Raw genomic sequence first — 72,089 nt, 5'->3', positions numbered from 1 at the left:
ACTGCAGCCTTGAAAGTTCTAAAGTGCTCAAATGCTTCACTCTTTTCCTTTATAAAATATAACCACAGCTTTCTAGAACAATCATCAAAGAATGTGACAAAGTATGAACTGCCTCCAAGAGATATATTTTGTGTAGGACCCCAAATGTCTATATGCACAACATCAAGGATATTTCTACTTACATCTCTGTCAGGTGAAAAGGGTTGTCTTTCCTACTTGCCAAACTGACATGCTTCGCATACCTTATGAAATTCTGCAACTCTAAATGTAGGCAAACCTGTAACCAACTCTTTGGACTGCATTAATTTCAGCCTTTGTATATTTGCATGTCCAATGCGTTTGTGCCAAATTTCAATATCTGCAACAACACCTTTTCCCTTAGCATACATAGCAGCATTCATAGTAGGAATTCCCGCATCCAGAGTAAACATACGTCCAACTCTACTTCCCTTTGCTACCAACCTGCACTTGTCATTGAAGTCTTCTATAAAGCAGTCCTTTGCATTAAATTTGACTTGCAACCCTTGTTCTACCATTTGACCGATTGACACCAAGTTCTTTGTAATAGATGGCACATATAATACATCTGAAAGACTCTTTGTCTTACCATCATGCAAGGACAAGGGAACTTTTCCAACATGTGAATTTGGGTGGCATGAATCATCACTCGTCTGCACATAACCTGCATTTTGCAAATCCTGCATCTCTCCAAACCATTCTGCATGGCTGGTCATATGATTGGATGCACCTGAATCAACATACCAAACATCATCATGTGCTCCCTTTCCTGTAACAGCATTCAACATATGCTGCATAACAAACAGACGTTCATTTTTGTCTTCATTCTGTCGTGAAGACGATGCATAGTTTCCTTGCTGCAACTTACCACTGTGGATATCATCTTTCTTAGCATAACATTGGGCTGCAATATGACCTGTTTTGCCACAGTAGTGACACACAATACCAGAGTTGTTAGAACCTCTGTTCTGCCATCCACCTCTTCCTCTAAAGCTCCCTTTTTCTCTAAAGTTACCACGACCTCTTGAAACCTACATATCTCCAAATTGCTGATTCAATCTGTTTTGTTGGTTGTCACTACCATGTCCTGTACCACAACCTCTTGAGGAGAACCTGCCACGTCCCCTTCCTGAACTGGAGTAGAAAGCCTGGACCTGTTCACCACTTCTTTCAGATGTCTCACTCTGCATGTTGATCTCTTCAGTGATCATAAGGGAGACCAACTCATCGAAATCTGGAAATGGCTTTTTGACATATACGAAAGTTACAAAAGACTTCCAAGCCTTTTCATTGTTAAGTCCACCCAAGGTAGACGACACCAAATCATCATCATCGGGCATTGCATCAATCGCTGCCAATGCATCTGCAATGCTTCTTACCTTCAGTGCATACTCATTGATAGGCATTTTCCCTTTCTTCAATGTATTCAACTCTTGCTTGAGTTGAATCTTTCGTGCCTTTGTATTTACAGAAAACATAATTTTAAGTATGGTCCAAGCTGCATATGAATTCTCTGCATTTCTAATTTGTCCTAGCATATTATTGTCAATTACTGCAGACAACCAATATATGACCTTCTTGTCTTTTGCATTCCATTCCTTCCGTGCCTTTGTCTCTTCTACAGTTGGAGGATCACTCACCTCCGACTCCTTTTCTTCACTTGAAACGAACTCGTAGAGGCCTTTTCCAATAAGGAAGTTCGTGACACGGAACTTCCATGAAGGGTAGTTGTTCTTGTCGAGCTTCTCAATGATGGGGCTTCCACTGTTATCTGCCATTATCACAAAATTAATACCAATAGCACAACAAATTTTCTGCAACCCTCGACCTGTAGTGCACATCAATACACCAGATAGCCTTTTTCACTGTCTGCTCAACAATACATGAAATCTGCAACCAGTTTACAGATAAACCTTGTGTTTACTCACTGGTAAACACCTTTGAACTTACAGATTTGAAATATGTAACCTGTGCACCCACTTTCGGTCAATACAGTCGAAGTCATAGTGTATCCTGAAACTGCTGTCCGCAATCTTGCGGCTCTAAAATGGGGCCTGAAACGGCCTCAGATGCCCAAAATAACTGCGGGAAAGACCTAAAGGGCCTAATTTCAGAATACACAATGCTCTTTGCACACACCAAATCTCACTGCAATCTGAGATTTTTGCTCGACCCTGCTTCCGGTGCCTCCACAGGCACTATCCAAGAGAGAGAGTGGAAGAATGGGAGAGCTTCTTACCCGTGGCTTGCTTGCTCGAACCTTTCTTCTTCTCCTTCGCTTCAGCCTTCGAAATCAGCCTCTCTTAGTGGCGCAGCTCTGATACCATGTCAAGAATCGCGTGGTGGGGGGACTTGCTCAAGATGCTGCACCAATGACACACAGAATGCACAAGGAGAAGTTCACTCAAGAGACAAGAAGAGAGATGGAGGCCAAAACGTTTTCTTGCTGGTTTCTTCTTCTTCTTCCACACACTTTTCAATGTACACAAAGTATAGATAAGATACAACATAAAGGAAAGTGGCCTCCTAAGTCAAACAACGCATAACCGACTACACTAGTCGACTGGCGCTATAACTATGCCAGCTGTAAATAGGTGTAACAACCTGAATATAATAAGTAATGAGTCAGTGGCCATGTGAGAGTCATAATGACCACCGACGTGCTAAGTGTAGACGTGTGGACCCATCTAACCAGGTGGTCCATCATCAATGTCCGCATGTGTTGAGCTTGTCATTAATGTTCTGCCTTAATTCATTGACAAGACAAACATTCCGTGACATATTTGAGTACGTCTCCCTTGAGCCTTTCCCAAAAATAGCTCTTTCTAACCGTATTAAGGGTCTTGGCATAACCAGGATGTCTTGAGAAAGGGGAGTCATGGGCTTCCCAAAGTATCTTTTGCTTGAGAGTTTGGCTTGAAGGGATACATAATCTTGTCCTAAAGTAGACAAGCCCACTACTAATGGAGAATTCTTGATACTTCATCTTTAGCTTCGGGTATTGATCCTTGATGGGGATCTAGCTTAGCATTTTGTGATAGACTGGGTCATGATATGCCCCTTCTTTTGCTAGCTCAAGAATCGGGTTGTTTGGCATTGATACCTTTGTGGCTAGTGACCTTGCTATTGATGGATCTTGCAAAATGAGAGAATTTAGAAATGCCTTGCAACTGAGTGCATCATCAACTACATTCTCTTTTCCATGCCTACATTTGATTTCAAAATCATATTCTTCGAGCACTTCGATCCATCAACGTTGCCTCATATTGAGCTCATTCTAGGTGAAAATCCATTTAAGACTCTTGTGTTCCGTTATTAAGGAAAATTTGTTACCTAGCAAGTAATGTCTCCAAAGTTTGAGAGTATGGATGACAGCCAACAGCTCCAGGTCGTGGGTAGCATAATTCCTTTCATGGCTCTTCAATTTTCTTGAAGAATATGCTACGGGATGACCTTCTTGCATAAGTACACATCCTAAAGCAAGTGAGCTAGCATCAGTTACCACTTCAAACTCCTTACTAAGATCAAAAAGTTTTAGGATGGGTACTGATATTAAGCTTTGCTTTAGTTTGTCAAAGCTGGTCTGTTCAGTAGGTGACCATACAATTGCTACTTGCTTCTTTAGCAGATCAGTCAGAGGTGCTGCAATCAAAGCATAATCTTTGATGAAAATCCTGTACCACCCTGTCAACCCAAGAAAACTACGTATTTCTTTGACAAAAGTTGGTGTTGGCCATTCCAGAACGTCTCTGACCTTAGCTGGATCTACTGAAATTCCTTCTACTGATACGATGAATCCCAGGTATTCAATCTGTTGCTTGAAAAATGTGCACTTTTTCTTCTTGGCATAAAGCTTATGTGCTCTCATTGTTTCAAGAACAACGCGAAGCTGGGGTTCATGATCCTTTCCCTGTTTTGAGTAGACAAGGGTATCGTCAAAAAAGACGAGTACGAAGTCATCAAGATAGGGCCTAAAGATATCTTGCATTTGGTGCGCAGATCGGATGCTGTACGCTCGCGTAGTGAATGCCGGAAGGTCCCCAAGAACAAAAGAACTCTACTTTTTGCATAAAACTCAAGGTAAAAAGCATGCACGACATGAACAAGAGACCAATTGGGTGCAATCTCCCCCCATGCATTGTGTGAGTGCTCCACAAAGCATGTATTTTATGTATTAATCATCTTCAAGCTCAAATAATAGCCCAAATTACAAAATAGCAAGCTTTTAGCTTTTGAGTTTGCTTTAGCACAAATAGAAATAAAGCTAATGGGTAGTGCTCAAAGAGTCTGGCATACCCAATACAATGTCCAAGTACAAATAACATAATCGTGCGTCCATGCGCATACAAAATAATAAATAAATATCCAACGCCTCAATAAATAGGCGCGACAAAATATAGACGCCATACCTAAGGTATGCGCCCATCAAAATATAAATGATAAATCGAATACTCGCTATCTTTCAATGCTTTCCTCCGCCACTGCTGCTATCTCTACACATCAACTGAAGCATTCACAATCGTTAGTAAAATAATACAATTAAACCGACAAAAGTGAATACCTAGCAGTTTTCAGCTACATAAATAAATCAACTGGTTAGAAATAAATCCTAACCTTAATTTATTACGAGTGCACGTTTATTAATTTAATATGCATTTTGCGGAATCACCCGCTATGAAATCACCCATGTACACACTAAATTAATGAAACGCCCGAAAAGGATAGGCGTCCCCATCAACTTCTCGCACAAAGAATCCACTTTGTGTATGAGCCCCGGTCATCAAAGTTTACAGAATCCACCGTAAAACATTACGAAATCCACCGTGAAATATGCCTCCTGGCATCATACCTCCGGGGTGGGATAGCAATTGACCTCAATTGCTATTAGCTCAATGTTGAGCTAACAGAGTGGGGAAAGCATTTAAGTCTCTAGCGTGCATCCATTGGGCTTCTTCTACAGGATGGTTCTTAAATTTGACTAGATATCTAGAATATCTTCGACCAGTTCTAGTGGTCATGAAGTCACTATCTATGATAGCTTCAGGTTCAAGTATTTCAGTCTCTTCCTCATGTAATTGGCCTCTAAATGGTCGTAATAAACTAATGTGAAATGTGTTGTGAATTTTCCAGTGAGGTGGTAATTCTAACTTGAATGCATTGTCATTAATTTTGTGAATGATCTTAAATGGTCCATAGAATCTAGGTGCTAATTTCACAACTGGGTGTCTATCTACACTTTGTAATCTACGTTTTTCTATTTTCAACCAAACATAGTCATCAATTTTGAAATTCATTACTTGTCTTTTCTTATTGGCTTGTTTGGTATATGATTGTTGGGCTTTGGCAATCGTGTCTTTAACCTCATCAAAAATAGTATTATGCATACTAGCAATATTATCAGCACTCTGAATTCTATTTGACAAAGATGCAACAGGTGTAGACAATCTATAACCATAAATCACTTCAAACGGTGCTTTCTTTGTTGATGTGTGTGGTGTATTGTTATATGCAAACTGTAATAAATGCAAATGTGTATCCCATGTTTGTGGTTTAGAAATAGTGTAAGCACGTAAAAGATCTAAAATAGTGCTATTAGTGGCTTCTATTTGTCCATTAGTTTCAGGATGAAATGCAGATGAGAAATCAATTTTTGTACCTAGGTTAGCAAACAAAGTAATCCAAAAGTTGTTACAAAATCTAGAATCACGATCAAAAATAATAACTTTTGGTAATCCATGGTTAGTGAAAACAATTTTCAAAAACAATTGTGCTGCCTGTGATGCTGTTAAAGTTTTCTTACATGGAATGAAATATGCTTGTTTACTAAACCTATCTACTACTGTCCAAATCATATCATGGTTAGCTTTAGTATTAGGTAAACCAGTAATAAAATCTATAGAAATTTTTTCCCATGGTCTTGATGGAATAGATAAAGGCATAAGTAATCCATACTGTTTACCATGATGTCTCTTAACTCTTTGATAAATCAAACATTCAGAAACAAAGTTAGATACATTAGTGTCCATATGCGGCCAATAAAAATCTTCAGTTAATGTACGTAAAGTAGATATGATACCTCTATGACCTTGATATGGAGGACAATGAATCTCATTCAAAACAAAAGATCTGAATGGAACTGTAACACATAATCTCTTTTCATAAAACATAAATCCATCATTATAAGATAGTGAATCAATAGGAATCCAATTATTTTGAACTAATTTATTCCAATCAGCATGAAAAGTAATATCCTGATGATAAGTATCTTTCATAGCAATCAAAGAATCAAATGATATAACAGAAATGTTATGAATGGCAGGTCTTCTACTTAATGCATCGGCCACTACATTTTCTTTACCGGGTTGATATTGAATGATAGGATGAAAACTCTGAATAAAGGCTGCCCATTTAATATGTCGGTCAGATATTTGGAGTTGGCTAAGTAAATGTCTAATACTTTGTTGATCGGTCTTAATCATAAATTCAGAACCCATTAAGTAGTGTTTTCATTGTCTTAAAGCTTGTACTACAGCTAATAATTATTTATCATATGTGGAATATTTCAGTTCGGAGGGTTTCAGTTTACAACTAGAATAGGCTATATGATGATTGTCTTGCATAAGTACGGCTCCTATTCCAGATCCGCTAGCATCAGTCACTACTAAAAAGAATGGTCTATTAAAATCAGGCAGTTGTAAAACAGGAGCATGGGTTAATGCATGTTTCAATAAGTCAAAGGATTTCTGTCGATTATCGGACCAATGATAAGCAATACCTTTCTTTAAAAGTTTGGTCAATGGTAAAGCAAGTAATGAAAAATTGCGCACAAACTTCCTGTAGAAACTAGCAAGACCTAGGAATGATCGTAACTCATGCACATTTTTAGGTATAGGCCAATTCAATATTGCTTCTATTTTCTTAGGGTCAACATTAATACCATCTGATGATACAATATGACCTAAATATTCAATTTCTGTTTTAAAGAACTCACTCTTTTCCGGATTGGCATACAGTTGATTATCTTTTAATAACTGGAAAACCAATGACAAATGTTCATAATGTTCTTTCTCATTTTGACTAAACACCAAAATATCATCAAAGAATACAATAACACAGTACTGATATTTCAAAAAGATATGATTCATCATTCTATTAAATGTAGCAAGTGCATTAGTCAATCCGAAAGACATCACTAAAAATTCATAATGACCGAATTGTGTCCTAAATGTTGAGATATCGAGCTCCACTCGTGATACGCCAGGGTGACCGTTGTGTATTTATGTCACCGACTTGTCAGTTGCAGACGCGGTTGGTACACCGCCCATGAATAATAGCTACATGATAGCTATCCTTATCTACTCTAGTTCGTGGCTCAGTTAGTATGCCACCTTAGTTAGTTGAGTTTGGTTTGAGACCCATATAGAGGGTTCTTCTATTTCTTTTGTACTTGAGTTCTTTTGGCTTACACAACTAAGAAGAGGAAAAACTGTTTTCAGCCTCCACCCTTGTGTGTCTTCCCCCATTGTGCAAGCAAGAAAGCTTCAAGCGAGACTCCTTCCTTCTCTCCCACAATCTTGACATGGTATCAGAGCCTTGTTCGTGGTAAGGAGCTCAAGAAAGCAAGCCAAGCTCACGGTGGTCTGGTAAGAGGAGCAGTGTTGCTTTCATTTCCTGTTTTGGGAGCAGATCTCTGCAGGTAGCACAGCCGGAAATTGCAGGAGTGCATTGTCTCAGGTTGAGACGCCCTTCGCGGTGAAGCAAGAGGGCAGTATATGCTGCGGGCGAGGGCTTTAGCCCTCGGCGACCTTGTTTTTTTTATTTGAGGCCATTTCGGGGCCTGTTTTGCAGACGGAAGTTTTCTGCACGCACTCAGGAAAAGGCTCAGTTTTATGCTGTGCAGCCACTGTTCTACAGGTCGGTGAAAAGTTACTGTAGAAATTGCATCGTATGCTTGTGCGCAGAGACATTGGGAGTTTCAGAATCATCCGTGGTTCCTGTTTATGCAAAATCGTCACTAGGAAGTGACTGTGTGGTCAAATACCACTTTCGCCAGTTTTGCAGATTTGCCCTTGTGAGGGTGAAGCTGTGTTTTTTGCAGTGACAGAATTTCTTGCAGTATTCTGTAATGGCGTCTGATTCTCTTTCACAGATTGTCACTGAAAAGCTTGACAAGAACAACTTCCAGGCATGGAAGTTTAGAATGACGAATTTCCTTATGGGAAAAGGATATTGGGAATTTGTTGCAGGAAATGAAGAAGAACCAGTTCTTCCTGATGTTCCCAATCAACAACAAATGCAGGCATTTAAAACATGGCATGAGAGAGCCAGGAAAGTTATGTATTGGCTGTCTATCAGTATTTCAGACTCTATGATTGTGCATATTCAGGATGCAAGTACGCCAAAGGAGGCATGGGATACTTTGTCAAAAATGTATAGCACAAATACGCAAGCCAGGAAAATGCAGCTCAAGCAAGAGTTGCATAATGTGCAAAGAGAAAGTATGAGCATCAACGACTACCACATGAAGGTGAAGAAGATTGCAGATGCACTTGCTTCCATTGGGTCGCCAGTGGAAGATGATGATTTAGTTTCCGTGACCTTGAATGGTCTAGGAAAGGATTATGCACAGTTTCGGACATCCATTTCAGTTCGTGAAAGATTTCCTGATTTTGAGGAGTTGATTGCTCTTCTAATTTCTGAGGAGCAGAGAAATGGTGGTGCATCTTCTTCAGGAGGAACTTCAAAAGAAGCTGTCTTCTACTCAAATGCTGGAAGAGGTAGAGGCAGAGGTAGAGGAGGCCGATTTGGAGGCCGTGGTAGAAATCAGAATATGCAGCAAACTCAAGAAAACCAGTCCTATGGAGGAGGACGTGGTAACTCTAGAGGCAGGGGGAGCCAAAGAGGTCGTGGTGGATGGCAAAGAGGCCAAAATGCAAACAGTAATGTTGAATGCTACTATTGTGGTAAAATGGGACATATGGCTAAAGACTGCTACAAAAAGCAGAATGACATCATAAATGGAAAACTGCAACAAGGAAATTATGCATCTTCTAGTAGACAGGGTGATGACAGAAATGAGCATTTGTTCATGGTGCAGCACATGAACAATTCTGTGACAAGTGCAGAAGAAAGCAATGATGTATGGTATGTTGACTCAGGTGCATCAAACCACATGACAGGTCATGCAGAATGGATGGAGGATGCAAGAAAAATGGAAAAACCAGGATTTGTGGAGACTGGTGATGATACTGCACATCCTATTGTGCAGATTGGAAAAATTCCCTTGTCTATGCAGGATGGGAAAAAGAAATACCTGTCTGATGTATTTCATGTTCCGAATATCACCAAGAATCTGGTTTCTGTTGGTCAAATGGTTGAACAGGGCTTGCAGGTCAGATTTAATCCTCATGGATGCTTTGTTGAGGATATGAAAAATAAAGGTCGCTTGATAGCAAAAGGAAAGAAGAAGGGCAGAATGTTTACATTGGATGCAGACATGTCTGAATTGAGTGCAGCAATGTTTGCACATGGGACCGGTGTAGTTGCAGATATTGATATCTGGCATAAACGCATTGGTCATGTTAATGTACAGCGACTTAAATCAATGCAGGCCCAAAATATTGTTGCAGGATTGCCAAAATTCAAGGTTGCAGAAATGCATAAGGTATGTGAAGCCTGTCAGTTTGGAAAACAGGCAAGGAAACCATTTCCTAGACATGTTCAAGAGAGTGAGAAGCCATTGGAATTAATCCACTCTGATGTTTGGACTACTAAAGCTGCATCTCTTGGAGGCTGTCATTATTTTGTCACTTTTATTGATGACTATAGCAGAAAAGTTTGGGTGTATTTTATGAAAAAGAAAAGTGAAGTTTTTGGGCATTTCAAAACCCTTAAAGCTATGGTTGAAAAAGAAACAGGTCTGCAAATAAAATGCCTAAGGTCAGATGGAGGGGGAGAGTACCTCTCAAATGAGTTTGCAAAGTTCTTGCAGGAGCATGGCATAAAGCAGCAATATTCATGCAGTTATACCCCACAACAAAATGGAATTGCAGAAAGGAAAAACAGGCATATTGGAGAGGTATCTCGTGCCATGCTCAATGAAAAAGACTTGCCAGATTTTTATTGGGCTGAAGCAGTTGCTACAGCAGTCTACATAATGAACAGGACTCCCACTGCAGCAATACATGGAATGACTCCAGAGGAGAGGTATACTGGTAGGAAACCAGATATTTCTCATTTGAAAATTTTTGGTTGCATTGCCTATGTACATGTGCCAGATGAGCTGAGATCCAAGTTGGATCCAAAAGCTGAGAAGTGCATCTTTATTGGTTACTCTCTGCAGCAAAAAGGGTATAGATGCTATAACCCTTCTACTCGTAAGTTTACAGTGAGCAGAGATGTTGTTTTTGATGAGATGAGTAGCTGGTATAAACCAGTAAATGTGATTGATGATGTAGATGCACAAAATGGTAATGCTGCACAAAATTCACAGCAGCAGTCACAAAATATTAGTGGACCTGGAGCGTCCTCTAGCAGTGGTTCACATTCTTCGCCATGGACAGGCAGATTGAGATCAGGAGATTCTTCTCAAAGCAATGCAGATAGTGGTATGCAGGTATCACGAAAAGGAAAAGAGAAAGTTGATCAGCCCATGTTTGATGTGAATGCAGGTCACTCTTATGTGGATGGTGAATCCAGTGGCTCAGAGCAGAGCATTGATGATGAGTTGGGTATTCCTTCTATTGTTACACCTGGAGTAAGGAAGACCAGGGATGTTTTGAGAGCACCTGGGAGTGAACCTACTTTGCGCAGGTCTACGAGAGCTAGGTATCCTGTGGATAGGCTGAAATATGATGGATTTACAGCCATTCACTATGCATATATGGTCAAGGTGATACAGGAACCAGAACCCACTTCTTTTGAGCAAGCCATGGGAAAAGAAAAATGGGAGAAAGCCATGGATGAAGAAATGGGTGCCTTGGAAGCAAATGCTACATGGGAGTTAGTACCTTTGCCTAAAGGTAAGAATGCAATTGGCTGTAAGTGGGTTTATAAGGTGAAGCACAATGCTGATGGTTCTGTGAACAGATACAAGGCAAGATTAGTAGTCAAGGGGTATGCACAAACATATGGCATTGACTATGAAGAAACATTTAGTCCGGTTGCAAGGATGGCAACCGTAAGAGCAGTCATTGCTATGGCTGCATCAAAGGGATGGTCTTTACATCAGATGGATGTAAAGAATGCCTTCTTGCATGGTGATTTGCAAGAAGAGGTCTATATGGAGCAGCCACCAGGTTATGTGCATGCTGTTAATCCTGAGTTTGTTTGCAGGTTGAAGAAAGCCTTGTATGGCTTGAAGCAAGCACCTAGAGCATGGTCTGACAAGATAGGACAGTATCTTGTCACTATTGGCTTTCAGATTTCCAAGGCAGATTTCTCACTTTATGTGAGAAAAACAGAGAAAGGTATTATGCTGCTTGTCATTTATGTTGATGATTTGATTATGACAGGTGACAGTGATGAAGATATCCTTCATGTGAAAATGCTATTGAAGCAGAAGTTTGAGATGAAGGATTTGGGAGAGCTGCGTTATTTCTTGGGCATTGAGGTGATTAGATCACCAAGTGGGATACAGCTCTTGCAGAGGCAGTATGGATTGGACATGCTGTCCAAATATGGGATGACAGGCTGTAAGCCTATTTCAGTTCCTTTGGAGCAAAATGTGAAGCTGAGCACAGATGCAGGTGAGCTTCTAGAAGACCCTACTATGTACAGACGCATAGTAGGAAGTTTGATTTATATGACTATTACCAGGCCAGATTTGAGCTATGCTGTTGGATTGGTAAGTCAGTTTATGCAGGCTCCAAGGAAACCACATTTGGATGCGGCTAGACGCATACTCAGGTATGTGAAGTCCACATTGCAGTATGGACTATTTTATGAGACTGGGGTTCAGATACAGTTGCATGGATACACTGATGCTGATTGGGCTGGTAGTATTTCTGATAGACGATCTACCAGTGGATATGTGTTCTCTTTTGGGAGTGCTGCAGTCACTTGGAGCAGCAAGAAACAGCCTACAGTTGCCTTGTCGAGCACAGAGGCTGAGTACAGGGGTGCAGCAATGGCTGCATGTGAGGTAGCTTGGTTGCATAAGCTACTTTATGATATGCATCAGTCTACAGATGGGCCAGTTGTCATTTATTGTGACAACATGAGTAGTATACACTTGGCAAATAACCCAGTCTATCATGCTAGAACAAAGCACATTGAGGTGCATTATCACTATGTGCGAGAGAGGGTTTTACTAGGTCTTATTGATCTAGTTTATGTCAGCACAGAGGATCAGGTAGCTGACATATTTATGAAGGCATTGGGCGCAGAGAAGCTGCGCAAGTTCAGAGACCTGCTTGGTGTGCAGGAATTGGGATTGAGCTCGAGGGGGAGTGTTGAGATATCGAGCTCCACTCGTGATACGCCAGGGTGACCGTTGTGTATTTATGTCACCGACTTGTCAGTTGCAGACGCGGTTGGTACACCGCCCATGAATAATAGCTACATGATAGCTATCCTTATCTACTCTAGTTCGTGGCTCAGTTAGTATGCCACCTTAGTTAGTTGAGTTTGGTTTGAGACCCATATAGAGGGTTCTTCTATTTCTTTTGTACTTGAGTTCTTTTGGCTTACACAACTAAGAAGAGGAAAAACTGTTTTCAGCCTCCACCCTTGTGTGTCTTCCCCCATTGTGCAAGCAAGAAAGCTTCAAGCGAGACTCCTTCCTTCTCTCCCACAATCTTGACACTAAATGCAGTCTTGAATATGTCTGACTTATCTAGTCTCACCTGATGATAACCAGATTTAAGGTCTATTTTACTAAATATGGTAGAACCTTGCAGTTTATCCATAAGGTCATCGACTCTAGGAAATGGATACCTATTCTTTACAGTGATCTTATTTAAAGCTCGATAGTCAATGCACATACGATAGGTATTATTTTTCTTCTTTACTAACAGAACAGGTGCACCAAATGGAGAACTACTAGGTCTAATCAATCCTCTATTTAGTAATTCCTCAACTTGACTTTGAATTTCTTTTTGCTCTATCTGGTTATGCCTATATGGTGCTTTACAAGGTGGTTGTGTACCAAGAATCAAATCTATTTTATGGTCTTCTGGACGTGAAGGAGGTAAACCAGGTGGTAGATCTTCTGCAAAACAGTCTTTAAAATGTGCAAGAAATTCTTTATGCCTAGGATGCATATGATTTTCTTTAACTTGCAATTCATTCACCCAAATGAGATAAGATTTACTACTTTTGCATAATGCACTTTTAGCTTGAGTATGCAAAAGTAGTGGAAAAGCATTAGATGCATGCATACCATACAATGTAATATGTTTTCCTTGAAAATTAATATTAATTGAATGTGTGGAATAATCTATATCAGGGTTATGCTGATGACGCCAAGGCATACCTAAAATAATATCACTGGACTGTAATGGTACGACTAGAAAATTTCTTCTTTCAGTGTATTCACCAATTTGAATTTCTAAGTCATGCACTTCCTGTGTACCATTATACCTAGTGCCTAAGAATGCTACTTTAATGCGATAATGCGTAGGTACAGTCTGTAACTTCAATTCTTGTACTAGCTTTGCAGAAATAAAATCATGAGTACTACCATCATCATGCAAAATAATCTTTTCCTTTCCATGCACTAAACATTTCATTGTCAATAAAGAATGTGGAGTTGGCATACCTGGTAAAGTATCCGAAGGAGTGGTAATGTCGTCTTCATCTTCCGTGAAATCAAGCATTTCTTCATGTTCTTCATCTTCCATTGCTCCAAGGTAGTTGATATGGACAGGTGGCTTCTTTGAATGGCAATTTGCTGCTAGATGTCCAAGTTGGTGGCATTTATAACATACTATAGGCTTGGCTTTGGTTACATTGTTTGCAATGGCGGGAAGTCTAGGGATATTTGGATTTGTCTGGGTAATTGGCTTAGGGTTTTGGTTGGTATTGGATGGTAAAGCAGGTGGTTTTGCCCAATTTTTATGGAAAGATGATGAAGGAAAACGACCTTGATTAAATCTTCTAAAATTTGAGTTGAATTGCTTAGATCCATAGTTACCATTGGCTTGGAATTGCTATGGACGCTTGTCTCTTCCTCGAAGCTTGTCTTCAGTGTCATGAGCTAATGAAATTGTGTCTTCAAGAGTTGCAGGCTTGAACATATTAACTTCAACGTAGTAATGCCCAAGTAGTCCAGACATATACTTGCGCTTGTGTGTCGCTTCAGGTACGTCTTCAAGCATGCATAACTGGAGTAATACATTCCAAAAGTGTTCAGTGTACTGAGGAATAGGCTCACGATCTCGTTGCTGAAGAAGGTCCCATTGCTTTATGGCTTTTTCATGAAATTGTGGAGGAAGGAAATTCCACATAAACTTCTTCTTGAAATTCTCCCAAGTAGTGGGACAATCTATACTTTTGCGAACCACGGTCCACCAAAGAGATGCTCTATCCACTAAATGATTAGTGACACACTTGATTTTATCTTTTTTTGCATATGTTTCCTCATGAAAGTAGTCATCAAACTGACTAATGAATGCAAGAACAGTTTTTCCCTCTCGAGTACCATTGAAAGTACGGAATTTGAAATTTCTTTTACTTATCTTTGTTTCCTTGCGGATGGATTGAGCTTCGAGAGTCACATCAATGGTACGCCAAATAAGGTCTTCAGATTGAGGTTTCTCCTTGTCGGTAGTAGATCTTTGTAAATTAGCCAATTGAATTTGCAATGCTTGCCTAGCTCGTCGTTCTTCATCCAATTGCATCATAATTAAGTCCAGCTTTTGCTCCATCGTAGGTTCAGGTAGGTCGCCTTCAGCCATTAAATCATCCATATGTGGTTCCGTCATCCTACAAAACTCAAAAGACCTCACACTCTCAAAATCAAATTAGCGGGATGAGCGTAGCTCAAGTTCGGGTATACAATGCTTATATATTTTTGGGTGTGGCTTTCACAATCTTCGTCTTTGACTATTGCGAGATTTGTAATCTTTGAAAAATCTGTGTTTTATCCTTCTGCGTGTGCTGAAAATGGTTCAGTAAACCTGCGTATGCAAACAGTACCTTCCAATGAACAACTTTGCAGTTTGGAGTTTCTGCGCAGGAACAGCCCTTCTATGCGTTTTGAACAGAAGTCAGTTTTGACTTCAGATGACTTGTCTGACTTGTAGAGTTGCAGACTTATGTGACTTGCAGAGTACCAAGACTTGTAGAACTTGGTTGATTTATCTGACTTGCAGAACTTGAACTTGAAAGACTTGCAGAATTTATGAAGCTTGTGAGATTTGAAAGCTTAAGTGATTAAGCTTGTGGCTTATGAGAATCAAAACGGCGAATTTTAAGGGGAGCGTTTTTTTCGCCGCCGACTCTGATCAGAAAATACCGCTGCCACCGATTTTGAAATTCGTGACTTAAGCTTTCTTATTAAGCTTAATAATAAGCTTTTTATCCTTTGAATTAAAGCTTTTAAGCTTTTAAGCTATGGAGTCTTATCTCTGCTTGAAGACGACTTGATGTAGGAGATATCCACATGGTCCTCCGCTGCTGCAGGCTGGTCCTTCGCGATCTGATGATGGAAATAGAGGTTCTTGATTGCCAGGAATTTACCCGTATCGACCGTTCACGACGAGATTGATCGTAGAGCTCAATCGTCCCAGGAGCTCTGCCTTCGCACAAGATGGGTAGCGATTGGAAGCTCTTGATCTCAGCTTCGCTCTGATACCACTGGTGCCCAGATCGGATGTTGTACGCTCGCGTAGTGAATGCCGGAAGGTCCCCAAGAACAAAAGAACTCTACTTTTTGCACAAAACTCAAGGTAAAAAGCATGCACGACATGAACAAGAGACCAATTGGGTGCAATCTCCCCCCATGCATTGTGTGAGCGCTCCACAAAGCATGTATTTTATGTATTAATCATCTTCAAGCTCAAATAATAGCCCAAATTACAAAATAGTAAGCTTTTAGCTTTTGAGTTTGCTTTAGCACAAATAGAAATAAAGCTAATGGGCGGTGCCCAAAGAGTCTGGCATACCCAATACAATGTCCAAGTACAAATAACATAATCGTGCGCCCATGCGTATACAAAATAATAAATAAATATCCAATGCCTCAATAAATAGGCGCGACAAAATATAGACGCCATGCCTAAGGTATGCGCCCATCAAAATATAAATGATAAATCGAATACTCGCTATCCTTCAATGCTTTCCTCCGCCACTGCTGCTATCTCTATACATCAACTGAAGCATTCACAATTGTTAGTAAAATAATACAATTAAACCGATAAAAGTGAATACCTAGCAGTCTTCAGCTACATAAATAAATCAACTGGTTAGAAATCAATCCTAACCTTAATTTATTACGAGTGCGCACTCTAACTCATAAATGTTTATTAATTTAATATGCATTTTGTGGAATCACCTGCTATGGAATCACCCATGTACACACTAAATTAATGAAATGCCCGAAAAGGATAGGCGTCCCCATCAACTTCTCGCACAAAGAATCCACTTTGTGTATGAGCCCCGGTCATCAAAGTTTACAGAATCCACCGTAAAACCTTACGAAATCCACCGTGGCACGGAATCCACCGTGAAATATGCCTCCTGGCATCAGCATTAACTTGTTGAAGGTAGCAGGAGCATTTGTCAGCCCGAATGACATCACTAGGAATTCAAAGTGTCCATACCTTGTATTGAATGCAGTCTTCGGAATATATTCTTCTTTGATCCTTATCTGATAATATCCAAATCTAAGATCTATCTTTGAGAAGACATTTGGTCCTTGAAGATGGTTAAGTAATTCATCTATTCTTGGAATGGGGTATTTATTTTTTATGGTTGCTTGATTCAACCCTCTGTAGTCAATGCATAGGCAAAGCGTTCTATCTTTCTTCTTTTGGAACAACACCGGAGCTCCCCATGGAGAACTGCTAGGTCGGATGTAGCCTTGATCTAACAGTTTCTTGAGTTGCTCTTTCAGTTCGATAGCTTTTAGAATGGACATCTTATACGGCCTCTTTGCGATCAGTGCAGCTCTTGGCACAAGTTTGATTTTGTGGTCGACTTTCCTTTGAGGATGAAGCTCGTCAGATCTTCAGGAAATACGTTTGCATATTCCTTTAACCATGAAGGTTCTTCTCTAGATTCCTGATTCTGATCTAACTTATTCAGTTTAATCAGATAGACAGGTAGACCCTTTTGAACACCTTTTATTATCCGTGTTGCTTTTGTCAACTGTATTTTTGGCTTACCAGCCTCATCTTGAGTCGCGACTAGTTCCCCTTTAGAATTGTGGAAGGAGACTTGGCCCTTCCCACAGTGGATGTGGGCATCATTGGGTATTAGCCAATCCATTTCGAGTAAACATTCGTGGACACCTAAGTTCATTACCCTGAATCTCCCAGAAGTTGGCTTTCCACCCAGTAGGAATTTCACCTTAGCAGTTTGCCTAGTACAAGTAACCTCACGACCATTTGCTAATTCCACAAGTAAAGTAGGTGCATCTATTGTGGCTATCCCTAATCTTTTTGCACAGATTGGTGAAATGAAGGAGTGTGTACTGTCACAGTCAATCAGGGTTTTAAAGCTTTTACCTTGATATTCTGATGGAGTTTGAATCATCAAGAATTGGCGATTTGGATCCTTCTTGTAAAGAGTGGTGTGAACCATTTCCCTCTCAATGTCAACATCCATGGATGGATCTTCTTCATTGTCTAGCTCCTTGTTGGAAACACCGAAGGTTCTCCCTCTGGCCATAACGGTGGTTCCTTGGCCATGAGCGGCTCTATTTTGACCTTGGAATTGCCCCTAGCGATGCCCTCTGCCAAGATTGGGACACTCCCGTATCTGGGCTCATTGCAATGGAAGCAATGTGGGTTGCGATCATTGCTTTGTGTTGGAACAAAGTTTTTGACAGCATTGGCCCTAGCTTTCTTTCTTTGGCCCTGATTCTGACCCTGTGCTTTCTTAGTCTGAGCCTTAGACATACCCTTATTTTGATCTTTGTAAGGCCAAATCCTATTGTTCCTTGGTTTGGTCTGCACCTCCTGTATTATTGAAGCAGCTCGAATGAGTACGTCTTGTAGGTCCGTTGGGTGCATTGATTCCAATCGAGTGTTTATGGGTGGATTCAACCCAACATAGAATTTTGACACCTATTGTGTCATATCCATTGGGTGTGCATACTTTAGGAGTGAAACGAACTTTGAATAATATGCTTCAAGGGATAATCCTAGCTGCTTCAAGTCATAGAATTCATTCATCTTTTGTGTGCAGTAGGCAGGTGGCAGATACCTCCCTTGCACAGCTTTATGAAGCTTATCCCAAGTGATTGTCCCCTCCGAGATCGCTTGGTCTCTGCACCACTGTTTCCACCAAAGTCTCGCTTCGCCTGTAAGCTTAAGTTTGGTGAGCATGGCTTGGTTAGCAGGTGCAGTTCATGCTGCCTCAAAATAGTCCTCCATGGACTCAATCTAGATCTTGGCGTCGGCTTGAACAGTCCTTCCCTTGCCATTAAACTCAGGTGGCTTAATTTGTTTGAGAAGGAATTTCTTCTCTTGAGCCACAGTTGGACTTAGTGCAGGAGTCAGATTTGGAACCTGCGCTTGGGGTTGCATCTGAACAATAAGATTCTTTATGTTAACATCTTATCATACATTCCCATATTATGTTAATATGACTAGCACAGCTTTTTAGCTAAGTGATTTAATCACTTAACACCTTAGTTAACATTTATGATCAATATAGATAGTTGTAAAAAGTCTTATTTATTCATGGAGGCATAACCCCCTGAGTACATTTATTTTGGATAAGTAGGATAGGCTGATTGATACATCAGTTTGGGGAAAATAGGATTGTGTTACAATTGGCTACAGGGACGGAATAATAATATGGAGTGGGTTCATGGATTTTCAGGAAATGGTAAGTCATAGGAAGCTTGGGGTATCCCTTCCTTTGATACCCATTCTTCTCATAGCGCCCTAATACCTTGATTTTGTCAGCAGAGATTACCCAGGTCACTTCTTCATAGACATACTTGTTCTACTTGACTTGTCGACCACTAACGTGCAAAGTTGCGTTTATGCGAGCTTCGACAAAGATGAACAACTTCACGATATTTAAATCCTCCATCCACTTGATTCTCTTCAAGTTGCTCTAAAGGTACGCGAGTCAGTGGGTTGCTATGTAGTATATTCCTGAGTCTCCCATCCATCTCCGCTCTGCATACAGAGGCAAAGAATTATAGATGCGGTCCAAAATATTCATCATGCCAAGCCTCTCACGATAATTCAAAGCATGCATTGCAGTCATGAACATGACCTCGAACACCAAGAACTTGCTCCATGCTTCATGACTCTGCAACCCAGCATCCATAAGTGAGTAAAGAAATGTTTTCAATAGATCTGTTGCACTCACCCTCCCCTGTTTATCCCCATATTTCCTTTATTTTCCTCCAATAAGTTCCCTTGTAATCTTTAGATCTCGTTGGTTCGCTCTGATACCAACTGTAACGTGTCCACTGGTCCTCTTGTGGGACATGTCTTAACAGCCCATAGAGAATGAAGTCTAAAAAGCGCCACCTGGCACTCGCAAGGAATGTCACAGGGTTTGTGATCTAGGTCTTTTCGAGTCTGCCCTGAGCGGAAGTATTCGGCCGTTTCCACTTAGGACCGACCTAAAGTCAAGGTTTCTTTCCTATCAGCAAAGTCTCTAAGAAGTAGTTAGCATCGAGCTCCAGATGAACCACTTTGCATGGGAACAAAAGAGTCAAAGTGGATTTATGCTGCACTTGGTTCATGGAGAATGGAAAAGGAGAGGGATGTGAAGCTCAACCTCTCTGCCCATAAGGCAAAGTCCCATTCCGCTCCCCTAAAACAACATAAATCCGGATTCTAACTCTATTGGCGCTAGGTCTTTACAGTTTCGTTATCACGTCTTTTGAGAAAAGTTCCCGGCTAACCAGGACCACCCTTCCGTAGGACAAACCCAAGTCACGTCCACCGCACTTTCCTCGGGTTGCTTAGTTATCTAATTACCTACCACATTATGTTTGACATGCAAAAGCAACTTCCTTAATTAATCAATTTAAACACAGGTTCATTCACGTAACTTAGGCACTGACACAAAAACAATATCAAGCAAGCTCCTTTTTCAAATATCTAATCTTTATTTATCATAGTCCTGGAATACATCAAGTATCATGCCCGAAGGCTATCCCAGCAATCAACAGGATTGATGCTCCAAGTTTCGCCCGTAGACTAGTACACGGGCCTCGACATCCTTTCTTGAGTCACGTTGGCCTCTTGTGTGGGATCCGGAGGCAAGGAATTTATAGCCAGAGCTTCCCCTGGCACCCAAGCATCCTCCGACTCCAAGCAGCACCCACGGAGAGACCTCTTGCGGCGAGTTCGGTCCATATACTCGGTGTGGCTAACAACCCTCTTGGATAGGGCTAGGCAGACAGTCAGAGGTAACTGAACCTACCTCTCCCTCCATACTTTTAACTTGAAGCATTAAGTGTTTTTCCTTGAATTAGTTCCTTGAGCAAAGAAGTTCAAGTACCTAAGTGTACAATCACGATCATTTCAGTGGTCGTTCGTATGACCAACTGCTAAGGTGTGATTCCTTCTTCCCGAATGCTCCCAGCATTCGATCATGGATCGTTCGTGACTTGGCGAGATTCCAAGGGCTTGGCAAGCTAGGTTTCTTGTTTCCCCTTTTTCTTTGGGTTAGGGTTTATACCCTACCGACCCTAATTATCCTTACCTTAGGTCTCCTTGTAAAATAGATCACGGACAACCCCGTCGCCCTCGGTTGGTCAACTTGTTGGTTATCTCCTAGATCCCTTGAAGTACCTATGTACCTTTATCCTTGATCTTAATTGATCAAGATTGTCTATCCCCTTGACCATGGTTGGTCAAGATGGTTTTGTTTAGAATAGTTCCTACTCCGTCTTAAGTATAATCTTCTTAAGCCCTCTTAATAATGCTCACATGCACTAAGCTTTTACCTATCCCCCTTGAAGCCACCAAGGACTTTGACATGGGACTCATGGATCTCAGTCCCATTTGGTAGATTATAAACAACATTGAATTTTCCCAACAACTTTAATGTCGCAACGTAATGCCATGCCTTCATTTCAATGCTTACAATTTTGATATAGTCCATACGATATTTTATGCCACAAATGCGAAGGTACTTTCTATGCATGCAATCTTAACATTATCCTCTATGTAATTATTTACACGTACCCAAGTTGTACTCTAAGCAACTTAGTAAACAAAATTTTGTTCTTGTACTTTGAGCTCTCATCTCCCTTGTGCACATCCTTCTTGCTGCAAACTCTGAGTATTCACATGGTATCAAAGCCTCCTCTAATCCTTTTAGCTTGCTCTATCCTTAGCTTCACTATGTGCACATGATTTTCCATCATCTTCATCTTTTCCCTCTTACCTCCATAGTCAAACCTTGATCCCCTGACTTTGGACAAGCCGGTTGAGGGAAACCCTAAACAAGGGGACAAGGGGACACAAGTCCAGAGTCTTAGCATGGAAGGTGGAGCACTAAGGCCCGTTGAGAAGAAAGTCGACCCTAAGAAGGATGAGGAAGTACCAAGAAATAAGGCAAGAGCTAAGAAAGAAGCACCAAAACCGGTCCAAAGACCAAAAGAAAGAATGGTTGGCGAGAAAAGAGAGCTTTGGCTACTTATCAAAGTCTGTGGAAGTATGCATTCTTTTATTTCTCCTACTTGTGCAAGAAAGCTAGGAATAACCACAATAGTTGCACCCACTTTACTTGTGGAATTAGCAAATGGGCGTGAAATCACTTGTACTAGACAAACCACCAAAGTGAGATTCCTACTCGGTGGAAAGCCAAAAATTGTAAAATTTAGACTAATGAACTTAGGGGCTCATGAATGATCACTTGGCATGGATTGGTTAATACCCAACGATGCCCACACTCACTGTGGAAGGGGCCAAATTTCCTTCAGAAGTTCTGAAGGGGAACTAGTCACAACTCAAGGGGAGGTTGGTAAACCCAAAATCCAATTAGTAAAGGCATCATGGATAGTTAAGGAAATGTAGAAGGGTTTACCCATCTACCTAATCAAGATGAATAAGCTAGAGCAAAGCAAGGAGTCTGAAGAAGAACCTTCATGACTAAAGGAGTATGCATATGTGTTCCCCAACATAGCTACTGCCCCCAAGGGAGATTGATCATGAGATCAAACTCATACTAGGCACCGCTCTAGTTGCAAAAAGACCTTACAAAATGTCTATTCCGGATGTTATCAAATTAAAGGAGAAACTCAAACAACTTTTAGATCAGGGGTTCATTCGGCCTAGTAGTTCGCTATGGGAATCTCTTGTGTTGTTTCAAAAGAAGAAAGATGGAACACTCGAGCTATGCATCGACTACAGAGGGATGAATCAAGTAATCATCAAGAATAATTATCCTATCCCAAGAATAGATGAGTTACTCAATTGCCTACAAGGGGAAAAATGCTTCTCAAAAATTGACCTAAGGTTAGGGTATTACCAAATTTGCATCAAGGATGAGGATATTCCAAAGACAGTTTTCAACACCAGATATGGTCATTTTGAGTTCATAGTAATATCCTTTGGATTAACCAATGCTCCTACTACATTCAATAGGCTAATGCAGGATATCTTTAGACCATACCTTGATGAGTTTGTACTTTTTTCCTTTGATGACACCGTGGTCTACTCCAAGGAAGAAGAAGACCATGAGCCTCAACTTTGCATCATCCTTGAAATCATGAGGATGCACAAGCTTTATGCCAAAAAGAATAAGTGTGCGTTCCTCAAACGACAGATTGAGTATCTAGGCTTCATTGTATCAGAAAAGGGAATCTCTGTGGATCTTGCAAAGGTTAAAGATGTACAAGAATGTGTCAGGATTGTGGGAGAGAAGGAAGCAGTCTCGCTTGAAGCTTTCTTGCTTGCACAATGGGGGAAGACACACAAGGGTGGAGGCTGAAAACAGTTTTTCTCTTCTTAGTTGTGTAAGCCAAAAGAACTCTAGTACAAAGAAATAGAAGAACCCTCTATATGGGTCTCAAACCAAACTCAACTAACTAAGGTGGCATACTAACTGAGCCACGAACTAGAATAGATAAGGATAGCTATCATGTAGCTATTATTCATGGGCGGTGTACCAACCGCATCTGCAACTGACACGTCGGTGACATAAATACACAACGGTCACCCTGGCGTATCACGAGTGGAGCTCGATATCTCAACACTCCCCCTCGAGCTCAATCCCAATTCCTGCACACCAAGCAGGTCTCTGAACTTGCGCAGCTTCTCTGCGCCCAATGCCTTCGTAAATATGTCAGCTACCTGATCCTCTGTGCTGACATAAACTAGATCAATAAGACCTAGTAAAACCCTCTCTCGCACATAGTGATAATGCACCTCAATGTGCTTTGTTCTAGCATGATAGACTGGGTTATTTGCCAAGTGTATACTACTCATGTTGTCACAATAAATGACAACTGGTCCATCTGTAGACTGATGCATATCATAAAGTAGCTTATGCAACCAAGCTACCTCGCATGCAGCCATTGCTGCACCCCTGTACTCAGCCTCTGTGCTCGACAAGGCAACTGTAGGCTGTTTCTTGCTGCTCCAAGTGACTGCAGCACTCCCAAAAGAGAACACATATCCACTGGTAGATCGTCTATCAGAAATACTACCAGCCCAATCAGCATCAGTGTATCCATACAACTGTATCTGAACCCCAGTCTCATAAAATAGTCCATACTGCAATGTGGACTTCACATACCTGAGTATGCGCCTAGCCGCATCCAAATGTGGTTTCCTTGGAGCCTGCATAAACTGACTTACCAATCCAACAGCATAGCTCAAATCTGGCCTGGTAATAGTCATATAAATCAAACTTCCTACTATGCGTCTGTACATAGTACGGTCTTCTAGAAGCTCACCTGCATCTGTGCTCAGCTTCACATTCTGCTCCAAAGAAACTGAAATAGGCTTACAGCCTGTCATCCCATATTTGGACAGCATGTCCAATCCATACTGCCTTTGCAAGAGCTGTATCCCACTTGGTGATCTAATCACCTCAATGCCCAAGAAATAACGCAGCTCTCCCAAATCCTTCATCTCAAACTTCTGCTTCAATAGCATTTTCACATGAAGGATATCTTCATCACTGTCACCTGTCATAATCAAATCATCAACATAAATGACAAGTAGCATAATACCTTTCTCTGTTTTCCTCACATAAAGTGAGAAATCTGCCTTGGAAATCTGAAAGCCAATAGTGACAAGATACTGTCCTATCTTGTCAGACCATGCTCTAGGTGCTTGCTTCAAGCCATACAAAGCTTTCTTCAACCTGCAAACTAACTCAGGATGAACAGCATGCACATAACCCGGTGGCTGCTCCATATAGACCTCTTCTTGCAAATCACCATGCAAGAAGGCATTCTTTACATCCATCTGATGTAAAGACCATCCCTTTGATGCAGCCATAGCAATGACTGCTCTTACGGTTGCCATCCTTGCAACCGGACTGAATGTTTCTTCATAGTCAATGCCATATGTTTGTGCATACCCCTTGACTACTAATCTTGCCTTGTATCTGTTCACAGAACCATCTGCATTGTGCTTCACCTTATAAACCCACTTACAGCCAATTGCATTCTTACCTTTAGGCAAAGGTACCAATTCCCATGTAGCATTTGCTTCCAAGGCATCCATTTCTTCATCCATGGCTTTCTCCCATTTTTCTTTTCCCATGGCTTGCTCAAAAGAAGTGGGTTCTAGTTCCTGTATCACCTTGACCATATATGCATAGTGAATGGCTGTAAATCCATCATATTTCAGCCTATCCATAGGATACCTAACTCTGGTAGACCTACGCAAAGTGGGTTCACTCCCAGGTGCCCTCAAAACATCCCTGGTCTTCCTTACTCCAGGTGTAACAATAGAAGGAATACCCAACTCATCATCAATGCTCTGTTCTGAGCCACTAGATTCACCATCCACATAAGAGTGACCTGCATTCACATCAAACATGGGCTGATCAACCTTCTCTTTTCCTTTTCGTGATACCTGCATACCACTATCTGCATTGCTTTGAGAAGATTCTCCTGATCTCAATCTGCCTGTCCATGGCGAAGAATGTGAACCACTGCTAGAGGACGCTCCAGGTCCACTAATATTTTGTGACTGCTGTTGTGAATTCTGTGCAGCATTACCATTTTGTGCATCTACATCATCAATCACATTTACTGGTTTATACCAGCTACTCATCTCATCAAAAACAACATCTCTGCTCACTGTAAACTTACGAGTAGAAGGGTTATAGCATATATACCCTTTTTGCTGTAGAGAGTAACCAATAAAGATGCACTTCTCAGCTTTTGGATCCAACTTGGATCTCAGCTCATCTGGCACATGTACATAGGCAATGCAACTAAAAATTTTCAAATGAGAAATATCTGGTTTCCTACTAGTATACCTCTCCTCTGGAGTCATTCCATGTATTGCTGTAGTGGGAGTCCTGTTCATTATGTAGACTGCCGTAGCAACTGCTTCAGCCCAATAAAAATCTGGCAAGTCTCTTTCATTGAGCATGGCGCGAGATACCTCTCCAATATGTCTGTTTTTTCTTTCTGCAATTCCATTTTGCTGTGGGGTATGACTGCATGAATATTGCTGCTTTATGCCATGCTCCTGCAGGAACCTTGCAAACTCATTTGAGAGGTACTCTCCCCCTCCATCTGACCTTAGGCATTTTACTTGCAGGCCTGTTTCTTTTTCAACCATAGCTTTAAGAGTTTTGAAATGCCCAAAAACTTCACTTTTCTTTTTCATAAAATACACCCAAACTTTTCTACTATAGTCATCAATAAAACTGACAAAATAATGACAGCCTCCAAGAGATGCAGCTTTAGTAGTCCACACATCAGAGTGGATTAATTCCAATGGCTTCTTACTCTCTTGAACATGTCTAGGAAATGGTTTCCTTGCCTGTTTTCCAAATTGACAGGCTTCACATACCTTATGCATTTCTGCAACCTTGAACTTAGGCAATCCTGCAACAATGTTTTGGGCCTGCATTGATTTAAGTCGCTGTATATTAACATGACCAATGCGTTTATGCCAGATATCAATATCTGCAACTACACCGGTCCCATGTGCAAACATTGCTGCACTCAATTCAGGCATGTCTGCATCCAATGTAAACATTCTGCCCTTCTTCTTTCCTTTTGCTATCAAGCGACCTTTATTTTTCATATCCTCAACAAAGCATCCATGAGGATTAAATCTGACCTGCAAGCCCTGCTCAACCATTTGACCAACAGAAACCAGATTCTTGGTGATATTCGGGACATGAAATACATTAGACAGGTATTTCTTTTTCCCATCCTGCATAGACAAGGGAATTTTTCCAATCTGCACAATAGGATGTGCAGTATCATCACCAGTCTCCACAAATCCTGGTTTTTCCATTTTCCTTGCATCCTCCATCCATTCTGCATGACCTGTCATGTGGTTTGATGCACCTGAGTCAACATACCATACATCATTGCTTTCTTCTGCACTTGTCATAGAATTGTTCATGTGATGCACCATGAACAAATGCTCATTTCTGTCATCACCCTGTCTACTAGAAGATGCATAATTCCCTTGTTGCAGTTTTCCATTCATGATGTCATTCTGCTTTTTATAGCAGTCTTTAGCCATATGACCCATTTTACCACAGTAGTAGCATTCAACATTACTGTTTGCATTTTGGCCTCTTTGCCATCCATCACGACCTCTTTGGCTCCCCCTGCCTCTAGAGTTACCACGTCCTCCTCCATAGGACTGGTTTTCTTGAGTTTGCTGCATATTCTGATTTCTGCCAGGGCCTCCAAATCGGCCTCCTCTACCTCTGCCTCTACCTCTTTCAGCATTTGAGTAGAAGACAGCTTCTTTTGAAGTTCCTCCTGAAGAAGATGCACCACCATTTCTTTGCTCCTCAGAAATTAGAAGAGCAATCAACTCCTCAAAATCAGGAAATCTTTCACGAACTGAGATGGATGTCCGAAACTGTGCATAATCCTTTCCTAGACCATTCAAGGTCACAGAAACTAAATCATCATCTTCCACTGGCGACCCAATGGAAGCAAGTGCATCTGCAATCTTCTTCACCTTCATGTGGTAGTCGTTGATGCTCATATTTTCTCTTTGCACATTATGCAACTCTTGCTTGAGCTGCATTTTCCTGGCTTGAGTATTTGTGCTGTACATTTTTGACAAAGTATCCCATGCCTCCTTTGGCGTACTTGCATCCTGAATATGCACAATCATAGAGTCTGAAATGCTGATAGACAGCCAATACATAACTTTCCTAGCTCTCTCATGCCATGCTTTGAATGCCTGCATTTGCTGTTGATTGGGAACATCAGGAAGAACTGGTTCTTCTTCATTTCTTGCAACAAATTCCCAATATCCTTTTCCCATAAGGAAATTCGTCATTCTAAACTTCCATGCCTGGAAGTTGTTCTTGTCAAGCTTTTCAGTGACAATCTGTGAGAGAGAATCAGACGCCATTACAGAACACTGCGAAAAATTCTGTCACTGCAAAAACTTAGCTTCACCCTTATAAGGGCAAATCTGCAAAACTGGCGAAAGTGGTATTTGACCACACAGTCACTTCCTAGTGACGATTTTGCATCAACAGGCAACAGGGATGATTCTGTAACTCCCAATGTCTCTGCGCACAAGCATACGATGCGATTTCTACAGTAACTTTTCACTGACCTGTAGAACAGTGGTTGCACAGCATAAAACTGGGCCTTTTTCTGAGTGCGTGCAGAGAACTTCCGCCTCCAAAACAGGCCCCGAAATGGCCTCAAATCAAAAAAACAAGGTCGTCAAGAGCTAAAGCTCTTACCCGCAGCATATACTGCCCTCTTGCTTCACCGCGAAGGGCGTCTCAACCTGAGACAATGCACTCTTGCAATTTCCGGCTGTGCTACCTGCAGAGATCTGCTCCCAAAACAGAAAATGAAAGCAACACTGCTCCTCTTACCAGAACACCGCGAGCTTGGCTTGCTTTCTTGAGCTCCTTACCACGAACAAGGCTCTGATACCATGTCAGGATTGTGGGAGAGAAGGAAGGAGTCTTGCTTGAAGCTTTCTTGCTTGCACAATGGGGGAAGACACATAAGGGTGGAGGCTGAAAACAGTTTTTCTCTTCTTAGTTGTGTAAGCCAAAAGAACTCTAGTACAAAGAAATAGAAGAACCCTCTATATGGGTCTCAAACCAAACTCAACTAACTAAGGTGGCATACTAACTGAGCCACGAACTAGAATAGATAAGGATAGCTATCATGTAGCTATTATTCATGGGCGGTGTACCAACCGCATCTGCAACTGACACGTCGGTGACATAAATACACAACGGTCACCCTGGCGTATCACGAGTGGAGCTCGATATCTCAACAGAATGGTCCCCCACCAACCACAATTAAGAAAGTGTGTATCTTTCTTGGTCTAATAGGATGGTATAGATTCTTCATCAAAGATTACGCCTTAGTTGTGGCACCCCTCATAGATCTACTAAAGAAGCGGGTTGCCATAGTGTGGATAGCCATTGAACAAGTGAGCTTCAACCAACTAAAACATAGCTTAGTGGCAATGCCAATTTTGAAGCTCCCAGACTTTAGCAAGGAGTTCGAAGTTGTTATAGATGCTAGCTCACTTGCACTAGGTTGTGTACTAATACAAGAAGGTCATGGACCACAAAAGCCTCAGATGGATCTTCTCCCAGGCTAACCTCAACATGAGGCAACGCCACTGGATCAAGATGCTACAAGAGAATGACTTTGAAATCAGATATAGACTTGGCAAGGAAAATGTGGTCGCTGATGCCTTAAGTTATAAAGTGTTAACTCTCTCATTATGGATTCGACGGCCAAATCACTAGCCATCATGGTGTTACTGCCCGATAACCGGATCCTTGAATTGGCTCGGGAGGACTCTAAACATGACCCACAATATCAAAAAATGATAAAGGAGATCCTAGAAAATGACCAAAGTCCCAAACTCAAAGTTAAATACCAAGAGTACTCTGTCTATGAAGGCCTAGTCTACTTTAGGACAAGACTATGTATTCCTTCGAGCCAAATACTTAAACAATGGATACTCTAGGAAGCACATGATTCCCCTTTCTTTGGTCATCCTGAATACACCAAGACTCTTAACATGGTCAGGAAGAGCTATCATTGGGAAAGACTCAAGGAAGATGTACTCAAATATGTCACAGAATGTTTGTCTTGCCAACACATCAAGGCAGAGCATGTCAAGATGCCTGGAAAGCTACAACCCCTCGACATCCCTCAGATGAAGTGGGAATTTATTAGCATGGACTTTCTTGTTGGGTTACCTCCAGTTCTAGGTGGGTACAAATTAATTATGGTTGTAGTAGATATGCTCACCAAGGTTGCACATCTCATCCCAATAAAGACAAATTATGAGGCTTCAGATATTGCCACTGTTCATTAAGGAGATATTCAAACTCCATGGTCTACCCAAAAGGATCATCAGTGATCGAGACACCCTTTTCACACCTCATTTTTGGAGGGGGATATTTGAAGATATTGGGACTCATCTCTGTTTTAGTACAGCCTATCATCATCAAATTGATGGCCAAACAGAAAGGGTCAATCAAGTGATTGAAGATATGCTTAGAGCATATTGTTGTCATGAACCCAAGAAGATATGCTTAGAGCATATTATTGTCATGAACCCAAGAAGTGCATCCAATATCTACCCTTGGTGGAGTTCTCCTACAATGCTTCCTTCTAGAAAAGCATTCAATGACACCTTTCCAAGCATTTTATGGGCATGGCTCTTCAAGGAGGGGGATATGGTTTTCATTCGTGTACGACCCAAGAAGAGTTCCTTATACTTGGGAGAATTTAAAAATCTTAGCCCAAGGTATTATGGGCCTTATAGGATCCTCAAAAGCTTAGGACCTAATGCTTACAAACTTCAACTCCCTGAAAATGTAAAAGTTCACAATGTATTTCATGTTAGTCTAGTAAAAAAATATGTGCCTAATCCTAGCCATGTATTGAGTGATCAACAAATTGCAATGCCTAGCCAAGGAGTCCTTGAGCTGCAACTAAATAAAATCCTAGATACTAGGGAGAGACAATTGAGGAGTAGAACCCTTAGAGAATACCTTATCCAGTGGAAGGATTATCTTGAAGAAGATGCCACATGGATAGATGAGAATGCTCTTCATCAACGATACCCACGGTTTCTCTTGAGATGAGAACATCTCAATTTCTCCAAGGAGAGGAGGATGTAATATTTCCACGCAATTAAAAATCAGTTAGCTAGTTCAAAAGTTAGTTAGTTGATTAATAAGTTAGTAAGGTTACTAACTAAAGTAAAAACTAACTAATAATTTTTGTTTTAATTAAAAATATAAAAAAATTGAAACTCATAATCTGGCATTTTTTTGAATTGACAAGGATCATACCCACCTGTCACAGAAGTTACAACGTGAATGAGAGTTATGAGCCAAATTAATCACTAGTGTTAATGTGTATAGTATGGATGGTCCAAAAATATTATATTTTTGGGCAAAACTAGCATATTTTAGATATTACTTATTGTAAATATCCTAAAAAGCTATGGAGATTTCTAGAACAAGATGTCATGTAAAAAAAAAAGGTGGTTTTTTCAGCTTGTTTTGGACATTTAATACAAAAAAAGAAGGATTGCCAAAATCACGTGCGTCACGATCACAGTTTACACATAGTAAACAACACTTCAAATAGGGAGAAGAAGAAAGACTGATCTAGAAGATTTCTAAGTAAGTGTCTTGGAGTTTCATCCCCCTTTTAGAGCCAACAGAACTATCAGAATTGTCATTTGAGCATTAGATTGCTAATTTTTCCAAGATGCCCTCCATAAAGAGCTCTTCTTCTCTGCCACAACCCTTCCTCTCTTGTTTAGGTATAAATATGAGGCATGGGAAGCAGTTAGAGAAGCACAAGGAGACCCCGAGAGGTTATGAAAGAGAGGTAGAGAGAGGGAGGTAGAAGGATACCCCTCCAATAGATTAAGAGAAGGAGCTTGAGAGAGAGAGAGAGAGAGAGAGAGAGAGAGAGAGAGAGAGAGAGAGAGAGAGAGAGAGAGAGAGAGAGAGAGAGAGAGGAGTTACCTCAAGAGGCTATGAGGGAGAGAGTCAGCTCAATTCCCCCTATCTCTATCTTTGATTAAGCCACCTTCCCTTACGCTCTCCCATCTCAAATACATTCCTCCTTCTTTATCTCTCGAATCCACTTGTGGACAATGGCCCCCAAGTGAAAGATCTCTCCAAATGCTAAAATTCCCACCACATCCAATGGGACAGTGAACCAAGGGATCGCAACTATGGAAAATGAATCTCTTATGAATTAGGTGCACCTCGTTCCCAGGGGGTTCACTATAGATGTTGTATGGTATCACGTGACTGTAAGGGAGGGGGGTTTTTGGAAGGGGACACTTAAGCGTATACATTAGAGGTAGACCCCTCTTAATTTCCTATATTGAACTTAAATTTAAGGAGGGGATAGAGGGAAAAAAGAAGGGGGGGATGGGACATCAATTATGTTAGGTTGGATAGAATAGCAAAGCCCACAAAGACCCAATATTCAGCATCATAGGTTGCTTGACAATTCATTGAGCATGTCTTTAAGCATCATGGTTTCCTTAGGAAGTTGTATATGGTCACTTTTGGAAATAATTATTTACAGTAGTGGGTATTTTACTCAAACTTCATATTGCATACCAAATAGAGACTAATGGACAGTTAGAAATTGTGAAAAAATGGGGGGAGGAATATTTGAGGCACTTTTGATGTGATACTTAGAAAGAATGGTTGGCACTTGCTATCTCTCTATTGGCATTAACCCATTTGAGACAATGCATGGATGCAAGGTTGGAAAGCCCTCTTCACTTGGAGACATGGTTTTGAAATATCAACAAGCATGGAATGACTTGGAGAGGATGGATGCCCTTTTGTAGTTGGTTAAAAAGAATATGAAGGATGCCCAAGCCAAGCATAAGAAATATGTGGATGAACGCAGGGGAGATGTTTGTCAAAGAGGAGATTATGTGCATTTGCCACATAAAGGTAATACCACCACAAAGCTTGCTCATAGGTATTGGGGTCCTTACAAGATCATTTGCAAGGTTAGAGAGGTAGAGTATCAATTGGAGCTACACAATACCTTCAAGGTCCATGATGTTTTTCATGTGTCTTTGCTGAAACCACATATGGGATAGCATGTACTTGTTCTTCTTGAGTCATCGTGCATGGATGAGGAGGCTGATTGTTAAGCAATTACAATCCCCACTTTAGGGGCATTTATCAACAATCCCTATTTTAGGGGCATTAAGGCCTAAGGGAAGGCCCTAGCATGTCATTGTAATGTGTACAAATCCTAGTTGGAGTTCATGATATGTAATTATAAGGGCTATAAAGCATGTTAACTTAGTATATTATCAGATGCTCATGTGATTGGGATTGACTAAGGCTAGTGACTAAAGATTTAGTATTAGTTTTGGGCTAGTTTTCTGTATTCACGTCTCCTTAAAACCTGAGCTTCTCCAGTGTTGTAACCTTCTCTTTTCGATAGGCCCTCACAATTTTATCAACTTGCCTTAGATAAAGGACAAAGAAGCGAGGGAGTGAAAATCCACACTTGTCCCTACTTTTTCTTAGGGTAAAGGGCTTGATAGGTTGCCACCATAAATGGGCTCTCTAAATCTCACTAAAGTTAGCATCGATTCAGGTTTTGATTATTTGTAAGGATGTGCTTATGAGATAGCACTCACGACAAAAAGATTGCATCATGCAATTGCAAATTTGGCATATAAGAAATGGAAAGTTGCACATTACATAGGAAATCCACTCATAGTTCTAAAAGGTCCAGGACTAGAACAGAAGCACAATTTGAACCCATGTCTGAGTAACCCACACGTGACACGTCTTCGAAACCATTAGTTTTGCTTTTGGGGGCCATCAACTTATTGGCCATGTACCCTCGTTAAAGTATTCAAGAAATCCATTTCATCATCTAACTTCTATTGTAAAATCTCCATTAAGATATGTTATTTTTACTTTATCTTATTAGGTTAGAGACATTTGTCATGGTTGTGAGGTCCAATTTCATTGCCAACAAGTGCTGCTTTTACTTGAGCAAGGTGCTCAAAGTTCAATACTTTCAATTGAAAAACAAGCCACTTGATGTATCTTCCCTCACAATCAGAATTTTACAGGGGCGAAAGTGTTCAAAATCACCTTGTTCAATGTGAGATCATAGAGAAGATAAAACATTTTACTTTCTTGCTTTAATGGAGAAAGTCTTGCAAAAGGTGGTGATAAGAGCTCCTAGGAAATGCAAGCATAGGCACTAGGGTAAAGGGGCCAATTGGAGAATGATTGCTAGTGATGATACAATTTGAATATACTAGTGGGGGACTGATAATAAAACAACTTGGAATGCTTTCAAAAGCACTCATGTGGTGAAGTGGTTACGTGGAAGAACCTAGGATATAGCAGGCCAACATTCAAAGTTGTTCAACGACTAGCCATTTTGTGTATTGTTCAAAGGCTCTAATGTGTGCCATCTCATAAGGCTCTTTTTTACTAAAGGATTTTTTTTCCCTTTGCATTGACGATGAAATCTTCAATCGCACATATTTATATCTATTTTGTAGATCATGCTAGTGTGACTCCATATTCTAGCGATGGTAGACCTACAGATTTTAAACCAATATAAAAGATCGATCGAGAAAACTTAAGGTGTTCTACAATTGGCCCTTTTACCCTAGACGTTCATATTTTAGAGAGTATGCCTATGTCTTTTGGGCCTCTGAATAAAATGTAATTGATCATGGGATGTAGTCTATTGGCAAGTTCGGGTGCACATCATTGGCTTGGGCAAAGGGTATGTGCTCATATGAAACCGTTCTTAGGCAAATGAATATTCAGACCCCACTACTTGTAATAAGTGAGAGGTTGTGTACGATGTGAGACGATAATTACAGGTTGAGGGCCTTAATCAACATTTTTTAAATGCAAACAAATTATGGTATTTCTACATAGAAATTGACACTTTGCATGGAGATTCTCCCACCATTTGTAGATCATCGCCCAAGCCATAACTACATGAAGCTCATGAAAAGAAGAAGAAGAAGAAGTATGAAGGAAAGGAAGGCAAGCACAAGGCATCTTCGGGGGCAGTTGTCAAACATGGCTGAAGGCTTTGTCAAACATGGCTAAAGGCTTCGACTAGCAAACCTGTGATCCTTCCTCCTATCACGAACAGGAGAACGTGAGTACCGTCCTAGTTGCACCTACACAAGCTACAATTAGTTAGCCAGCATCAGTACTGTGTTTTGATACATCTTAGGGCTTACGCCATATGTCCTCATGAGTTAGGGTGTGCACTTGTCATCTATTCTACAGTATGGATTGGTCTCTCCTCTTATGTGTATGGTTTCTGCCATGGCTAATTTTGGTAGTGTGCTATTTTTTTGTCCATCTCATGTAGGGACATCAAAAGAAGTTGGGATAGCTTTGGTGGCACTAATGGACGTCTCGGTTGGGAGCATCTAGTCATTTCTCGCATGCCTAACGTAGAAGTCCATGCCTATCATCGCCAAAAGCAAAAAATTAATGTCGATGCTTATCGTCCCTAAGCCTACTAGGCGGTTTGAGGAGGCTTCCTTTCCTGGTAGGTCTATCTTGGTAGCCCATGGCTTTGAAAGGCTGGGGGACCTTATAGGGCTTATAGAAAATAGATCAGCAAAAATGCTTGCTTACTTACTACCTATTATTGTGCATGTTAATGAGTAGCCATCCCTCCGCGAGTATACTTTTGATCAAATTCTTTAGAGAATACATTGGATGTCGAGAATCTGCAGCAAGTAAATTTTATTTGTGTAAAACTTGTTATTGTTCATTAGTTGGATATGAAGGTGCGCCTGATGAGCCGTTTGTCATTACTTGGATATGAAGATGCAATTGATCTGCTTGAAGATCTCACTAATAAGGTTATTGTGCCCACAATTCTATCCATGGATACCCTCCATCCTTGAGTCTTGTAAAAAGACAAACCTCATCATTTTTACATTGATTTACAAATTGGTGATTTAGATTAGGGAGAAGAATAAGTGAGATCTCCAAATTCCATTATTTTGACCATGTGACTAGAAATTTTTATAATGCACGTTTCATCTTAAAGTAGTAAGATATCAACATCTTTGTTTTACATTTTGAGATTTCTCCTGTTTTTTTGGCTTTGCTAAGTAGTAGTCCTATTCACCATATAATTTGATGATCCAACCCACCAATTTATTCACTCAAATCATGTCGCTCTCGAGCCACCCCTTCCCCATCATAGAACATATAGCTTTACGAGTGAAGTGATAAGCACTTCCTAAATTCCATAGTTAGATTGCTAGTGTTCCTAGACTAGTTAGGGATGGGATCTTAATTGAACAATCACTCCCATCGGGTGTGATTGCTTATTTAAAGTGCACAAGATGAAAGTTACTAGAGTAGAGTATTTGGTAACATATGAACTGGTCTCCAATTTTGGGCAAGACCCTCTAAAATTAAGCAAAAAAATTAAATGAGTCTTGTCATAGACTCTTGGAAACCTTCTAGATGAATGGTATGATGATGGGCCAAAAAAGTGAAGGTGAAAACATTATGTTATTTTTCACTGCCTACAAAAAGTGCTCAGCATAGACTTTAGGTGTTTGGGCTTGGGATTCTGTTGAGGTTCTTTGCATGTAGTTAGTTTGTCACATGTGACACCTGATTGGGTATGAATAACTTGTGGAAGGTCTTAGGTGCCACAAGTAAGCCTTAGGAGAAGCCTACAAAATATCCCTCTTGTTGAATGCAAAATCCCTCCTAATGAAGATATTTTTGATCCTTGAATGGTAAGACTTGAATTTAGAGGAATATCCTACAAAAATGAGAACCTAAGATCATGGCACGAGCTCACCTTTTGTGATTTGGTGTACATGCATCTATAAAAGAGGTATTGATAGCTTTTGACCATAGGTGCTCTAGCAATACAACCGCAAAGAGCATGGATCATGCTATGTTCATCACACTTTGGTTCTTCTGCTCAACCACTCCATTTTGAGAAGGGGACTTGGTCAAGGTGAGGTGTCATATAATGCCATGCTCATTTAAGAACTCTATAAATTGATGGGAGATAAACTTACAATCATTGTTACTCCTTGTCCCTATGCGAACACCCATTTGATTAGTAACTAACCTAGCCCATCCAGGTGAAAGTTTTATATATTGATAATAACTATTTTAATTGTTATTAAAGTATTTTCTTTGAAGGAATACATCCACATATATTGAGAGTAATCATTTACTATAAGAAAAATATATTATGAGAACTACTTAAGGATGGTTGGAAATTTTTCATTAAGATCAAAACAAATCAATCCTAGTATCCCCTTAGCTATACGAGTAGATTACAAAATATTCCAAAATACATTACATAGGGATATATAAAAAATGCCATGAACGCACGTGATATATAGGATTTATATACTAGTGACAACCCCAAGGTCGCAATGCCATAACGGCCCCATAAGGGAAGGCCAGAATGCATAAGGGCATGTCATAATGCATAAGGGAATGTCAGAATGCATAAGGGAAGGGCAGGTTGCAATGCCATAAGGGCAAGCTAGAATGCATAAGTGCAAACCATATTATCATAAGTGCATACCATTATGTTTAAATATTTTTGATTATATTCTAATTATGTTCCAATCATGAAAAAAATTGTAGCAAGCAGTTAAGTGTTCTAATCATTGTCTAAGTGGGTTGTTTCTACAAGTTTCTTCTCTAGTGGTTGGGCAGAGAGCTTTGGGATTGGTGGCTCTTGAGTTTCATGTCAGACATGAGCACATGGGAGATGGGAACTCCAACAAAAACCACTAAGACATGTTGAGATGGCAAGCTCAACACATGCGGACATTGATGATGGACCGCTTGGCTAGATGGGTCCGCACATCTACACTTAGTATATTGGTGGTCATTATGACACTCACATGGCCACTGAATTATCACTTATTATATTTAGTTTGTTATGCCTACCTACAGCTGGCAAAGATATAGCCCCAATCGATTAGTGTAGTCAGTTATGCACTGTTTGACTTAGAAGGCCACTTTCCTTTATGTTGTATCTTATCTATACTTTGTGTGCATTGTATAGTGTATGAAAGAAGAAGAAAAATTAGCAAGAAAACGTTTTGGCCTCCATCTCTCTTCTTGTGTTCTTGAGCGAGCTTCCTCTTGTGTATACAGTGTGTGTTTGGTGCAGTAGCTCAAGTAAATCCCCCCATCACGTGATTCTTGACATAGTATCAGAGCCGCGCCATTGAGAGAGGCTGATTTTGAAGGCTGAAGTGAAGGAGAAGAAGCAAGGTTCGAGTAAGCAAACAGCGGGTAAGAAGCTCTCCCATTCTTCCACTCTCTCTCTTGGATAGTGCTTGTGGAGGCACCTGAAGTAGGGTAGAGCTAAAATCTTAGATTGTTGTGAGATTTGGTGTGTGAGCAGAGCATTGTATATTCTGCAGATTAGCCCTTCAAGGCTTTCCCACAGTTATTTTGGGCATCTCAGGCCGTTTCAGGCCCCGTTTTAGAGCCGCAAGGTTGCAGACAACAGTTTCAGGATAGACTGTGATTTCGGTTGTATTGACCGAAAGTGGATGCACAGGTTAGATGTTGCGAATTTGTAATTTTTGAGGTATTTGCAGGAAGAAAACATAAGGATTATTTGCAAATAGGTTGCAGATTACATGTACTATTGAGCAGTTAGTGAAAAAGATTATTTAGTGTAGTGATGTGCACATGTTGTGAAAGATTGCAGAAGACTAGCTTGTTGTGTTGTATCCTTGTTTGTAATAATGGCAGAGAACAGTGGAAATCCCATTATTGAGAAGCTCGACAAGAACATTTACCCTTCAGTTTTGTGTGACGAACTTCCTCATTGGAAAGGGCCTTTATGAGTTTGTTTCAGGTGAAGAAAAGGAGCCAGAGCTAGGTCTCCCTCCGACTGCAGATGAATTAAAAGCATGGAAAGAATGGAATGCAAAAGACAAAAAGGTGATGTACTGGTTATCTGCAGTCATTGATAATACGATGTTGGGACATATCAGGAATGCAAAAACTTCACATGTAGCTTGGACAATTTTTGAGAACATGTTTTCAGTAAATACAAAGGCACGAAAGATTCAACTCAAGTAAGAGTTGAATACCTTGAAGAAAGGAAAAATGTCTGTCAATGAGTATGTGTTGAAGGTGAGGAGCATTGCAGATGCTTTAGCAACAATTGATGCAATGCCTGATGATGATGATTTGGTTTCATCCACTTTGAGTGGCCTTAACAATGAGAAGGCATGGAAATCATTTGTTACTTTAGTATATGTTTGGAAGCCATTTCCAAATTTTGATGAGTTGATCTCTCTCATGATTAGTGAAGAGATCAATATGCAGGGTGACTCATCTGAAAAAAATGGTGAATAGGTTCAAGCATTTTACTTAAGTTCAGGAAGGGGACATGGTAGATCCTCTTTGAGAGGCCGTGGTATGGGACGTGCTGGCAATAACCAGCAAAACAAGTTCAATAAGCAATTTGGTGAAGTGCAGGTTTCAGGAGGCCGAGGAAATGTTAGAGGCAAGGGGAGCTCTAGAGGAAGAGGTGGATGACAGAATATAGGTTCTGGAAATTTTGCTATTGTTTGCCATTATTGTGGCAAAATAGGCCATATTGCAGCCCATTGCTATGGTAAGAAGGATGATATTCGCAGTGGTAAATTGCAACAAGAAAACTATGCATCATCTTCATGATAGAATGAAGACAAAAATGAGCATATGTTTGTTATGCAGTATATGATGAATGTAGTTACAGGGAAGGAGACACATATGGCATGTTGATTCAGGTGCATCTAATCATATGACTAGTCATGTTGAATGGTTTGGAGAGATGCATGACTTACAAAATCTAGGTTATGTGCAAATGAGTGATGATTCATGCCACCCAATTTCACACATTGGAAAGGTTCCCTTGTCCTTGTATGATGGCCAGACAAAGAGTCTAACAGATATATTACATGTGCCATCAATTACAAAGAACCTAGTGTTTGTTGGTAGAGCAAGGGTTGCAGGTCTAATTCAATGCAAAAGGTTGTTTTGTAGAAAGCTTTAATGATAAGTGCAGGTTGGTCCCAAAAGGAAGTAGAGTTGGCCGAATGTTCACTTTAATGTTGGAATTCCTGCAATGGATGCTGCTATGTATGCTAAAGGAAAAGGAGTAGTTACAAATATTGAAATATGGCATAAATGTATTGGACATGAAAATGTGCAAAGGTTGAAATTAATGCAGTCAAAGGATTGGTTACAGGGTTGCCTTCTTTTAGAGTTGCACAATTGCATAAAGTCTATGAAGCATGCCAGTTTGTTAAGTAGACAAGACAACCCTTCTCGCATGACAGAGAAGTAAGTAGAAAAATAATTGATGTAGTGCATACAGATGTTTGGGAGCCTACACAGAATGTATCTCTTAGTGGCAGCAAATACTTTGTCACATTTATTAATGACTATTTAAGGAAGTTATGTGTATAATTCATGAAGAAAAAGAGTGATGCGTTTGAGCACTTCAAATCTTTTAAGGTAGCTTTTGAAACAGAAATGGGCTTAAAAGTGAAGTGCTTGAGATCAGATGGAGGGGGAGAGTACCTCTCTAATGAGTTTACTGGCTTCTTGAGGACTCATGGAATGAAGAGGCAATTTACTTGTAGGTATATCCCATAGCAAAATGGGGTTGCAGAAAGAAAAAATGGGCATATTGCAGAAGTTGCATATGCATTAATGGCTGAAAAGAATATGCCCAAATATTTTTGGTATGAGACTGTCCATACTGCTGCCTATATTGTGAGCAGAACTCCCACAGCTGCAATTCATGGGATGACTCCTGAAGAGTGCTTTACTGGCAAGAAGCTTGATGTATCGCACTTGAAGGTATTTGGATGTGTTGCATATGTTCATGTGCCAGATGAGCTATAGAAGAAGCTTGATCCAAAGGCTAAAAAATGTAATTTTATTGGGTACTCTTTAGAGCTGAAAGGGTATCATTGTTATAACCCTATCACAAGTGAGTTTAGAGTGAGTAGGGATGTTATCTTTGATGAGATGGGCAGCTGGTATGCACCTACTGGTGATGTATTAGATGATGATAATGATCAGAACACTTATGTGTAGAAAGAAAAAAAAGAACCATGGAGTCTTAGTGGACCAGAAACATCATCTGGTACTATACCTACAGTGAGCCCTTGGTCTGGGAGACTAAGGAGTAGCCCCACATCTTCAGGTGGATCTATAAGTGTTGCATGGAAGGACAAAAGAAAGAAGAAAGTGCTGGATGGTAATGATGCATCTACAGTCATTTGGGATTTGACGGAGATTCCAGTGGTTCAAAGAGTTTGGATGATGAGATTGGTATTCCTTTAGTTAGGACACTAGGTGTACAGAGAGTTCATAGTAATGTAAAGGCTCCATTGAGTGATCTGGTGGTATGCAGATCTAGCAGGATCAAATACCCTGTTAAAATATTTGGTTTTGAAGGTTATGCAGCTCACCAATATTCTTATATGGTGAAACTAGTTGAGGATATTGAGCCCACTTGTTTTGAGGATGCTGTTGGTCATACTCATTGGGATGCATCAATGAGGAGATGGCTGTATTAGAAGCCAATAAGACTTGGGATTTGGTACGCTTACTTAAGGGTAAAAAAGCTATTGGCTGTAAGTGGGTTTACAAAGGCAAGCATAATGCAGATGGTTCAGTTAGTAGGTATAAACCTGGGCTGGTTGCAAAAGGCTATGCTCAAACATATGGCATAGATTATGAAGAGACATTCAGTCCAGTTGCTAGGATGGCAACTGTTAGATGTGTGATTGCCTTGGCAGAGCAGCCAAAGGTTGGAGTTTGTAGCAAATGGATGTTAAGAATTCCTTCTTGCATGGTGAATTGCAAGAAGAAGTGTATATGGAGTAGCCAGGAGGTTATGAGGATTTAGAGCATCCCACATATGTGTGTAGGTTGAAGAAGGCACTCTATGGGCTGAAGCAAGCACCTAGAGCATGGTCTGACAAGATTGGAGATTATATTTTCACTATTGGATTTTGTATTTTTGATGCTGATCACTCACTTTATGTGAGAAAGGGAGATGCAGGTTTGGTCATCATAGTCATCTATGTCGATGACTTGATTATTATAGGTGACAGTGACAATGGGATTGTGAAGTTAAGGACTTCTTGAAGAAGAAGTTTGAGATGAAAGATTTGGGTAAGCTGGGATACTTTCTTGGTATTGAGGTGATTAGATGTGATGATGGTATATGGCTATCCCAAAGGCAGTATGGCTTGGATATGTTATCCAAGTATAGTATGATAGCATGTAAGCCTCTTTTAGTACCATTGGAGCAAAATGTGAAGTTGAGTGCTGATGTTGGGGATGAGATAGAAGACCCTACTATGTTAAGGAGGATAGTAGGGAGTTTGATTTACATGACTATCACAAGGCTAGACTTGAGCTATGTTATTGGCATTGTCAGTCAGTTTATGCAGATTCCTAGAGAGGCTCATTTGGATGCAGTTAGACGTATATTGAGGTATGCGAAGTTCACTTTATATTATGGACTTTTTTATGAGGCAGGTAAGGATGTACAGGTCTTTGGATACATAGATGAAGATTGGGCTGGTAGCATGTCAGACAGAAGATCTACAAGTGGATTCATGTTTTCCCTTGGTAGTGCAGTAGGAGCAACAAAAAGAAACCTACAGTTGCTTTATCGAGTATACAGGTTGAGTATAGAGGTACTACTATGGAAGCATGTGAGGTGGTATGGCTGCAAAAGTTATTAGGTGATTTGGACATTAGGGAGATGGTCTAATTGTCATTCATTGTGACAACATGAGCAGCATACAGCTAGCTAGGAATCCAGTGTTCCATGCTAGGACAAAACACATTGAGGTGCACTACCACTTTGTGAGAGAGAAGGTACTTGTAGAAGAGATTGACTTGGTATATGTTAGCACACAGGATCAGATAGCTGACATTTTCACAAAGGCATTGGGTGCAGAGAAGCTTCGAAATTTCCGAGGCTTACTTGGAGTTGTAGAGATAGAACTAAACTTGAGGGGGAGTGTTGAGATGGCAAGCTCAACATGTGCGGACATTGATGATGGACCGCCTGGCTAGATGGGTCTGCACATCTACACTTAGCATGTTGGTGGTCATTATGACACTCACATGGCCACTAACTTATCACTTATTATATTTAGTTTGTTACACCTACCTATAGCTGGCAAAGATATAGCACCAGTCGATTAGTGTAGTCGATTATGCACTGTTTGATTTAGAAGGCCTTTTTCCTTTATGTTGTATCTTATCTTTACTTTGTGTACATTGTATAGTGTGTGGAAGAAGAAGAAAAATCAGCAAGAAAACGTTTTGGCCTCCATCTCTCTTCTCCTCTTATGTATATAGTGTGTGTTTGGTGCAATAGCTCAAGCAAATCCCCCCATCACGTGATTCTTGACAAGACATCTACCCCATAGGTATTCACTTGTCTCCACTTTAGAAATTTGTGATTTTGAGTCATTAACCATTTTTTTTGTTGGGTAGGCATTTTCAACTTATGTGCTTATGTTTCGAGCTTATTATGGGCAGGAACAACCCCCTAGCACTGTGCCAATGTTGTAACTTGAGTGGACAGATGCTTTCTTGGTTTGCCTACATTGATTTTGTAGCATTCAAAGTGGGAATCTCTTGCTCTGTAGTTTGTTGATCTTGGATAATTATGGCAAGAAAGGAAATATTGATTCGTCTAAATGAGGGCACAGATCAAAGCCATGTTTTGGGATTTGTATTTCTCCATGAAGGAGGAACCTATAAAGATTTACGAGAAGAGATTTTCCTTGATAGTCTCATCTCAAATGACTTTGTCTTTTTGGAAGGTTCTAGAATGCTTTTTGTTGGAGCAAAGCAAGAGGAGAGATGGATAGTTGATGTAGAAGAGGTCACCACTCAATTGAGAGAGGAGAGTGAGTCACCATGCAAGCGTCAAAGAGTGAATTCAGAGAAGGCTAGCAATGAGCCAGAGCCATCCATGGAAGCTAGAGCTAGTGATCTTCATGTATCTAGCAATGGGATGGAGGGATGATGTGAGCATTGTCCAAGATGTTCCAAAAAATAGACTCAAAAGTCTTCTTGCCATATCATCTGAGATAAAAAGGTGGGAGAGGGATATCAAGAACGCTAAGGAAAAGCTAAAATCCATAGGTCGACATGATAGGTTTGAGCTTATGTCTAAGGATAAGGAAGGGAAAGCTTTGTTTCAAATTTGGTATGAGGAGTGTGAATGCTCTTATGGTCAAGGAGGGCATGATACTCTATAAAATTTCACACACTCGCATTTCAAGTCATTATCTCATTTACGAGCTATTGGCTTGGATAAGAAAGGAGGGCATGATACTCTATACAATTTCACACACTTGCATTTCAAGTCATTATCTCATTTACGAGCTATTGTCTTGGATAAGAAAGGGAAGCAAAGGCATGACATGCTTGGAATCACACCATCACTGCAGGAGATAAAGACACAAAATAAACAAAAAATAGATGAAGCAATGTTTGAGATTTCTTCTTTTGGAAGTGAGAATGATCTAGAATTTCAACTTGTTCTTGAAACTATCGGAGACTAAACTACCTTGTATAAGGTTTTCATAAGGTATCCATTGGATGATAAGTGACTACCATCATTCCCAAAGACAAGTTCTTTGAGATTGTGCATGATAGAGCACATGAAGCCAAAGCTTCATGTGAAAGTCGCTACTAAAGGAGATGGTGATGATCTTAAGAAAGTAGGCCGCCCAAGTAAAGTAATGGACTTGGACAAGAATCAAAGAAATTTGATTGGTTTTTTTAGACCAATCCAATCCATAGGTACTTAATTCAAGAAAAGGGTGTTTTTTTTTTACAATGAAATTTTTACTCTGACTAATAGTTTTCACTATGTTTGATATGTAGATGCTTCCAATGCATCAGGTTCTAAGTTGCCACAAAGGCCTTCAGGTATATAGCTAGCTTTAACAAGTCTTGGTATTTTTTGGCATTATGTATTTGTTTTTGTCTTTCTTTTAATAATCATTATTCTATGAAGAGAACAATAGAATTTATGTATTGTGCAGAGGAGAGTTTTCTTGCTACTCTTTGTTGGGGATTTTGGAAAGGATCATATAAGTTTAGAAACCACATGATCAATGTAAAGTGTTTCTTGGATGATAGTAGAGGAGGTGTGCATTGGACTTGTGAGCTAAGCACGAAGGCATTGATTTTATTGGGAACAAAGCTTGTTGAGATCAATGGCACATATTGTCACAATGATTGCAAGTAGGTAAGTTTGGAGGGATTTCCCTTCTCCAATCTCCAGTGCTCATCATGTGCATCAATCACAAGGAGAGGTATTTTTGCATGCGCGTGTATTGAGACATGCACTCTAGAGGGGAAAGAGGATTAAGAGACACTGGAGGTGGTAGAAGATTGGATTACTTGACTCATTCTAAGATATTGAGAATTGCTAGGACTAAAAACAATGGTTTGACGACTCAAAAAAGAAATATGGTTCACAAGGACAAAGGTTGCTACTTTGAGTGTAAAGGTGAGGAGTCTTCAAGAAAGTGTTTCTGAAGCCTTGGTACGAGGAGATGTAAAGAAGTTTTGCACTGATATTGTGAATGCACATAAGCATGGATTACTTGAGGGGAAGAAAGCTTTGTGGGACTTTTTCATCGACGTCTCTCAAAACATAGGAAGAGTGGGTCAAGGAAAGTGATATTCTGATACAACAAAAAATCTCTTTGAAGCTGACAAGATTTGGGGAGGTACAAGAATGCATAACTTTCTCTCCATGAATCTTCAACGTCCACATCTTTCAACTACATCTAGGGCTATGAGAAAATCTCTTTGTTATAGGACCGGATTGAGAGAGGATGTATTCAAGCATGTGGCAGAAACATATAAGCATCATATGTTGAAAAATGGGCTTTGCATGGGAAGTGTACCTGTAATTGTTGTTGAAGATGAGACTATGATCAAGAGGATGGTGAGCTGGATAGCAAGAGATGACCAACTTGTTGGTTTTTGCGGAAAGAAGATAGATCACACATGCATTTCAAATTTCATAGTACTTGTTGGAGATGGTGAAAATGGTTATCATAGAATTGTTGATGCATTTGAGCATAATGTGATTGCCCACTATGCAAGAGTATTGATTGCAAATCCTCTTGCTGAATGCTTGCCAAAGTTAGTTCTTCTTATACTACTAACTTGTAATAGGTTTGACTCTATGGCCATCAAGGATCAATGGAAAGAAGTCAATTTGCATTGGAACATGTATGTGAAGGATGTGATTGGACTAATACTTGGTCATGCTTTTGATGGAGATTCAAGGCGAAGAAAGCTTATGGTTGAATATTATAGCTCTCTTACAGGTGTTCGATACTCAATTCCTTGGAAAATTTGGCCATTCACAGCTTCTATGGAAGATGATGGAAGCATTATTGGGTTACATGACCAAGATTATATACATAATGGAAAGAAGATGATTAATCCTCTAGATAATGCATCTAAAAGATTAGTGATTGGTAATGATCTTGTCACCTTGAATCATGTAGCCTTGGTATATCAAAGTTTCAAGGTTGATGATCATGGTTTGCAAGAAGGAGATATAGAGAGAAAATATAGACAAAATTGGAGATCAACACAGAGGATAGCCAGATGTAAAGTTCAAATTTGTTTAGAGCTCTTGCAGACGGGATCCAATCATCGTCAAGAGCGAACACTTGGTACAAAGGTGTATCTCGCAATTGTGGCAGCATACATTGATATTTTTCTATCTCCTACACTCAACATGTATGAGCGTGTGAAAGCTACCCGAATGGTATCCTTCTTTTTTAGGTACAGAATTCATGTTATCTATTGAACATATATAAATAATTAACTGATATTGTATGTTCATGTTGTTGCTATGGTAGCACCATTATGTCTTATTAATCAGCTGATTTATGATGTTTTATTAGGATTTGGCACATGTGGATCACCAAGCATGATGTATATACACTCAAGCAGAACTTCATTAGTAGAGAAACTTTCATGGACATCCAATTGTCATGTCACTTTGTGGTTCTTCTCATAAAGATCTTAAGAGACAGATATAGTCACTTGGTAGTTTCTTTATCTTCTATGGGATCTGATGCTTGTCAGAATTTCTTTAGTAAAGTATGTGGAATGGTTAGCAATGAGAGGTGTTATGATGGTTGTGACTTGTTGAGTAGTGCAGGAGCATTGAATAGAATTTGAGAGTTTCAAGAATGTTCAAATCTATGTTTTCCGACAGCTCACTCAAAGCAAGAAAAAATATGGGTTGATATGAATCATATGCCTGGCATTCCTTTGGCAAATTTAAATGACTACACAGTTGTGAGTACTGATGAGGAGATTGTATATGCATTAAAGGGGGGTTTAGCAGAAGCAAAGGTCATGTGTTGTGAGCTTGGTATGGAAGGCGAAGCTTCATGGGGTGCCTCATGGGAAGAAAAAGATATCTTAGAGCATCTTGAAAACAATGCACATGACAATCTTGAAGAAGAAGAAGAAGTTTCATTGGATGTTTTTTTTTGGCGATGTAATCATGGATACAATATTGGATGTTGATGAAGAGGATACAATTGCACAAAGTGAGCTTCGCCATGTCATGGATTCTACAGTTGACAATGAGAAGAATGTGGTGAGACAAATATCACCTTTTGTGGAAGTTGATGGGAAGACTTTGTGCAAGAGCACACTTGTGAGCCAGTTGAATGGAAATCCAACGTTATCAAAGGATAGATTAACAAGGGTAAAAAGTGGAGTACATTTCTCATTTGAGATGAAGTCAAAACCTCAAACCAGTACTTCCCTTGGAATAGGATATGATTGTGTTGTTCTATTTGAAGATATTATAGTTAGAGATAATACAAAGCTCAAAAGAAAAGGCAAGGTTGCAAATACTAGTCAAGGGGTCAAGAAAGGCATATGGTACCTCGGAAGGGTAATGAGTATGAGAATGAAGCTAGGAAATGGTATGAAAGAGACAAGGGGCCCTTTTGATCTTCTAGATCATCCTCCAAATGTGGAGATTCATCTAGCATGGTATCAAAAAACCAAATGAAGTAGATGCTACACATATGATCTTGTTGATAATCAATTAGTGTCCTTGGAATCTATGATTGCTATGGCAAATTTGAGCTATGATCCAATATCAAAGAAATATCAACTTGATCCAAATGACTATAAGATCTTCAACGACTATGTAAAAGATAGATAAGGTAATTTGAAGCGCATAGAGTAAAATACAAATCTATAATAGTTTTAATGTGTTGTCCTTATGCATTAGTATTAAATTAATAATCTTGTTTTTCTTTGCAGGTTGAAAGCTGCTATGTATCATACATGCTATGAAGAAATATCAAATAACTTTTGTGGTCATCTAGTTATTGTGTAATTTGAGTTTTAGAGTCATAAACATTTATGACCATTTTGGGTGTAATTTGAGTTTTAAGGTCATAAACTCTCTCCATCACTCATGTGCACGAAGCAACTTGCAACCACACTTGGCAATTGCTATTGGTTTTGGGTCCCCATCTCAGCCGCAATAGAAAAGGCATATGGTTGCATTGGGAATCCTTTGATGGTGAAGAAAAGTATATATATTGATAATCTTATGGTAATGAAGCAAAGTACATTGTAGCATTACAGTTTTGGAGGTATCTTCAACATGTATTTCATTCAAGGATATCTATGAAGGGAAGTACTTTTAAACACATACATGTGATGCTTGTGTTGTTGCTACTCTTTGCTAAGTTCACTCATTCATGTGTACTGTAATTTGTGACTACTAACTAGATGTTAGTATCGAGAATTTCAAGGTGCTTGGTAAGAGGTTAAACCCAAGTTTTTCTTAGAGCAAAAAATAAAATATTTACTTTCTGTTTGATTTTTTTTTCTTGATTTGTATTAATCATAGTGTGGGAGCAGGGGAGTTGGCACTCTCCCATGGTTTTGGTAGATAGATTCAACTCCCCTTCTTCCAAAGAGAGCTTGGTGTCCATTTGGTATAGTCACTTTAAGTATGAAGGGGTTTGATTCCCCTACTCTCTCTCCTCATATGGTAAGGGGGCACGGGCACTCAAAAACATTGCGACACATACTTCGATGATATCCAAGTGCCACTACATAAATCACTTTGTGATATGGCCATTTTGATACTTTTAATTGCTTAGGATAATTCCAACTTTTAAAAAGAAAGTTAGTATATGTTCTATGAAGACTTACATTTAAGAAAGGGGATACATAAAAAGTCATACATATATATATCTTATAAGCTTAAATAGGGGGATATATTAGTCTTATAAGCTTCATAAATAGGGGTTTTTTTAGAAGTCCTTGCACGCAGGTGACATGTCTTCTTTACTATGAGTGAACCCCCCGTGACTCCGTTGTATTAGGGAAAAGAAATTGGGGAAAAAGAATGTTTATGTTAATTATTGCAACTTAACTGAGCATGTTTCAAGATAATGAGCGTACTAGAAAAATTTTGCTCATCACATTCATCTTAGCTGATCGATTAAAATTGCACCCTATCCAAGGGGTTTTTTGATAGCCACGTCAGGAATGTTGACCGAATCCATCGTGAGAGGTCTCTTTATAGAAACGTTTGTTAAGTGGATGCTCAGGTGCCAAGGGGGCTCTCGCTGTAAATTCCCTGCCTCTGGGTTCTACTCAGATGGTCTACATAACTCGAGAAGGAATCTCAATGCCCTGTTACAAGTGCAAGGGCAAAAACTTGGAAGAAAATAAGACGCATCCTTACGGATTGCGAGAATCGTCCCATGGATGGGATTTGTATCTTAGTTGAAATTTTAATATAAAGTTTACTTTCAAGGAATTTATCTTATCTGTTTTCGTGTTAGTGCATAAAATTACATAAAGGAACATATGACTAACAGGTTAATTAAGGAATTTTCTTGTATGCATTACCACTAATGTGCCCTTAGGTAAGTAGGAAACTAAAGCTACCAAGAGAAGTGGGTAGATGGAACTCCCGACGGGTCGCAGGGTGGTCCCAAAGAACTGGGAGGCTTCTCAACATTCAAATCATGATGATGTATTGACCTTAGATAATATAGGGTAGAACCCTAGCTCATATCATTTTAGGGGACTGGAATGGGACTTTACCCTATGGGTATAGAGGTCGAGCAATGTATCCCTCTCATTTCCCATTCTCTTTGAACCAAGTGCGATATGAGTCCACCTTGGTTTAGATGCTCTATGCAAAGCAGATCATCTGAAGACCAATGCTAGAAGGCTGTAGAATGACTTGACCATTAGAAACCCACAAAGATTCACATCGATCCTAACATGGTTGGCTAATACGTTTTGTTGCGGAGTAGACTCGGGAGTGGATAATTGTAAGAGAGGGGGATTTAATAATGGGGAAATACTAGCTACACTAGCTGGTATATAAGGAGTTAGGGACTTGATTTTTGACCATCAGATTATAATACAAGTCTCCTTTCATCTTCATCTCCTTCTCCAAGATCTCATGGCTTCTTTCTCTCTCTTTCTGTCTTTCTCTCTCTTTTTCTAGTCTTTCTCTCTCCTTATCACTCTCTTTCTCTCTCTTCCTACAGTTGTTGAGAGTGGAAAAAGACTGAAATTTTGACTGATTTTTGTTGTTTTTGAGGTCTGAATGATTGATTTTCGATGGATTTAGAATGATGTATGGTTGTTAATGGAAGTGTTTGAGAGTGTTTTGGATGATATTGATTATGTTTTGGAAGATCATGATGATTCTCAGTGGAGATATGAAGCTCTGTGATATTCTGATAGGTTCTGTTGATGTTCTGATTGGTTCTGTATAGCTTCTATTTTGTTCTGATTTTCTTCTGTATGAAGCATGGATTGACGATTGATGAAGATTGAGATCTTTTGAAAGGTTATTGAATAGTTTTTGATAGTTTGGAATGGTTTGAGTATGAGTTATGAGGTTCTGATGACCTTCTGTAGACCTTCTATAGAGCCTCTGTCTCTGCTCTGTCTCTATACTATAACTGTACTGTAGTAGCTGCTTTGGTACTGTATTGTACTGTTCTGTAGACCTTCTGTAAGTGTTATGTAGAATGTATGTGTGACTTTGGGAAAGTTTTCTAACTTTTGGAAAGGATGAATCTAAGTTCAAAAGAGCTAAAACAAGAAATAAGCAGCTGTTGAAGACTGAGTGACAGTGACAGTAGTGAGCTGTGAAGAGACACTATAGTGGCTCTGGTGCCTCTTCATATTAGACGTACCTCTTGGGAGGTGCATCCATACCTAAGAAGTATTATTGAGAGTTATTATGAGAGTATTGTAGTGAGGAGATGATGTACTATTGAGAGAGAGAGAGAGAGAGAGAGAGAGAGAGGGAGCCAGAGATAGTCAATTCTATCAAAACAATGTAACTATATATGAGAGATTGAGAGAGAGAACTATGAAGACATTGAAGATGAATACTATGTGATTGATTTTCATTCAAAGATGGTGTATTCTTTTATGTTCTTTGTTCTATTGATGGATTCTATGAAGATGTTGAAGATTATGGTTGATTCTATCAAATCCGTGGGAGATATCTACTATGATGCTGCGTGAAGAATTGATGTTTCCTTTGTTTTGATGATCAAAAGAATGAAATAAAAGCTTGTTGATGTTACAAGATATATTTTCTTGCAGTAGAATCCTCTTTTCCTTGGTGTTCCTCTCTTGGGGCTCCATGTTTTTGGTGCGCAGCTAGGGAAACTTGCCATCAACAAGCATCAAAAGAGGCCGAAAATGAAGGAAATGACATTGCCAAGAAGAGAAAAATTCAATGGATGTTTGCAAAGTTCCTTCTTCCACTGAAGAGTTGGAGATTCTCATTATCAAAGCCACTTTCCATAAGAATTTCATCCCATAATGGCAGAAACATATCACCATCATGATGCATGCTCTATGTGGTGGACTGTTTCCTCCTCCTATTGAAGTAGCAGAAACTTGCATCTTGGTGGCAAACTGTTTGGGAACAAACTGAAGAGCAGAAACAGAGAGAATGACCATCCATGGAAGATTTGGCATTCATTGAGAAGTTTCCAGACATCATCAAGTGGGAGATTGTGAAGAAGCTTCAGGAGTCTTGGTTTGTAGAGGTTCACGAAAACATGAAGGAAAAGAGTTGAAATTTGTTCGTGGATGCTCAACAGCAAGATATGTGGGATGCTTGGTGCACTGACAATTAGCAACCCACTGGAACTTGGTAGACAGAGTGTTTTTCACAACATACACTGTTGAAACCCTCAGAAGCTGGCATTATTATAATGACACAACAACGATCCTAAGATGAATGAGTTTTGATAATTTCAGAACGGAATATCTTCCCCTCTGTAGTGGTTTGAAAGCCAAATTCAGAGATGTTGAAAAGGAGGAAGTAGAAGAGATGTTGGCCAAAGAATCCCTCAGAGATTGAAGCCCTCTCTGATACTATCCTGTTGATTACAAACCAACTAGTTGGAGCCAACCCCCTAATGAATGACACAATAAAGAGGCAAGCGTTAGAACGAGTCCAGAGGTCATTGATCCTCTTTGGAAGTTAGTCTGCCAGTTTCTCCAAGACAAGTTTATGCCTACCAAAACACCATCCCATTACTTGTCCAAAGAGCTCTTCACAGCTTCCAGGATGGTGTTAAAAGGGGTGGCTATTGATTGGAGTACTTACCTGTTTACAAAGATGGACCAACATTTTGTCAAAGTAACCAGAGGAAATGTCACAAATGTTACCTATGGTTCCTACCTGTATGCTTTCTTAACATACTCACGCCTAAAGAAGGGCATGCTTTCACCTCCTCCATCTGATCCAGTACCTCCTCCACCACCTTCAGAAGAGTCAGAACCTATTGATATAGAGGATCTTGATTCCCCTCCTCCATTGGTCATTCAGCGGAAGCGCTTGAAGCGTGTGGCAGATAAAACTCCTTCAGTTCTTCCTTTAATCACAATTCCTGCTATATCTGGCAGTGACCTCCGTGCTTACCTCACATGTAACAATTTGTTCAGAGCACATAGAGAGGGTTCTTTGGAGATATCAATCCCTTCACTGAACAGTTTAGTGTCAGGAGATGCTATTCCATTCCTTTGTAAAGACATCTAGAGTTCGATTGAACTTTCAGTGACAGCTTGTGCTCAACATTTATATGCTTCTTTCTACGAAGAACTGATGTAGTCCAAAGACCAGTTGCATAAGGTAACTACAGAGTTAGCGTCTGCTAAAGACACACTTGCAGATCTATTTAAGCAGATGGAGTAGCAAACCCAAATGATTGAGGCCCAAAGAGAAGAGATATCTTCTTTGAAGATTCAGTTAACAGAAGCTCAATCAGAGGTCACTAAAGTCTCAGAGGAGAAAGAAAGGATGTCCAAAGAAGCTCAAGAGTTTCAGACTCTTTTAGATGCAAAACTCTCAGCCTTACAGACTACTCATAATACAATGGAATCACAAGCTTCCCAAATCAAACAGTTACAAGACCAACTAGCACAGTCATGGTCCGTTCCTCCAAGCCCCAATGTTCCTCTGATTCCTTCTATCTCTAAGCAGGACTTGGCAGTTCTCCAGAGACAGGCCACCTTGTGTCCATTGTTCCAAGTTAAAGTGGAAAGATTGTAGTCTAGGATGGATTTGTTATGGTCTATATTTGAGCATTTTCAAGAGTATGCTCCTCCAGACCATTCTTTCTTTGTCCACTATCAATTGCAGAAGTTGGTCTTCTATATGAAACTTTCAACGATGGATCTTCCTCTTCCAGAGGATGGTTGGAGTGGGGCTTGGTCTCCTAATTTGCTAATAGAAGTGGTCCGTATGGTGTTTGAAGATTCTGTGATGACAGATACCACGTTGCTGTCTTACATGTATCTACAAGGAGATCTGTTGATTCCAGATGAAGTAGATATGGCCTGGTATGTGGGAGACATGGTTTTGCAAGTTGTTTTGTATGTCAACTATTTGGAGTTGCGGATAGATGACATGTTCTAGCGTTATGCTTCAAAAGTGTCTACTTGCCCTGACAATTGCTGGCACTCAATGATTGATTCTGTGGTCTTGAATCAACGTCAGAACACAGCTTCTACTTATGTACAGAGCACTAACCAACTGAGGGTGGATCTCTTAGCTTACCTTTCCAAAAACCATCCATTTGATTCAACCTTTTTTTATGCCTAACAGAGAAGATCTGTCTTAGGTCCCTCTGTTCCTAGCCTATTATACTATCAACAAATGGCTCATCGCTATGATACCTATCTTTCCCTTTATCAAACCAATTCAGCAGTAATCTTACCTCTTCTTTTCCAACCTCAATCTTTTCCTCAAATTCCTATATTTACCTATTGCTCTTTTATCGAAGATAGAGTATTTTTCCCTTCTTCACCATGCCCTTCTCCATCTATCCATATCCCTTCTACTTTTCCTGTTTATCAATTAACACTTTTCCTAACTGATTCCCTTAAATTTTCAACCACTCCTTCTTTATCTTATTCCTCCTTTTATTATTTTTCCTACCCATCTCTTCATCCTCTTTTACTTATTCCACTTCCATCTCCTGCCACTTCTATTTCTCAACCCCCTCAGTTGATTAGTGAATACGAAGGGTTTGATCAGCAGATTCCGAGAAGAAGAGGATGGAGCTCGACTGATTCTCTTACAGGACCTCAGATTAACTAGCCAATAATTCCAAGGGATTGGACTACTGCCAGTCAAGCATACCAAAACTACCTCCATTTTGCTCACCAATATTCACAATCTCTAGATCCTTTAGTGAGATTGACAGCTCATTTTGATTAGTATCTAGCATACATGCATAGGCATTCCCACAACGATCAAAAGGCCATTCCAAAGCTTTGTATGAATGTCAATGTGAACATTGATTACCAACAGTTGGATGTCCTCTATTTTCATGCCCTATGTCTACCTAGCAGATACCTTGTTTTGCTAGAAAGGATGTGCTGCCTGCTGTTCTTTCAAAATCCTCAAAAGACATAAATGTAGATAAATCCTTCTCCATGGATCCTTTTCGAAACCACCAAGCCTTCAAAAGGGATCACCTTCATTGATGTCTTTGCAATTTATTTTGGATTATTCTTAATGATATATATATCTCTTTTTGGAGGTGTCATTCAGATGGTTGTGTTAGTGTTAGTGTGTTTGTTGTAATGATTGTATGTGATGAGTTCGTGCTGGTTGAATAATTTGTTCGAGAGCTCTTTTCAAACTATTGATGGTGGATGGACGGTCTATGGTGGAAACTGAAGAAGGATCTCTTATATCCTTTACAAATTTGTTATGGATTTTAAATGATTAATCAGATGAGTTAATGAATAACGAAGTTTTCCTTTAGTATTTTTTCCATCAGATACAGGTGATAAGTTGGGGTTGTGGTTTGGCGAGATTATTGAAGATCCTATAGAAGATTAAAATTGAGCTCTTTAATGAACTCATATTCTTCTTTTCCTTAGGTCACAAGGATGCTTCCTTTCTAAGTGTGGGGATATGTTGAGAGTGGAAAAAGACTGCAATTTTGACTGATTTTTGTTGTTTTTTAGGTTTGAATGATTAATTTTTTATGGATTTAGAGTGATGTATGGTTGTTAATGGAAGTGTTTGAGAGTATTTTGGATGATATTGATTATGTTTTGGAAGATCATGATGATTCTTAGTAGAGATATGAAGCTCTGTGATATTCTGATAGGTTCTGTTGATGTTCTGATTGGTTTTGTATACCTTCGTATAGCTTCTATTTTGTTCTGATTTTCTTTTGTATGAAGCATGGATTGATGATTGATGAAGATTGAGATCTTTTGAAAGCTTATTGAATAGTTTTTGATAGTTTGGAATGGTTTGAGTATGAGTTATGAGGTTCTAATGACCTTCTGTAGAGGCTATGTCTCTGCTCTGTCTCTGTACTGTAACTGTATTGTAGCTGCTCTGGTACTGTATTGTACTATTCTGTAGACCTTCTGTAAGTGTTCTGTAGAATGTATGTGTGACTTTGGGAAAGTTTTTTAACTTTTGGAAAGGATGAATCTAAGTTCAAAAGAGCTAAAACAAGTGGAAGAAGCAGCTGTTGAAGACTGAAGAGAAGACTAAGTGACAGTGATAGTAATGAGCTGTGAAGAGACATTGTAGTGGCTCTGGTACCTCTTCATATCAGACATACCTCTTGGGAGGTGCATCCATGGCCTAAGAAGGATTATTGAGAGTTATTATGAGAGTATTGTAGTGAGGAGATGATGTACTATTGAGAGAGAGAGATAGAGGGAGCCAGAGATAGTCAATTCTATCAAAACAGTGTAATTGTATATGAGAGATTGAGAGAGAGAACTATGAAGACATTGAAGATGAATACTATGTGATTGATTTCCATTTTCAAAGATGGTGTATTCTTTTATGTTCTTTGTTCTATTGATGGATTCTATGAAGATATTGAAGATTATGGTTGATTCTATCAAATCCGTGGGAGATATCTACTATGATGCTGCATGAAGAATTGATGTTTCCTTTGTTTTGATGATCAAAAGAATGAAATAAAAGCTTGTTGATGTTACAAGATAGATTTGCTTGCAGTAGAATCCTCTTTTCCTTGGTGTTCCTCTTGGGGCTCCAGTAGTATTTCTCTCTCTCTTTTGCACTCTCTCTCCTGCCCCTTCATGACAAGTGGTATCAGAGCTCTAGTTCTGATCCATTTAGTTACCTTACATGCACAGTTACCATCCTTTTCAGTTTAAAAATCCAAGAAGCACTGAAGAGCCATAGGTTTAGGACCAAGAGGACAACAGAAGCATTAATGGAGTCCTTGGACCAAGTTTGGAGGCTAGAACACCACATTTAGCAGGTCGTGGGTCATTCTGGGCCAAATTTGAAGGTAAATTTTTAGAAACAGTGGTCACAAGAAGTAGGGAAGAGTTAGTCTTGGTTATTTTTCATATGCAGTCTTCTCTTTCTTCATTCACAACCTCCTCCCAAGCTTCCATGGAGGAGAAACAACAGCATAGATCTTCTTTCTCCCATCTCCAGAGATCAAATGCCTTCTACCACAGCTTTTAGGAGGCCTTGTGCTTCATTTCAAGTACCTAACTGAGTGACTGAGCTGCCTTCTCCCTTCCTGTGCACAACCCGCAATTTGCGGCATCAATTTTGGGCAGCATCCTGGGCAAAAATAGCAGCATACCAGGCCTCTCCTTCATCTTGGCCTTCTTCCCCATCATCTGGCAGTTGATTCTTGCAAGATTGAAGCCACCTTTTCATCCTCTTGAACATCCTTCAATCTCTAAAACCCTAACAGGTGTAGGCCATGGACAGCCATGGATTCTCCTTTAGCACTCACTGATTCTTGAAGGCTTTTTCCTTCCTTGGCCCCATGAACTTGTGCCTTCAGGAATCTTTGAAGAAGCAAGCATCAAGAGGCCCGTACTTGAAGATGGAGGCAAGAATGTAAGCTAGACATTTGGGGAAGCGATAACCATAGACCACGACCTTCAATTTCTTCAAATTCTCTTCAAGATTGGGTCCCGGGGCTTCAAGATTGGACACCTTGCCATCAATGGAGCTTGTTTACCCAATTGGAAGAGCTTTGTAGCACGGAAAGGCATTATGGGGTGAGATTTTGGGGCATTCTTCTTCTATGATCTTCAAGGTATGCTAAGAACTATTGAAGTTCAACCCTTCATTCTCCCATTGAAGAATCAAGCTTGAAGACTCAATTTTTGGCTAAAGTTGTCATCATGGAGCTAATGGGAGCATTGGAGAGCAATCATGGGACATTGGCCATTGATTCTCAGCCCGTCTTCACGAATCAAAGAGGCAATTAACTCTTAAGCTCTCTTCTAATTTCATCCTCTTGTTGAGCCTAGAAAGCCTACTGTCGGAAGAGATTCAAGTAGTCAATCATGCATTTTCTTCAAGATTTCAATGCTTACATGCTGCCAATTTAATTTCAATCCTCTCTTAGGCTTCCTTGCATTCAGAATGATCCATTCTATGCTGAAAATTCTCACTATTATTTATTGATTGCCTCACCCTAACCTCTTGACTTTTGATGATTGCTTGAGCAAATATTAATCTCTAAAATCCATGGTAAATGAGGTGAATTAGCAGTGAGTCACTTCTTGGTAAGCCCTCTCCTTATTCCCAACTCAATTCCACACACTTCATGAAAAGAATTACTTCCAAGCCACCCTGCATAGCATGCCAATTGCTTAATTAATAAATGTCTGCCATGTATACTCCGGGTGAGGAAAAAGCTCGATGATAGGCGAGGCGGCAAGACAAAAGAGGGGTGACCCCCCCTTGCCATCAAAGACCCTGAAGGGATGCACAACCCGGCCCGGGGGAGACTTTGCCCCCTCTCGGTGATCTAGAGCCCAAAGTTGCTTGCAAGTGCAGGTACCCACTTGAAGAATTGAGATATTGACTTGACACTGATGTATGATGTTTTATTAGCTGAAAATGTATGGAAATTTCTACTGAGGATATATTTGTAGACATGAGAATGCATATGCAGTCAATGGCAGTGAATACAATGCTTGGGATGTATGAGAGATGCCTATGCATGGGGAATTGTGCTAAGAGATGCTTATGACATGCTTAGTTCTAAAATAAGGCTATAAACAGTGAATTTGGATGACTGGGCAATGTATTATGCCACATGGGATGACCCTTCAGTCATGCATTGACAGGTTGATCCATTGCAACTCCTTTCTTGACCCTCACAAGGTGCTGTAAGCAATTTGCTTGCATTTACAGAGGTATACCTACTCTGGGGAACTGAGGTGCAGGTCTTGCAGAGTGCCCACAGATCCTACTAAGGGCTTTGATTAGTTTTGGAGCTCTATTTGGACTCCACAAGATACTTACAGGTCAAAACATATGTAGACAGGGTGATGAACTGCACAGTACAGCAATACTTTTCTTATTATTGAATTTTTTTATAAAATCTGGGAGCACATGCTTAATCTCAATTCAAAGAGGGCATCCTTGGCTCCGATTTGAAACAAAAAGTAATTCAATCGGAGCTTCCTAGCTCAAGTTACGGGCAAAATAGTGATAGGTGGTCTAACGGGACTGCACCTAACCATGGCAGGGAATAAGGGAAAAACTAAGGCAAATGATGACCTTCAGCAACAAATAAGGGATGCACGTGTCCCGAGGACTGAAACTAACCCTGAGGTGGAAGATGAAGATTATTCTCATGATGTGGACTGCCTCAGCGTGCTCACTAACACCCTCAGTTCGCATGAGACAAGGCATGCTGAGAGGCATAGAGAATTGATGGAAGGCATTGGTCAAATGAAGACCACTATAGACACCCTTGCTGCCCAGCTCACTAAGTGGATGGAATTACAAATGAAAGGGAAGAAACATGAGGATAGATTGGATATGCATGTTGACGGGCCCACCAGTGAATGTTGCAAATATAAACTCTCAAGGCATTTTGGGGAGAGTGGGCATCCCTAACAACACTTTTGAACAGGGAGAGCCTTCACATAGACAGGAGGATCCCATGAACAATGCAATGAGGGGCAATTTTCAGTCTCATCACAAGGGCCCATGCCATCTATGTGAGTTAAACCATCTTTTGGCAGAAATTTCTCTAACAATGGTTCATTTTTGGGTAGCCACATGGATCAGCCTCAGTTTGGATATGTGGGACAACCACCTAATCATGAAAGAGAGCTGAGAGACAAGATTATCTTCTCAAAATTCAATGGTCAGTTCTCCAAAAGATCCATTTTGCAACTTTGCTAACCAAAAGATCCATTTTGCAACAATCCAAAAGAGAGAGGATTATTTTGACGTCTTGCCACTTTGTTGACCAAAAGATCCATTTTGCAACAATCCACTTGGAAGGATTTGCACATACATGGTGGAGGTATATTAGAAGAGAAGATCATCAAGTGAACTCGTGGGAAGCATTCAAGGCACTCATGGTGTAAGTATTTGTCTCTCCATGGAGAAAGAAATCTTGCTCGCCGATGGTATAGCCTTGAACAACGTGGTCTTGCTGTTAGAGAATACACAGATCAGTTCCTCAACCTTACCATATATGTTGAGTCGATTTAGTGATGATGCCAAGTTACACAAGTATGTGTATGGGCTGGATCCCCAACTCTCGACTGATGTTTCAGCTCAAAACCCATTGGATTTGTTCAAAGCTATTGAATTGGCTAAGAGGTACTCTCGCAAGTATCGCTGGGATGCTTCATTTTAGTATGGAGAGCAAAGAGGGGCATCTCAGCCAATGTTTGGGTAGCAAAGAGGACACATGTAGTCATATTTTGGACAACAAAGAGGTGTTGTAAGGCTAGGGCAGTTTGGGGCTAGTTATGGTGGTGGTAACATGCCATTCAACGCTCCAAAAATCCCAACATATTCCACTTTTAATGCCTCAAGACCACAAGGCAATTTAAGGACAAAAAACAGCCCAAGAATGGATAATAGGCAAGGGGATAACATAAATAAAAATGCTTCAGCCTTTGGTAGTCCAAAGTCCATTCCCATGGATTTGTATAAAGAAAGAAAGGAAAAGGACTTTGTTTCAAGTGTGGCGAGAAGTATACAATTGATCATGCCTCAAAATGTGCTTTTAGAAATGCTAAGGCACGGGTTCACAGCATGTTGGTATTTGAGGACTCATAGGAGGATCCTGACGATACACATGCTTTTATGATGACTACTAAAACAGATGATGCTGATGAAGAGTTTGGTCAAGAAGAGTTCTTTGACCCTGCTGACTCTTTTCCTTTTGACCCCAATGGCCATGCATCACGAGGTATGGGTAGAAAGATCGAACCACATGCTGAAATACATGCTGCCACTGCTTATACCATATCTATGGATGCTCGGACAGGATCCAGAAGCCCTAATACATTGCGTATTAAGAGCCAAATTCATGGGAGGGATGTGTTTATACTCATGGACAATGGTAGCACTCATAGTTTCATTAACAGAGCAGTCATGGACAGGCTAAAGTGTTTTCCCACTGATTTACATCAGCCATTGAAGGTGCAAATTGCCAATGGGGATGAAGAAATTAGCACACAAGTATGCCCTGTTGTTCATATTCAGCTTGCTGAAAATTTTGGACAGCAATTGGATTTAATTGCATTGGAAATGGGGCCTATAGATGTTGTCTTGGGTTGTGATTGGCTGAAAACTTTGGGCACTATAACCATGGAATTTTCCTTGCTGTATATGGAGTTTGTCCGTGTGGGACAGCTCATTCACTTGCAGGGAATTCAAAATGATAGTGAATTTCAGCTCATTACCAGCAAACAACTCAAGAAAGAGTTCAAAAAACGGTCCCCAATCTTTGTATTGCAGTTAAATAAAGAAAATTCAGATCAGTCCACCAAAACAGTAAAGAATTCAGCATTAAAAACTCTTTTAGAAGAATACAAGGACCTCTTCCAAGTACCTACATCACTACCCCCTAATAGTGCGGTTGATCATCCCATAGATCTGGAGCCTCACTCAAAGCCTGTGAACAAGCCACCTTACAGATTTAGGTGTGAAAGAGAAGAAGTTGCCAAACAAGTCAAAGAATTACTGGACATGGGATTCATTAAGTCCAGTTCTTCACCATTATGCTTCCCCTGTGTTATTAGTAAAAAAGAAGGATGGATCTTTCAGGATGTGCATGGAGTACAGGGATCTTAATAAGATCACCGTGAAGAACAGGTACCCCATTCCATGCATAGATGACTTGCTGGATGAACTCAAGGGGGCTAAGTACTTTACGAAGATAGATTTGAGGTCAGGCTATCACCAGATCCGTATGAGGACAGGGGATGAGGTCAAAACAGCATTTCGGACTAATCGGGGGCTTTATCATTTCTTGGTCATGCCTTTTCGGTTAACTAATGCACCGGCCACCTTTCAAAGCTTAATGAACAAAATACTTCAGCCCTTTCTTTTCAGATTTTTGTTGGTCTTCTTTGATGACATCCTCATCTACAGTAGATCACTGAAGTATCACCTTTGGCACATGAGGCAGGTGTTTGATGTATTGAGGTAGCATAGACTCTTTGCCAAGGAGACAAAATGTTCTTTCATGTAGACGGAGGTGGAATACTTGGGGCACATTGTTAGTGAAGATGGAATTAGGGCTAATCCTAAGAAAGTGCAGTGTATAAAAGACTAGCCCACACCTGCAAATACCACTTCACTTAGAGGATTTCTTGGTCTCTCATCATTCTATCACAGATTCATCAGGCATTATGCCACTATTGTAGCTCCCTTGACGGATAGGCTTAATGAAAGAGGCCTTTTTATGGGATGCCATAGCTTATAAGAGCTTTAATCAGCTCAAAGAATTTCTTACCTCGGCACCCATCTTGGTTTGCCTAGATTATTTGAAAGAATTCACCATTCAGTGTGATGCAAGTGGCAGAGGCATAGGGGCTGTATTGTTACAGGAGCATGGGGTTATAGCATTTGAGAGCCGCAAACTTGCTGAAAATGAGATGACCATGAATGTATATGACCAAGAAATGCTAGCCATCCTTCATGCCATTAGGAAATGGCACCACAACTTGTATGGCAACAGATTTAGGGTCAAGAGCGACCATAGGGTCCTCAAATACTTCCTCTCTCAGTCTAATCTTACCCCCAAACAACGCAGATGGGTAGCTACATTGCAGAAATATGACTTTGACATTACACATATGCGGGGAAAAGATAATGTAGTTGTTGATTCATTATCTAGAATGTGGGCTTGTAAAGTTTCAACCATCATGGAACTTCATAGTGATTGGATAGAAGAGCCTCAGGAGGCCTATTTGTTAGATGCTGACTTCAACTACATTTTCCATGAATTCCAGCAAGGGCATGTAGAAGAAAATCTCCATATCAGCTTAAGAACGGTCTCTTAAGGTTTCAGGGCAGGATTGCCATCCCATACACTTCTCCATTTAAGCAAAAGATAATCCAAGAGATGCATTCCCCACCTATAGCTGGTCACTTGGGCATATTTAAAACTTATGACAAAGTTGCTAAAAGCTTTCATTGGAAGGGCCTATGGAAGGATGTAAAAGATTTTGTCTTGAGATGCGTGCCATGTCAACAAAACAAGGACAACACCTTAAAACGAGCTGGTTTACTGTAGCCATTGCCTCTGCCTGAAGGCAAATGGACACACATTACTATGGATGTCATAATCGGCCTACCGGTGACCAAGAAGGGGTGGAACAACATCTACGTAGTTGTGGATAGACTCACCAAGGAAGCCTATTTCATTCCTACAAAGACTCAATATAATGCTTCTCAAGTAGTTAGCCAATTCATGGAACATGTTTTCAAATTACATGGCTTACCACAGGTCATTGTGCATGACCGGGATGCTAAGTTCATGAACAACTTTTGACAGGTAGTCTTCAGCTCTATGGGCACTCAATTAGCCCCTTCCACTGCTTACCATCCACAGGCTGATGGCGAGACAGAGAGGGTTAACAAGTGGCTAGAAACATACTTGAGGCATTTCTGTTATGATGTGCAGAATGCTTGGGACTCATGGTTGCATCTGGCTAAGTTTGCCTATAATAACTCTACACACTCTAGCATTGGAGTTTCACCCTTCGAGGCATTGTATGGATATAAGGTGCCCCTCCCCACGGTCATCTTCAATGATAAAATAAACCCACAAAGCAAGGAGGAATTGGATTGAATGCAGGCCTCACTTCAACAGTGCAAAGTCAGCATGAAGAAAGCTCAGGATCAAATGAAGCTTTATGCTGATAACAAAAGAAGGGACGTTAAATACCAAGAAGGGGATTTGGTGCTTTTGAAGATGCCCAAGTCCAGATATGCCACCCTTAAGGATGGGTCCAGCAAGAAGTTGGCTCATAGGTTCTATGGGCCATACCGAATTGTCAAAAGAGTGGGAGACTTGGCATATCAATTAGCATTACCCCCATCCACGAAGATTCATAATGTCTTCCATGTGAGTCAATTGAAGCCCTTCATTGGATCATCAGTGGATTATGTTGAGGAGTTACCATTGATAGATGAAGAAGGCATCATTCAATACATACCCGAGAAAATCATATGACAAAGGGAAAAGAAGATTTGCTCTCGCTCCATCATGGAATACTTGATTAAGTGGCAAGGTTTACCACTTGAGGAAGCTTCTTGGAGGCCAGCTTCAGTTTTGGAAGAGTTCTCATACCTATTAGAAGCAGACTTGGCTGAAATCTAGCTAATTATGGCCCTATTTTCTCTCAGATTGAATGTAGACAGCTCTCTATTTCAAAGTAGATTTTATTATGTACTATGGAAAGCAATGGACACCATACATGGGCTGAAAGTACTCCTCGAGAGCTCCATTTTGATATATGGCACACCCCGATCAGAGTCTCCTACAGAAAGTTATAACAGATTTACTACAGTAGGGCCCTGTAGTAAATGGCTTGTTGTCCATTGTCTGCAGCTCACATTTACTCAAGATACTCGGGTCAAAATTCATTTTTATAATTCCCCAATAAGGCCCATGTATCGTACACATCCCAATGGCCCATCATACACAATAATACCTCTTCATTTATTTGTATACCCCTGTAATAATGCAGCAGAGTAGTACTATGATCAGCTCCTGCCCAATTATCATAAGTGCATGTTGTTTTTTAGGGCAAAAACCTTTGGGTGGGGATGGAATGTAAGAGAGGGGATTTAATAATGGGAAAATACTAGCTACACTAGCTGGTATATAAGGTGTTAGGGACTCGATTTTTGGATCATCAGATTATAATACAAGTCTCCTTTCATCTTCATCTCCTTCTCCAAGATCTCATGGCTTCTTTCTCTCTCTTTCTGTCTTTCTCTCTCTTTTTCTAGTCTTTCTTTCTCCTCGTCACTCTCTTTCTCTCTCTTTTGCACCCTCTCTCTCTCCTCTTCTTCTCTCTCTCTTGTCCTCTTCATGACACATAATTTCCTTATTACAATTTTTCACTTTGATGTAATCTTTCTTGTCATAATTGTGGATTACAATATGACCATTATTTCACAATAATGACATACAATGCCAAAGTTACTAAAACTTCTTCTCTACAATCTACCTCTATCTTTAGATCTCCTCTATCTCTAAAATTACAACATCATCTTGAAATTTGCATATCACCAAACTATTGTCATATATACATAAGATTAACAAAAAGATCTCCAAGCCTTATCATTGTTAAGGCCATCCAAAGTAGATGAAGCCAAGTCATCATCATTAGGCATTGAATCAATGGCTACCAGAGCATCTATAATGCTTCTTATTTTTTGTGTATACTCATTTACTAACATCTCTCCTTTCTTCAAGGTACTTAGGTCTTGCATGATCTAAATCATCCTTGCTTTTGTATTAATAGAAAACATATATTCAAATATGATCCAAGCTAGATGTGAATTCTTTGCATTTTCCATATATCCCAATAACTATAATCAATAATTGTAGACAACCAATACATCACATTTTTATCCTTGCATTTTTTTCTTTATATGCCTTTAATTAATTTGCCATTGGGTACTCATTTAGTTATGGATCCTTTTCTTCCTTCTTGTAACAAACTTGTATAAGCCTTTTCTAATGAGAAAGTTGCTTGCATATCTAGAAGACTCAAAGTTGCTTGCACTCAATATTTGAATTGGCATATGCAATGTTTGGCCATGCTTGATGCAAAATTTAGTACCTAACACCTAGATGCAGTGTGCAACAGACATTGCTAAACCAATCTCTAATTTTGATCATTTCACTCTACAATATAAATAAAGTCATTTTTTTCCTCGTTTATTTGAAAAAGCATTGGAGTTTCACTAAAGATATAACATGCATCATTTATCCAATAACAACAAGAAGTTGACCCCTCCTAGATACCATGATAAAATCCTTTTTTACAAAATTTGGGGATATTAAATTTGATTTGCAAAAGTAAAAGATTTTGGAATGTATATCTTCTCTTAATTGGGAACCACAAAATAATGTAACTAGGTCATGAAAAAGATAGATGAGTTTTTTATTACTATGCATATCACTGATTTCTAAAATTTATTGCAACTTCAACCTCACAACACAGGTTGTTGGGACTGAAAATAGGCCTTATAGTGGCTCTCTCACACTCAACACACTATCAAGCCTGAGACTAGCCTCCATGTCCCTTGACCATAAGCGATTGGCAGACTGGCTAGAATAACCTCTTACTAACCTATTCCACTACATTGTAGTCCAATCACTAATAATTGTCTAGCCTGATCTCTGAGTAGGCATTTTCCCCATAGAATGATGTCTATATGCCAAATAAATGTACACTTAGTAGGCTCCTTCCTAATAGAATGTCATGGCCTCTTCAAACATGTGACCTAAACTCGTTAGGGATTTGACTTGCCAACCCTCTTGTATTTTTCACTGATCCAAGCTCACTTTTACACAACTAATCCCTAGAATCTATCACAACTTAGCATCTCCTCATACACTCTATCATAATGAAATCAATTGGTACACAAGTAGACCCTCGAATCTATCACAACTTAGCATCTACTCGCACACTTGATAATCATGACATCAATTGCCATGCATCAATATATGCGAATGATTTTGATGCACAAAGTGAATGACTGGCACAACCAAGATTTATGAAAAATCATCACATGTGTATATCAAGTAATTCTTTCTCTTTCATATGTATGCAAACCTAGGCAATGCTTTTTTGCTCCATATACCTAAGGTATCAAGCCCTTTGTCTCATACTACCATAGGCAAACACATATCACATATTAGACAAAAATATACTAATGCATCAAAAAATGAATTATTTTAGTGTATAAGAACTAATTTGTAGTATCATCATCTTAACCTAGATGCAAATGACATTATTAGGGCTATCTCTGTGCTATGAAACCATCAATTTCTTATAATAAAATGGTGTTTTTCATTAATTATGATGTTTTAATAGTTCGAGCTTATGTATTTGAGATTCAATAGGGGTTTTCTAAATTTTTAAAATTTATTGGTAGTTTTTGGAAATTGCTACCACTTCTAAGTATTTCATTTGTTTTTGAATATTTATTGCATGAAAAATAAAGAATGTTCAAAACAAACTTGCAAATCTCATCAAATCAATGATTTCACTCACATATAATCCATAAGAAAATAACAAATCATTTTATAATCAAATTATGCACCAAATTTATCATTTGACATGTAGAATCCTTAATGACCAAAATATGTGAATGATGATGTTGATGCTGCAAGCTTGCTAATGCCCATAGTTGCTAATGCACTCAAAGGGCCTCTATTGTGCCTCAACAACATGGCCCAACTCTTTGTTTCTACAAACATTTATCTCTTGCTCTCGATTCTCTATCCCCCTCTCTCATATGAACACACATTTATGGCTATGGACAAGGAGAGAGAAATACTGGTTTTTGAGGAGAGAGAAAGACTAAATATTCTTAATTCTCAATCCTTCATTTCATGAGATCTAGATTACATAGATGCATAGAGGATGATGAGAAGACTTCATTTCAATATTCAAATCCTATAGAAGATGAACATTGTCTTTGCAATGATCAAGAGATGGCCATGATGATGACATGAATTTTTTGACTCTCTTATCTCCTTGCTTCTTCACAAATCATCATACTTTTCACTTATTGCCATTTGGGTTTGACCCATGCCCCTTGAATTTGGTCCACCCCTTCAAATCTTGGCCAAAAAGCAACCTTCTTGGCTACCCATATCACTTTTGTATGCATACAAAGGTATTCTAACATGAAATTAGAACTCAAACATGCAAATTTAATGAGAAAAAGATAGCTGCACTACTCACAAAGTCAACTTTGTGCTTTGCTTCACCTTCATCTTTTAAATGCACTGTGTATTGCACCTTGAGTCCCTTGCAAAATGAACCACATTTGAGCCTTGAATTTTCATTTATTCTTTAAATGGCTTGTGAATTTTCAAAAAACACTTAAAAACCCTACAAAATGCATCTTTAAATTCTTCTCTCATTGGCAACCATGCCACGGAGTCTCGGGTCTGTCATCTTGTAGCTTCCTCACCCCACAGGGTTTGAGTTGTGTTGTAGCGTGTTGATAGCTCCACTCTCCACCCGTGACAAAGTCCCTTTTTGTGCCTTCAGCTATCTTGTACATACTCTTTTTCTATCAATATGACTTTATGCCCTCAAGATGGACCATTCTACAAACTATGAGCATTGTGTGTGCCGTGTCGCGTTCCGTGTCGTGTTGGGGTGGCCCGTGATGTGTTGAGGTGTTGAAATGGCAATGTCGGGGAATGGGTCTAGTGCTTCTCTGGAGCCTAGACGGGGGGTTAAGAGAGGGCCCTGCACGGGTATCCGAGGGCCAATCATCACACTTGGTATCACTGTGTACAAAAATGTGTATCACCTGAGTTCAAAAAAGGGGGAATATAAAAGAAGATAAGCTTACATATATAGATTCACAGAAGGAAATATTTTAAGATGTATAAATTTATTCACATAAGGGGTTTTTATATTTCATATACATGATTTTTACAGAAGGGTATTGTTAATTTACAAAACTGACGTGGATCATTTTACAAAAAGGGTATGATGAGCCTTAATAAGTAAACATAGTACTTTTGTTTTTCAAGGTACTAAGTCCACTTTTCCAAGTCATGATCTTACAGAGTCCTTAGGGGATTCATTATGGGATACTTAGAGAATCACATTAGTGCAAGGGTGTGGGGTTTCCTCAAATAGTACATAAGTTTATATATTAGGCCCATACCCGCCCATATTAGGGGTTGGCCCCCATTAATTTTCCTCCCCGTCTATACAAATAAGGGAGGGGTTTCAAAAATGTGTATCACATGAGTCACTGTGTATCCTGGGTGAGTCATTATGTATGATTCTTGATTATTATTGAGGTATACCAACACTAAAGTAAGGCAACTATATTCAAGCTTAGGGTCTAAGTCCCTAAAAATTTGCATAAGATAGAGGCATGTGACTTGGGTTAATAGAAGCAATCAAGATTAAGTGGGAACTACCCCAAGGTAACCAGTTGGAAATAAACCCAACACAATAAATCTAATCTTATGCAACACCTATGGGAAACAAGGTCTCTTCCTCTCTCTTGCTCCTTAGTTTTGACATGCAAGCTTGTACTACCACTTTTTGGCTATGTGGAAATGAAGTTGCCCAAGAAAATTCCAGTCTCTCCATTTTTAGTCCAACTTCATAGACTGAGAGAAGTTTCGCTAATTTCAGGGTGGAGTTAAAATCATGGAGTCACACCTACATAACTTGAACCACATCGACCACGCCTAGGTCAATTGACCTAGGTGTGGCATGGCTCTAATTTAGCTTAATGTAAGCATCTTTCTCATCTTTTAAGAGAAGTACATCGAAGTTAATCCTTGAAGAATGAAATGACATCCGAACCTATGTGGGAAGCTCATGTGTTGTTGGGTGTTATGTGAGGGTGGTACATAGATAACTTTTGTAAAAGGAATTCATGCAATCACACTTGTATAAAAAAAAAGGAACATATATGCATTGCATATACATTGTTTGACAGAAATGTCATGTTTATGTAGATGAGCATGTTGCATTAGCTTGGGAATGAACTTGCTTTCATTTATGATCAAGTGTAGTGAGACTGTTCACTACGGTTGTCGCATTAGGATGAGTGGAGTTTGTGTTGTTGCATATAAGAAAAATTGTTTTATGCAAGATGACATGGAACCTAATTTCAACTAGACCAAGATAATCTATGAGGTATGGGAGGAATTGCAAGAGGCGAGATGTGTATGTGTGACCAAGTTCCATCTTAGGCTTAAGGGAAGGCCCTAGCATGTCATTGTAATGTGTACAAATCCTACTTGGAGTTCATGATATGTAATTATTAGGACTATAAAGCATGTTAACTTAGTTTTTTATTAGATGCTCATGTGGTTGGGATTGGTTGAGTCAAGTGACTAAAGCTTTAATATTAGTTTTGGGCTAGTTTTCTAGCTTGACCTCTCATTAAAACATGTTGCCTATATGCTAACCTTCTCTAGTGTTGTAACCTTCTCTCTTGATAGGTCCTCACAATTTTATCAACTTGCCTTAGATAAAGGACAAAGAAGAGAGGGAGTGAAAATCCACACTTGTCCCTACTTTTTCTTAGGATAAAGGGGTTGATAGGTTGCCACCATAAATGGGCTGTTTAAATCTCACTAAAGGTAGCATCGATTTAGGTTTTGACTATCTTCAAGGATGTGCTTATGTGAGATAGCATCTCGCGACGGCATATAAGAAATGGAAAGTTGCACAACACACAGAAAACTAAATTGAAAAAACTTGCATAATCAATAAATGCATGAAACATCAAGAGTTATGCAAATTACATATACATGCAATAGACATAAAGTGTGGGACGTATAGTAGCACATGTTGGTGTTAGACTATATGTTTATATGTTATGTGTTGTTAGGTTTTATGTAAGGATGTTTGTCACAAGCCTGCCTAACAATTCCCTGGCAGCACATTTTAGTGGTCCATATTGGGGAACTATCCTAGATGGCTTCTCTTGGCACTCATGAGAATGCATGGGGTCTATCGTCTAGGTTTCCTAGAGTCCACCCCGTAACAGAAGGTACCGGCCATCCCCATGAGGATCAATCTGCAAGCTCGGGGTCCTAATTTAACAACTGAGGTTTTGATACATCAGCTAGCTCCATTGAAGGTGTCCCACAAGGGCTTCTCGTCCTACTAGAGCAATCATAGTTACCCTTGGTTCATGGAGTGCAACACTTTTTTCCATCAACTGCTTAGGATTCAGGGAACCTTAACTGAGTTCTAGCACAGCTGCCGCACCTTTCCCCTAAGATAATTCCTGATCAAGGTTTTAAGACTTGACCTAAGTCAACGCTTGACTCTACCTAAATTTTCCTAATTAACATTTCGTTCAATCTCTTGAGAGAAGCTCCCAGCTTATCGAGACCACCCATCCATAGGACAGATCCGTCAGTGATCTCACCCACCTGCTTTCCAGAAATGGTTTTCTTTAGTTTTATAATTACCTATCACATTAAGTTATGACATATAAAAGCAGCTTCATTAATTAACCTGTTATCATAGGTTCCTTCACGTAATTTTACGGCACAACACAAAGACAGAGAAAATAGTCTTTTGGCAAAACATATTTATTTATTATTTTGCAAAGTTATTTACAATGATTTTCCCCTTTTGCCTACGCAGAAGATAAGCCTCCGTTCACCAAAAAATCCCTTTTGTCTGCATAGAAGAGAACAAATCCTCCAAGATTTCCATCCCTTCACTAGTACCGGGGACTCTAGAATCCCATCTTGATTCATGTGAGGGGGAGGTAGTTCCTAAGAGTGATCGAGAGATTTATGGCCAAAGCCCCCTTGGCACTCCTGCCTCCTCCTACCCTAACAGATTCCTCATCGAGCGACCTTTCATGGTCGGGGCTACGGTCCAAAGCTCCTCGCAGCGATACAAAACAATCCCCCTTGGAGCAGGGTTCCGTGTCTAGCTGTGGGGGAGGCATAGGCGATGTCTTCCCCTACTCCTCAAAGGGAGATTCTATACACATTGGTATAATATTCCACGTATCACATACATAGGAGGCAACCTCTCGATTGAAACACCATGGCCTCACTGCAACTCTCCTACATCTCGGGGATTGGACATCCTTGATGCACTGCTTATAAAGAACAAATGTACAAGCTCCACTCTTTTGTCTATCAAATGATCCAAGAATTGATATTTTCTCAATAGACTTACCCCAAGGAACCGCTCGTCTATCCTACATCCTAGGAATCCTCACACACTCCACAATGATCACTTATTTAGGCAATCAAGTGCTATGCATCCAGGGTTTTTTACCATGTGGCATACAAAATGCAAAAGTGTACGACCAATACGTGGGTCAACTCATGATATTGACGCTCTCACTAATATAATAATTAATATTAAAATTACATGTGTTTTTAGCAATAAAATAATTTTTATTTTATTCTACTCATATTCTATGGTTTAATCGACGATGTTCGACCATTTGCCAAACTTCGAACATTATCTAGAAAGATCAATTTTCATTTAGCTATGTCCTAAGTGCAATGCTAATTATTTTTGCGAAAACTTTATCCTAGGCAATGCAAAAATCATAAGTGTAATTTTCCTTTCATCTTTTAGACATCAAATTATATTACTACACACCTAATTTATATGCATCTAGTATATATTTTCCTATCATTTTTCTATTGATTTAATGCATTGATTATTTCATGATATTATATAAATGATTTCTATAAATTATTATAAAACTCATTTGCATATGTTTATCATTAGCAAAATAAAATAGAGATAGTCACTTTCACAAGAAAATGATAAAATATTCACTAATATTGTCTACATTTTTTCCAATTATTATGATAACATGCGTCATTAATGAAATAACAATAAACATCACGAAATAAACCATAATTACGATATAATCCTTTTCCAAGTGAAAGAGTCTTTTCATTGAATAGATAATTATTATATTACTTAGGTTATTTTCCTAAGCGATAGTTCATATGCATTTTCTTTCAAATGCGTTTATAATCATTTAAAGCCAAATATAGTGATAAGCTTATAAAACATTAAATTTTCTCAATTCCTACAATGTCATTTTCTCCATTGGCTGTGTTCCTTGCTTCCCTTGCTTCAAATGGGCTTTTTGAATT

General features: G+C 39.7%; 2 pseudogenes; both read left to right on the top strand.

The window, feature by feature from the left end:
- Nucleotides 1-44,730: 44,730 nt before the first annotated feature.
- Nucleotides 44,731-46,222, top strand: LOC148038862 (uncharacterized; annotated as a pseudogene).
- Nucleotides 46,223-46,326: 104 nt separating this feature from the next.
- On the top strand, nucleotides 46,327-47,605 carry LOC148038861 (uncharacterized; annotated as a pseudogene).
- Nucleotides 47,606-72,089: the final 24,484 nt, after the last annotated feature.

This window comes from Lygodium microphyllum, chromosome 3 (assembly GCF_053477565.2).
Source record: "Lygodium microphyllum isolate KBCC chromosome 3, Lygodium_microphyllum_v1.1.10, whole genome shotgun sequence".
In the NCBI taxonomy this organism is placed as follows: domain Eukaryota; kingdom Viridiplantae; phylum Streptophyta; class Polypodiopsida; order Schizaeales; family Lygodiaceae; genus Lygodium; species Lygodium microphyllum.
The sequence above is the reverse complement of the archived record's forward strand: the minus strand, read 5'-3'. Positions and strand labels throughout refer to the sequence as shown.